This window comes from Aegilops tauschii, chromosome 2 (genome assembly GCF_002575655.3).
Source record: "Aegilops tauschii subsp. strangulata cultivar AL8/78 chromosome 2, Aet v6.0, whole genome shotgun sequence".
NCBI lineage: Eukaryota > Viridiplantae > Streptophyta > Magnoliopsida > Poales > Poaceae > Aegilops > Aegilops tauschii.
Genome location: NC_053036.3, coordinates 542642029 through 542712461, shown reverse-complemented (window position 1 = coordinate 542712461; position 70433 = coordinate 542642029). Strand labels below are relative to the sequence as shown.

General features: G+C 45.5%; 4 protein-coding genes and 1 long non-coding RNA gene across 9 annotated transcripts; all 5 read right to left on the bottom strand.

The window, feature by feature from the left end:
- Window positions 1–31686: 31686 nt before the first annotated feature.
- On the bottom strand, window positions 31687–33920 carry LOC109781353 (putative RNA methyltransferase At5g10620). Of its 2 annotated transcripts, none has more exons than XR_002237264.4 (7): window positions 33703–33920; window positions 33528–33568; window positions 32989–33131; window positions 32649–32715; window positions 32473–32550; window positions 32049–32316; window positions 31687–31950 (listed from the first exon to the last, which is right to left on the bottom strand). XR_002237264.4 is itself a non-coding variant. In XM_020339960.4 (7 exons), exons 1-7 carry the CDS (start codon window positions 33794–33796, stop codon window positions 31911–31913), a joined length of 609 nt encoding a protein of 202 aa, XP_020195549.1. In that variant the 5' UTR covers window positions 33797–33920; the 3' UTR covers window positions 31687–31910. The 2 variants fall into 2 exon arrangements, 1 of the variants encoding a protein (XP_020195549.1); XM_020339960.4 differs by having other exon boundaries at window positions 32171–32316.
- A 730-nt stretch (window positions 33921–34650) lies between these two features.
- Window positions 34651–40297, bottom strand: LOC109781356 (leucine-rich repeat receptor protein kinase HPCA1). Its single transcript, XM_020339962.4, has 19 exons — window positions 39966–40297; window positions 39456–39588; window positions 39292–39363; window positions 38951–39025; window positions 38764–38835; window positions 38495–38656; window positions 38324–38398; window positions 38178–38249; window positions 38019–38087; window positions 37846–37914; window positions 37685–37759; window positions 37529–37600; window positions 37311–37448; window positions 36791–37209; window positions 36568–36699; window positions 36340–36479; window positions 36033–36252; window positions 35614–35849; window positions 34651–35527 (listed from the first exon to the last, which is right to left on the bottom strand). The coding sequence occupies exons 1-19, from the start codon at window positions 40072–40074 to the stop codon at window positions 34961–34963; spliced, it is 2907 nt and encodes a 968-aa protein (XP_020195551.3). The 5' UTR covers window positions 40075–40297; the 3' UTR covers window positions 34651–34960.
- A 3764-nt stretch (window positions 40298–44061) lies between these two features.
- LOC109781357 (probable plastid-lipid-associated protein 8, chloroplastic) lies at window positions 44062–45652 on the bottom strand. Its single transcript, XM_020339963.4, has 4 exons — window positions 45412–45652; window positions 45093–45216; window positions 44677–44853; window positions 44062–44513 (listed from the first exon to the last, which is right to left on the bottom strand). The coding sequence occupies exons 1-4, from the start codon at window positions 45577–45579 to the stop codon at window positions 44323–44325; spliced, it is 660 nt and encodes a 219-aa protein (XP_020195552.1). The 5' UTR covers window positions 45580–45652; the 3' UTR covers window positions 44062–44322.
- A 2479-nt stretch (window positions 45653–48131) lies between these two features.
- On the bottom strand, window positions 48132–50755 carry LOC141041765 (uncharacterized). 2 transcript variants are annotated; one of them, XR_012203275.1, is made up of 3 exons: window positions 50478–50743; window positions 50275–50351; window positions 48132–48293 (listed from the first exon to the last, which is right to left on the bottom strand). It is a non-coding gene; the product is annotated as an uncharacterized lncRNA (long non-coding RNA). The 2 variants fall into 2 exon arrangements; XR_012203276.1 differs by lacking the exon at window positions 48132–48293 and adding an exon at window positions 49445–49555 and having other exon boundaries at window positions 50487–50755.
- Window positions 50756–51042: 287 nt separating this feature from the next.
- LOC109781358 (glycosyltransferase BC10) lies at window positions 51043–55214 on the bottom strand. 3 transcript variants are annotated; one of them, XM_020339965.4, is made up of 12 exons: window positions 54762–55042; window positions 54219–54666; window positions 53652–53750; window positions 53312–53412; window positions 53160–53231; window positions 52971–53061; window positions 52650–52730; window positions 52084–52146; window positions 51862–51984; window positions 51709–51747; window positions 51457–51554; window positions 51043–51368 (listed from the first exon to the last, which is right to left on the bottom strand). In XM_020339965.4, the coding sequence occupies exons 2-12, from the start codon at window positions 54537–54539 to the stop codon at window positions 51314–51316; spliced, it is 1143 nt and encodes a 380-aa protein (XP_020195554.1). In that variant the 5' UTR covers window positions 54540–54666; window positions 54762–55042; the 3' UTR covers window positions 51043–51313. The 3 variants fall into 3 exon arrangements, with proteins under 3 accessions (XP_020195554.1, XP_020195553.1, XP_045089189.1); XM_020339964.4 differs by having other exon boundaries at window positions 54219–55214; XM_045233254.2 differs by having other exon boundaries at window positions 51043–51554; window positions 54219–55214.
- Between the last annotated feature and the right edge of the window lie 15219 nt (window positions 55215–70433).

The following is a 70433-nucleotide window of genomic DNA, read 5'->3' as shown; positions in this document are numbered from 1 at the left end:
CGCTGAGCATGGTGTTTCCACTAGGACGTGGGCGGGAGCCCCCGAGGCCCGAGGGCAGCTCTCCGGAGACTCCGGGGCGTGTACAGCCCCACTCATTATTACGTGAGAGTGTCACGGGCGGAGACCTTCACAGGCGTGAGCCTTGCTTCATATCGCCAGATCAGGACCCCGCCTTGCGCCGCCCTCGACCACCGTTGGGGCGTCCGAAAACCAGGACGATGCCAAGGGGCAAAGGGGACGCTAGCGGCGCCCTCGGCGACCACGGGCCCTCTGCCAAGGGGAAGGCTCGCCGGTGCCTCCCCGACAAAGGACCTACCTCCGGGCGATGGCTTGCTCCGTGCGACGCGGAGAGGGGCCTTGCTCAAGGCCCCTCCCGCGCAGCCCCCAGTGTGCTTCCCCTGGTTGAAGTGAGGTTGCCGCGCTGGGGTCGCTGATGTCTACTACACAACCTTCTTCTTGTATACATTGTTGGGCCTCCAAGTGCAGAGGTTTGTAGGACAGTAGCAAATTTCCCTCAAGTGGATGACCTAAGGTTTATCAATCCGTGGGAGGCGTAGGATGAAGATGGTCTCTCTCAAACAACCCTGCAACCAAATAGCAAAGAGTCTCTTGTGTCCCCAACACACCCAATACAATGGTAAATTGAATAGGTGCACTAGTTCGGCGAAGAGATGGTGATACAAGTGCAATATGGACGGTAGATATAGGTTTTTGTAATCTGTAAATATAAAAACAGCAAGGTAACTAATGATAAAAGTGAGCACAAACGGTATTACAATGCTTCGAAACAAGGCCTAGGGTTCATACTTTCACTAGTGCAAGTTCTCTCAACAATAATAACATAATTGGATCATATAACTATCCCTCAACATGCAACAAAGAGTCGCTCCAAAGTCACTAATGGCGGAGAACAAACGAAGAGATTATTGTAGGGTACGAAACCACCTCAAAGTTATCCTTTCTGATCAATCTATTCAAGAGTCCGTAGTAAAATAACACGAAGCTATTCTTTCCGTTCGATCTATCCTAGAGTTCGTACTAGAATAACACCTTAAGACACAAATCAACCAAAACCCTAATGTCACCTAGATACTCCAATGTCACCTCAAGTATCCATGGGTATGATTTTACGATATGCATCACACAGTCTCAGATTCATCTATTCAACCAACACAAAGAACTTCAAAGAGTGCCCCAAAGTTTCTACCGGAGAGTCAAGATGAAAACGTGTGCCAACCCGTATGCATAAGTTCACAAGGTCACTGAACCCGCAAGTTGATCACCAAAACATACATCAAGTAGATCACGTGAATATCCCATTGTCACCACAGATAAGCACATGCAAGACATACATCAAGTGTTCTCGAATCCTTAAAGACTCAATCCGGTAAGATAACTTCAAAGGGAAAACTCCATCCATTACAAGAGAGTAGAGGGGGAGAAACATCATAAGATCCAACTATAATGCAAAGCTCGCGATACATCAAGATCGTGCCACATCAAGAACACGAGAGAGAGAGAGAGAGAGAGAGAGAGAGAGAGAGAGAGAGAGAGATCAAACACATAGCTACTGGTACATACCCTCAGCCCCGAGGGTGAACTACTCCCTCCTCGTCATGGAGAGTGCCGGGATGATGAAGATGGCCATCGGTGATGGATCCCCCCTCCGGCAGGGTGCCGGAACAGGGTCCCGATTGGTTTTTGGTGGCTATAGAGGCTTGCAGCGGCAGAAGTCCCGATCTAGGTTATGTTCTGGAAGTTTGGGGATATATAAGAGGTATTGGCGTCGGGAACAAGTCAGGGGGTCCACGAGGCGGCCACGAGGTAGGGGGCGCGCCCTCCACCCTCGTGGTGGCCTCGGGACTCTTCTGGTCCATCTCCGGTACTCCGCGGGCTTCTTCTGGTCCAAAAACAATCTCTGTGAATTTTCAGGTCAATTGGACTCCGTTTGGTATTCCTTTTCTGCGATACTCAAAAACAAGGAAAAAACATAAACTAGCACTGGGCTCTAGGTTAATAGGTTAGTCCCAAAAATCATATTAAATAGCATATAAAACATCCTAGATGGATAATATAATAGCATGGAACAATGAAAAATTATAGATACGTTGGAGACATATCAGCATCCCCAAGCTTAATTCCTGCTCGTCCTCGAGTAGGTGAATGATAAAAACTAAAGTTTTGATGTGGAATGCTACCTAGCACATTTATCAATGCAATTTTCTTTATTGTGGCATGAATGTTCAGATCCAAAAGATTCAAGACAAAAGTTTAATATTGACATAAAAATAATAATACTTCAAGCATACTAACCAAGCAATTATGTCTTCTCAAAATAACATAGCCAAAGAAAGCTCATCCCTACAAAATCATATAGTTTGGCCATGCTTCATTTTCGTCACACAAAATGCTCCCATCATGCACAACCCCGATGACAAGCCAAGAAATTGTTTCATACTTTAGTATTTTCAAACTTTTTCAGCTTTCACGCGATATATGAGCGCGAGCCATGGACATAGCACTATAGGTGGAACAGAATATGATGATGGAGGTTGTGTGGAGAAGACAAAAAGGGAGAAAGTCTCACATCAACGCGGCTAATCAACGGGCTATGGAGATGCCCATCAATTGATGTTAATGCGAGGAGTAGGGATTTCCATGCAATGGATGCACTAGAGCTATAAATGTATGAAAGCTCAACAAAAGAAACTAAGTGGGTGTGCATCCAACTTATTTGCTCATGAAGACCTAGGGCATTTTGAGGAAGCCCATCGTTGGAATATACAAGCCAAGTTCTATAATGGAAAATTCCCACTAGTATATGAAAGTGACAAAATAAGAGACTCTCTATCATGAAGATCATGGTGCTACTTTGAAGCACAAGTGTGGAAAAAGGATAGTAACATTGCCCCTTCTCTCTTTTTCTCTCATTTTTTTTGTTTGGGCCTTCTCTTTTTTTATGGCCTCTTTTTTTTCGTACGGAGTCTCATCCTGACTTGTGGGGGAATCATAGTCTCCATCATCCTTTCCTCACATGGGACAATGCTCTAATAATGAAGATCATCACACTTTTATTTACTTACAACTCAGGAATTACAACTCGATACTTAGAACAAAATATGACTCTATGTAGATGCCTCCGGCAGTGTACCGGGATGTGCAATGAATAAAGAGTGACATGTATGAAAAATTATGAATGGTGGCCTTGCCACAAATACGATGTCAACTACATGATCATGCAAGGCAATATGACAATGATGAAGCGTGTCATAATAAACGGAACGGTAGAAAGTTGCATGGCAATATATCTCAGAATGGCTATGGAAATGCCATAATGAGTAGGTATGGTGGCTGTTTTGAGGAAGATATAAGGAGGCTTATGTGTGATAGAGTGTATCATATCACGGGGTTTGGATGCACCAGCGAAGTTTGCACCAACTCTCGAGGTGAGAAAGGGCAATGCACGGTACCGAAGAGGCTAGCAATGATGGAAGGGTGAGAGTGCGTATAATCCATGGACTCAACATTAGTCATAAAGAACTCACATACTTATTGCAAAAATCTACAAGTCATCAAAACCAAGCACTATGCGCTTGCTCCTAGGGGGATAGATTGGTAGGAAAAGACCATCGCTCGTCCCCGACCGCCACTCATAAGGAAAGCAATCAAAGAACACCTCATGCTTCAAATTTGTCACACAACGGTTACCATACGTGCATGCTACGGGACTTGCAAACCTCAACACAAGTATTTCTCAATTTCACAATTACTCAACTAGCACGACTCTAATATCACCATCTTTATATCTCAAAACAATTATCAAGTATCAAACTTCTCATAGTTTTTAATGCACTCTATATGGAAGTTTTTATTATACCCATCTTGAATTCCCATCATATTAGTGTTGGGGAACGTAGTAATTTCAAAAAAAATTCCTACGCACACGCAAGATCATGGTGATGCATAGCAATGAGAGGGGAGAGTGTTGTCCACGTACCCTCGTAGACCGACAGCGGAAGCGTTATCACAACGCGGTTGATGTAGTCGTACGTCTTCACGATCCGACCGATCAAGTACCGAACGTACGGCACCTCCAAAGTTCTACACACGTTCAGCTCGATGACGTCCCTCGAACTCCGATCCAGCCGAGTGTTGAGGGAGAGTTTCGTCAGCACGACGGCGTGGTGACGATGATGATGTTCCACCGACGCAGGGCTTCGCCTAAGCTCCGCGACGGTATTATCGAGGTGTAATCTGGTGGAGGGGGGCACCGCACACGGCTAAAATATCGTATATCAAGTGTGTTCTTAGGTGCCCCCCTGCCCCCGTATATAAAGGAGCAAGGGGGAGGCCGGCTGCCCTAGGCGCGGCAAGGAGAGAGGGGGAGTCCTCCTCCTAGTAGGAGTAGGACTCCCCTTTCCTAGTCCTACTAGGAAAGAAGGGGGGAAGGAAAGAGAGGGAGAGGGAGAGGGAAAGGGGGCTGCGCCCCCCTCTCCTAGTCCAACTAGGATTCCCCTTGGGAGGGGGCGCGCCACCTCATGGCTGCTGCCCTCTCTCTCCCCTCAAGGCCCACCAAGGCCCAATACTTCCCCGGGGGGTTCCGGTAACCCTCCGGCACTCCGGTTTAATCCGAAACTTCTCCGGAACACTTCCGGTGTCCGAATATAGTCGTCCAATATATCAATCTTTACGTCTCGACCATTTCGAGACTCCTCGTCATGTCCGTGATCACATCCGGGACTCCGAACAACCTTCGGTACATCAAATCACATAAACTCATAATATAACTGTCATCGTAACTTTAAGCGTGCGGACCCTTTGGGTTCGAGAACTATGTAGACATGACCGAGACACCTCTCCGGTCAATAACCAATAGCGGGACCTGGATGCCCATATTGGCTCCCACATATTCTACGAAGATCTTTATCGGTCAGACCGCATAACAACATACGTTGTTCCCTTTGTCATCGGTATGTTACTTGACCGAGATTCGATCGTCGGTATCTCGATACCTAGTTCAATCTCGTTACCGGAAAGTCTCTTTACTCGTTCCGTAATACATCATCCCGCAACTAACTCATTAGTCACAATGCTTGCAAGGCTTATAGTGATGTGCATTACCGAGTGGGCCCAGAGATACCTCTCCGACAATCGGAGTGAAAAATCCTAATCTCGAAATACGCCAACCCAACAAGTACCTTTGGAGACACATGTAGAGCACCTTTATAATCACCCAGTTACGTTGTGACATTTGGTAGCACACAATGTGTTCCTCCGGTAAACGGGAGTTGCATAATCTCATAGTCATAGGAACATGTATAAGTCATGAAGAAAGCAATAGCAACATACTAAACGATCGGGTGCTAAGCTAACGTAATGGGTCATGTCAATCACGTAATTCTCCTAATGAGGTGATCCCGTTAATCAAATGACAACTCATGTCAATGGCTAGGAAACATAACCATCTTTGATTAACAAGCTAGTCATGTAGAGGCATACTAGTGACACTCTGTTTGTCTATGTATTCACACATGTATTATGTTTCCGGTTAATCAATTCTAGCATGAATAATAAACATTTATCATGATATAAGGAAATATATAATACTTTATTATTGCCTCTAGGGCATATTTCCTTCAGTCTCCCACTTGCACTAGAGTCAATAATCTAGATTACATAGTAATGATTCTTACACCCATGGAGTCTTGGTGCTGATCATGTTTTGCTTGTGGAAGAGGCTTAGTCAACGGGTCTGCTACATTCAGATCCGTATGTATCTTGCAAATTTCTATGTCTCCCACCTGGACTAAATCCCGGATGGAATTGAAGCGTCTTCTGATGTACTTGGTTCTCTTGTGAAATCTAGATTCCTTTGCTAAGGCAATTACACCAGTATTATCACAAAAGATTTTCATTGGTCCCGATGTACTAGGTATGACACCTAGATCGGATATGAACTCCTTCATCCAGACTCCTTCATTCGCTGCTTCCGAAGCAGCTATGTATTCCGCTTCACACGTAGATCCCGCCACGACACTTTGCTTGGAATTGCACCAACTGACAGCTCCACCGTTCATTGTAAATACGTATCCGGTTTGCGATTTCGAATCGTCCGGATCAGTGTCAAAGCTTGCACCAACGTAACCCCTTACAATGAGCTCTTTGTCACCTCCATAAACGAGAAACATATCCTTAGTCCTTTTCAGGTATTTCAGGATGTTCTTGACCGCTATCCAGTGATCCACTCCTGGATTACTTTGGTACCTCCCTGCTAAACTTATAGCAAGGGACACATCAGGTCTGGTACACAGCATTGCATACATGATAGAGCCTATGGCTGAAGCATAGGGAACATCTTTCATTTTCTCTCTATCTTCTGCAGTGGTCGGGCATTGAGTCTTACTCAATCTCACACCTTGTAGTACAGGCAAGAACCCTTTCTTTGCTTGATCCATTTTGAACTTCTTCAAAACTTTGTCAAGGTATGTGCTTTGTGAAAGTCCAATTAAGCGTCTTGATCTATCTCTATAGATCTTAATGCCTAATATATATGCAGCTTCACCGAGGTCTTTCATTGAAAAACTCTTATTCAAGTATCCCTTTATGCTATCCAGAAATTCTATATCATTTCCGATCAGTAATATGTCATCCACATATAATATCAAAAATGCTATCGAGCTCCCACTCAATTTCTTGTAAATACAGGCTTCTCCAAAAGTCTGTATAAAACCAAATGCTTTGATCACACTATCAAAGCGTTTATTCCAACTCCGAGAGGCTTGCACCAGTCCATAAATGGATCGCTGGAGCTTGCACACTTTGTTAGCTCCCTTTGGATCGACAAAACCTTCCGGTTGCATCATATACAACTCTTCTTCCAGAAATCCATTCAGGAATGCAGTTTTGACATCCATTTGCCAAATTTCATAATCATAAAATGCGGCAACTGCTAACATAATTCGGACAGACTTAAGCATCGCTACGGGTGAGAAGGTCTCATCGTAGTCAATCCCTTGAACTTGTCGAAAACCTTTCGCAACAAGTCGAGCTTTATAGACAGTAATATTACCATCAGCGTCAGTCTTCTTCTTGAAGATCCATTTGTTTTCAATGGCTTGCCGACCATCGGGCAAGTCAACCAAAGTCCATACTTTGTTTTCATACATGGATCCCATCTCGGATTTCATGGCTTCAAGCCATTTTGCGGAATCTGGGCTCACCATCGCTTCTTCATAGTTCGTAGGTTCGCCATGGTCTAGTAACATCACCTCCAGAACAGGATTACCGTACCACTCTGGTGCGGATCTTGATCTAGTTGACCTACGAAGTTCAGTAATAACTTGATCTGAAGTTTCATGATCATTATCATTAACTTCCTCACTATTTGGTGTAGGTGTCGCAGAAACTGATTTCTGTGATGATCTACTTTCCAATAAGGGAGCAGGTACAGTTACCTCATCAAGTTCTACTTTCCTCCCACTCACATCTTTCGAGAGAAACTCCTTCTCTAGAAAGGATCCATTCTTAGCAACGAATATCTTGCCTTCGGATCTGTGATACAAGGTGTACCCAACAGTCTCCTTTGGGTATCCTATGAAGACACATTTCTCCGATTTAGGTTCGAGCTTATCAGGTTGAAGTTTCTTCACATAAGCATCGCAACCCCAAACTTTAAGATACGACAACTTTGGTTTCTTGCCAAACCATAGTTCAAAAGGCGTCGTCTCAATGGATTTCGATGGTGTCCTATTTAGAGTGAATGCGGCCGTCTCTAAAGCATAACCCCAAAACGATAGCGGTAAATCAGTAAGAGACATCATAGATCGCACCATATCTAATAAAGTACGATTACGGCGTTCGGACACACCATTACGCTGTGGTGTTCCGGGTGGCGTGAGTTGCGAAACTATTCCGCATTGTTTCAAATGTAGACCAAACTCGTAACTCAAATATTCTCCTCCACGATCAGATCGTAGGAATTTAATTTTCTTGTTACGATGATTTTCAACTTCACTCTGAAATTCTTTGAACTTTTCAAATGTTTCAGACTTATGTTTCATTAAGTAGATATACCCATATCTGCTCAAATCATCTGTGAAGGTGAGAAAATAACGATATCCGCCACGAGCCTCAATATTCATCGGACCACATACATCTGTATGTATGATTTCCAACAAATCTGTTGCTCTCTCCATAGTACCGGAGAACGGTGTTTTGGTCATCTTGCCCATAAGGCACGGTTCGCAAGTACCAAGTGATTCAAAATCAAGTGATTCCAAAATTCCATCAGTATGGAGTTTCTTCATGCGCTTTACACCGATATGACCCAAACGGCAGTGCCACAAGTAAGTTGCACTGTCATTATTAACTCTGCATCTTTTGGCTTCAACATTATGAATATGTGTATCACTACTATCGAGATTCATTAAAAATAGACCACTCTTCAAGGGTGCATGACCATAAAAGATATTATTCATATAAATAGAACAACCATTATTCTCTGATTTAAATGAATAACCGTCTCGCATTAAACAAGATCCAGATATAATGTTCATGCTCAACGCTGTCACCAAATAACAATTATTTAGGTCTAATATTAATCCCGAAGGTAGATGTAGAGGTAGCGTGCCGACGGCGATCACATCGACTTTGGAACCATTTCCCACGCGCATCGTCACCTCGTCCTTAACCAATCTTCGCTCAATCCGTAGCCCCTGTTTCGAGTTGCAAATATTAGCAACAGAACCAGTATCAAATACCCAGGTGCTACTACGAGCATTGGTAAGGTACACATCAATAACATGTATATCACATATACCTTTGTTAACCTTGCCATCCTTCTTTTCCGCCAAATACTTGGGGCAGTTCCGCTTCCAGTGACCAGTTTGCTTGCAGTAGAAGCACTCAGTTTCAGGCTTAGGTCCAGACTTGGGTTTCTTCTCCTGAACAACAACTTGCTTGCTATTCTTCTTGAAGTTCCCTTTCTTCTTCCCTTTGCCCTTTTTCTTGAAACTAGTGGTTTTACTGACCATCAACACTTGATGCTCCTTTTTGATTTCTACCTCCGCTGCCTTTAGCATTGCGAAGAGCTCGGGAATAGTCTTATTCATCCCTTGCATGTTATAGTTCATCACGAAGCTCTTGTAGCTTGGTGGCAGTGATTGAAGAATTCTGTCAATGACGCAATCATCCGGAAGCTGAACTCCCAGTTGAATCAAGTGATTATTATACCCAGACATTCTGAGTATATGCTCACTGACAGAACTATTCTCTTCCATCTTGCAGCTATAGAACTTATTGGAGACTTCATATCTCTCAATCCGGGCATTTGCTTGAAATATTAACTTCAACTCCTGGAACATCTCATATGCTCCATGACGTTCAAAACATCGTTGAAGTCCCGGTTCTAAGCCGTAAAGCATGGCACACTGAACTATTGAGTAGTCATCAGCTTTGCTTTGCCAGACGTTCATAACTTCTGGCGTAGCTCTTGTAGGAGGCCTGGCACCTAGCGGTGCTTCCAGGACGTAATTCTTCTGTGCAGCAATGAGGATCATCCTCAAGTTACGGACCCAGTCCGTGTAATTGCTACCATCATCTTTCAACTTAGCTTTCTCAAGGAACGCATTAAAATTCAACGGAACAACAGCATGGGCCATTTATCTACAATTAACATAGACAAGCAAGATACTATCAGGTACTAAGTTCATGATAAATTTAATTTCAATTAACCATATTACTTAAGAACTCCCACTTAGATAGACATCTCTCTAATCATCTAAGTGATTACGTGATCCAAAGCAACTAAACCATGTCCGATCATCACGTGAGATGGAGTAGTTTCAATGGTGAACATCACTATGTTGATCATATCTACTATATGATTCACGCTCGACCTTTCGGTCTCTGTGTTCCGAGGCCATATCTGTACATATGCTAGGCTCGTCAAGTTTAACCTGAGTATTCCGCGTGTGCAACTGTTTTGCACCCGTTGTATTTGAACGTAGAGCTTATCACACCCGATCATCACGTGGTGTCTCAGCATGAAGAACTTTTGCAACGGTGCATACTCAGGGAGAACACTTTTATCTTGAAATTTTAGTGAGAGATCATCTTATAATGCTACCGTCAATCAAAGCAAGATAAGATGCATAAAGGATTACCATCACATGCAATCAATATAAGTGATATGATATGGCCATCATCATCTTGTGCTTGTGATCTCCATCTCAGAAGCACCGTGCTCGTGATCTCCATCTCCGAAGCACCGTCATGATCACCATCGTCACCGGCTCGACACCTTGATCTCCATCGTAGTATCGTTGTCGTCTCGCCAACTTATTGCTTTTACGACTATCGCTACCGCTTAGTGATAAAGTAAAACTATTACATGGCGATTGCATCTCATACAATAAAGCGACAACCATATGGCTCCTGCCAGTTGCCGATAACTCGGTTACAAAACATGATCATCTCATACAACACATTATATCACATCATGTCTTGACCATATCACATCACAACATGCCCTACAAAAACAAGTTAGACGTCCTCTACTTTGTTGTTGCATGTTTTACGTGGCTGCTACGGGCTTAGCAAGAACCGTTCTTACCTACGCATCAAAACCACAACGATAGTTTGTCAAGTTGGTGTTGTTTTAACCTTCGCAAGGACCGGGCGTAGACACACTCGGTTCAACTAAAGTGAGAGAGACAGACACCCGCCAGTCACCTTTAAGCAACGAGTGCTCCGAACGGTGAAACCAGTCTCGCGTAAGCGTACGCGTAATGTCGGTCCGGGCCGCTTCATCTCACAATACCACTGAACCAAAGTATGACATGCTGGTAAGCAGTATGACTTATATCGCCCAAAACTCACTTGTGTTCTACTCGTGCATAGCATCAACGCATAAAACCAGGCTCGGATGCCACTGTTGGGGAACGTAGTAATTTCAAAAAAAATTCCTACGCACACGCAAGATCATGGTGATGCATAGCAACGAGAGGGGAGAGTGTTGTCCACATACCCTCATAGACCGACAGCGGAAGCGTTATCATAACGCGGTTGATGTAGTCGTACATCTTCACGATCCGACCGATCAAGTACCGAGCGTACGGCACCTCCGAAGTTCTACACACGTTCAGCTCGATGACGTCCCTCGAACTCCGATCCAGCCGAGTGTTGAGGGAGAGTTTCGTCAGCACGACGGCGTGGTGACGATGATGATGTTCCACCGACGCAGGGCTTCGCCTAAGCTCCGCGACGGTATTATCAAGGTGTAATCTGGTGGAGGGGGGCACCGCACACGGCTAAAATATCGTATATCAAGTGTGTTCTTAGGTGCCCCCCTGCCCCCGTATATAAAGGAGCAAGGGGGAGGCCGGCTGCCCTAGGCGCGGCAAGGAGAGAGGGGGAGTCCTCCTCCTAGTAGGAGTAGGACTCCCCTTTCCTAGTCCTACTAGGAAAGAAGGGGGGAAGGAAAGAGAGGGAGAGGGAGAGGGAAAGGGGGCTGCGCCCCCCTCTCCTAGTCCAACTAGGATTCCCCTTGGGAGGGGGCGCGCCACCTCATGGCTGCTGCCCTCTCTCTCCCCTCAAGGCCCACCAAGGCCCAATACTTCCCCGGGGGGTTCCGGTAACCCTCCGGCACTCCGGTTTAATCCGAAACTTCTCCGGAACACTTCCGGTGTCCGAATATAGTCGTCCAATATATCAATCTTTACGTCTCGACCATTTCGAGACTCCTCGTCATGTCCGTGATCACATCCGGGACTCCGAACAACCTTCGGTACATCAAATCACATAAACTCATAATATAACTGTCATCGTAACTTTAAGCGTGCGGACCCTTTGGGTTCGAGAACTATGTAGACATGACCGAGACACCTCTCCGGTCAATAACCAATAGCGGGACCTGGATGCCCATATTGGCTCCCACATATTCTACGAAGATCTTTATCGGTCAGACCGCATAACAACATACGTTGTTCCCTTTGTCATCGGTATGTTACTTGCCCGAGATTCGATCGTCGGTATCTTGATACCTAGTTCAATCTCGTTACCGGAAAGTCTCTTTACTCGTTCCGTAATACATCATCCCGCAACTAACTCATTAGTCACAATGCTTGCAAGGCTTATAGTGATGTGCATTACCGAGTGGGCCCAGAGATACCTCTCCGACAATCGGAGTGACAAATCCTAATCTCGAAATACGCCAACCCAACAAGTACCTTTGGAGACACCTGTAGAGCACCTTTATAATCACCCAGTTATGTTGTGACGTTTGGTAGCACACAAAGTGTTCCTCCGGTAAACGGGAGTTGCATAATCTCATAGTCATAGGAACATGTATAAGTCATGAAGAAAGCAATAGCAACATACTAAACGATCGGGTGCTAAGCTAACGTAATGGGTCATGTCAATCACGTAATTCTCCTAATGAGGTGATCCCGTTAATCAAATGACAACTCATGTCAATGGCTAGGAAACATAACCATCTTTGATTAACGAGCTAGTCAAGTAGAGGCATACTAGTGACACTCTGTTTGTCTATGTATTCACACATGTATTATGTTTCCGGTTAATACAATTCTAGCATGAATAATAAACATTTATCATGATATAAGGAAATATATAATACTTTATTATTGCCTCTAGGGCATATTTCCTTCAATTAGGACTAATTTTATAACCAAAGCAAATTACCATGCTGTTCTAAAAGACTCTAATATAAGTGAAGCATGAGAGATCAATAATTTCTATAAAATAAAACCACCACCGTGCTCTAAAAAGATATAAATGAAGCACTAGAGCAAACGACAAACTACTCCGAAAGATATAAGTGAAGATCAATGAGTAGTTGAATAATTATGTAACTATGTGAAGACTCTCTAACATTTAAGAATTTCAGATCTTGGTATTTTATTCAAACAGCAAGCAAAACAAAATAAAATAAAATGACGCTCCAAGCAAAACACATATCATGTGATGAATAAAAATATAGCTCCGATTAAAGTTACCGATGAACGAAGACGAAAGAGGGGATGCCATCCGGGGCATCCCCAAGCTTAGGCTCTTGGTTGTCCTTGAATATTACCTTGGGGTGCCTTGGGAATCCCCAAGCTTAGGCTCTTGCCACTCCTTATTCCATAGTCCATCGAATCTTTACCCAAAACTTGAAAACTTCACAACACAAAACTCAACAGAAAACTCGTAAGCTCCGTTAGTATAAGAAAATAAATCACCACTTAGGTACTGTTGTGAACTCATTCCAAATTCATATTGGTGTAATATCTATTTTATTCCAACTTCTCTATGGTTCATACCCTCCGATACTACTCATAGATTCATCAAAATAAGCAAACAACACATAGAAAAAAGAATCTGTCAAAAACAGAACAGTCTGTAGTAATCTGTTTTGTTCGAATACTTCTGGAACTCCAAAAATTCTGAAATAAATTGTTGGACGTGAGGAATTTGTCTATTAATAATATTCAAAAAGAATCAACCTAAAAGCACTCTCCAGCAAAAAATTCAGCTAATCTCGTGAGCACAAAAGTTTCTGTTTTTTACAGCAAAATCGCAAAGACTTCACCCAAGTCTTTCCAAAGGTTCTACTTGGCACAAACACTAATTAAAACATAAAACCACATCTAAACAGAGGCTAGATGAATTATTTATTATTAAACAGGAGCAAAAGGCAAAGAACAAAAATAAAATTGGGTTGCCTCCCAACAAGCGCTAACGTTTAACGCCCCTAGCTAGGCATGATGATTTCAATGATGCTCACATAAAAGATAAGAATTGAAACATAAAGAGAGCATCATGAAGAATATGACTAGCACATTTAAGTCTAACCCACTTCCTATGCATAGGGATTTTGTGATCAAACAACTTATGGGAACAATAATCAACTAGCATAGGAAGGCAAAACAAGCATAACTTCAAGATTTTCAACACATAGAGAGGAAACTTGATATTATTGCAATTCCTACAAGCATATATCCCTCCCTCATAATAATTTTCAGTAGAATCATGAATGAATTCAACAATATAACCATCATGTGAGGCATAATCCAATTGAAAATTAAAATCAAGATGTCAAGTTTCATGGTTACCATTATTCTTAATAGCATAGAGGTAATCACAATAATCACCATAGATAGCAACTTTGTTCTCATAATCAATTGGAACCTCTTCCGAAATAGTGGATTCATCACTAAATAAAGTCATGACCTCTCCAAATCCACTTTCATAATTATCACAATAATATTCAACATCCTCCAAAATAGTGGGATCATTCCTTCCTAAAGTTGACACTCTTCCAAACCCACTTTCATCAATATAATCATCATAAATAGGAGACATGCTATCATCATAATAAATTTGCTCATCAAAACTTGGGGGACAAAAAATATCATCTTCATAAAACATAGCATCCCCAAGCTTGTGGCTTTGCATATCATTAGCATCATGGTTATTCAAAGAATTCATACTAACAACATTGCAATCATGCTCGTCATTCAAAGATTTAGTGCCAAACATTTTAATGCATTCTTCTTCTAACACTTTGGCACAATTATCAGAATCCTTATTTTCACGAAAGACATTAAAAAGATGAAGCATATGAGGCAACCTTAATTCCATTTTTTTGTAGTTTTCTTTTATTGACTAAACTAGTGATAAAACAAGAAACTAAAAGATTCAATTGCAAGATCTAAAGATATACCTTCAAGCGCTAACCTCCCTGGCAACGGCGCCAGAAAAGAGCTTAGTTGACGGGGTGTTAGTGCCGCTTACCTAGCCTCCCTGGCAACGGCGCCGGAAATTAGCTTGATGTCTACTACACAACCTTCTTCTTGTAGATGTTGTTGGGCCTCCAAGTGCAGAGGTTTGTAGGACAGTAGCAAATTTCCCTCAAGTGGATGACCTAAGGTTTATCAATCCGTGGGAGGCGTAGGATGAAGATGGTCTCTCTCAAACAACCCTGCAACCAAATAGCAAAGAGTCTTGTGTCCCCAACACACCCAATACAATGGTAAATTGCATAGGTGCACTAGTTCGGCGAAGAGATAGTGATACAAGTGCAATATGGATGGTAGATATAGGTTTTTGTAATATGAAAATATAAAAACAGCAAGGTAACTAATGATAAAAGTGAGCACAAACGGTATTGCAATGCTTAGAAACAAGGCCTAGGGTTCATACTTTCACTAGTGCAAGTTCTCTCAACAATAATAACATAATTGGATCATATAACTATCCCTCAACATGCAACAAAGAGTCACTCCAAAGTCACTAATAGCGGAGAACAAACGAAGATATTATTGTAGGGTACGAAACCACCTCAAAGTTATCCTTTCTAATCAATCTATTCAAGAGTCCGTAGTAAAATAACACGAAACTATTCTTTCCGTTCGATCTATCCTAGAGTTCATACTAGAATAACACCTTAAGACACAAATCAACCAAAACCCTAATGTCACCTAGATACTCCAATGTCACCTCAAGTATCCATGGGTATGTTTTACGATATGCATCACACAATCTCAGATTCATCTATTCAACCAACACAAAGAACTTCAAAGAGTGCCCCAAAGTTTCTACCGAAGAGTCAAGACGAAAACGTGTGCCAACCCCTATGCATAAGTTCACAAGGTCACTAAACCCGCAAGTTGATCACCAAAACATACATCAATTAGATCACGTCAATATCCCATTGTCACCGCAGATAAGCACATGCAAGACATACATCAAGTGTTCTCAAATCCGTAAAGACTCAATCCGATAAGATAACTTCAAAGGGAAAACTCAATCCATTACAAGAGAGTAGAGGGGGAGAAACATCATAAGATCCAACTATAATAGCAAAGCTCGCGATACATCAAGATCGTGCCACATCAAGAACACGAGAGAGAGAGAGAGAGATCAAACACATAGCTACTGGTACATACCCTCAGCCCCAAGGGTGAACTACTCCCTCCTCGTCATGGAGAGCGCCGGGATGATGAAGATGGCCACCGGTGATGGATCCCCCCTCCAGCAGGGTGCCGGAACAGGGTCCCGATTGGTTTTTGGTGGCTACAGAGGCTTGCGGCGGCGGAACTCCCAATCTAGGTTATGTTCTGGAAGTTTGGGGATATATAAGAGGTGTTGGCGTCGGGAATAAGTCAGGGGGGTCCACAAGGCGGCCACGAGGTAGGGGGCGCGCCCAGTGGGGTAGGGCGCGCCCTCCACCCTCGTGGTGGCCTTGGGACTCTTCTGGTCCATCTCCGGTACTCCGTGGGCTTCTTCTGGTCCAAAAACAATCTCCGTGAATTTTCAGGTCAATTGGACTCCGTTTGGTATTCCTTTTTTGCGGTACTCAAAAACAAGGAAAAACAGAAACTGGCACTGGGCTCTAGGTTAATAGGTTAGTCCCAAAAATCATATAAAATAGCATATAAAACATCCTAGATGGATAATATAATAGCATGGAACAATCAAAATTTATAGATACGTTGGAGACGTATCAGTCGCCGTCCATCGCTGTGACCTGGTCCACCTGCGACCCATGGTTAGCTTAAGCCTGCTCCTAAGAGAGCGGAGTCGGCGAGGCTCCTGGGTGGTTCCTGGAAGGCCTCAACTTCCAGCATCTCCTCTTCCCAACCCGGCTCGAGGAACGAGTCGGGGTCATCCTCCGGTGTGTACTCTTGATCCACCATGCGGGGCACATAGGCTTCCAGAGCCGCCGCCCCAGAACCCCCACTGAGACGCCCTGTGCTCCACGCCGCCGGGCCCAGCGCGCCGCCCAGGTGGTGGTAGGGTGATATCCCACTGGGGTCGCGGGGGGCAACGTCCGTATATGCGCCCGCGCCGATGCCGATGAACCCTCCTGGTGCGCCTGGGAGCACGCGAGCGCGACGAGGCCCACCGTGCGATCTGTCCACAACTTGAGGCGTAGGTAAGGAGCAGAAAGCCGGCGTACCCCTGGTGGCGGCGTCCAACAGCTCAGCCACGTGCTCCAGCAATGCATCGCGGCCGCTTTCTGCCACCCGGCACCGCAGCAGCTCCCGCGCCACTATGAGTGTGGCTCGCATGTTCGCTTGTTCCCGTCGGGTGTGTGGCGTCGTCGCTGCCGCGTAGCTTGAGGCCCTTGCGGCGGCCCGCGTGCTCCATTGTGTTGTTGGGAATCGTAGCATAATTTTAAAATTTTCCTACGCTCACCAAGATGCATCTATGGAGTGTACTAGCAACGAGGGGAAGGGAGTGCATCTACATACCCTTGTAGATCGCGAGCGGAAGCGTTCCAATGAACGTGGATGACGGAGTCGTACTCGCCGTGATCCAAATCACCGATGATCGAGTGCCGAACGGACGGCACCTCCGCGTTCAACACACGTACGGTGCAGCGACGTCTCCTCCTTCTTGATCCAGCAAGGGGGGAGGAGAGGTTGATGGAGATCCAACAGCACGACGGCGTGGTGGTGGATGTAGCGGGTCTCCGGCAGGGCTTCGCCGAGCTTCTGCGAGAGAGAGAGAGGTGTTGCAGGGGAGGAGGGAGGCGCCCAAGGCTGTTGTGTGCTGCCCTCCCTTCCCCCTCCCTTTATATAGGCCCCCTGGGGGGGCGCCGGCCCCAAGAGATGGGATCTCAAGGGGGGCGGCGGCCACAAGGGGGGGAAGGGGTTGCCTTGCCCCCCAAGGCAAGGGGGAACTCCCCCCCTAGGGTTCCCAACCCTAGGCGCATGGGGGAGGCCCAAGGGGGGCGCCCCAGCCCACTAAGGGCTGGTTCCCTTCCACTTTCAGCCCACGGGGCCCTCCGGGATAGGTGGCCCCACCCGGTGGACCCCCGGGACCCTTCCGGTGGACCCCCGGGACCCTTCCGGTGGTCCCGGTACAATACCGGTAACCCCCGAAACTTTCCCGGTGGCCGAAACTTGACTTCCTATATATAATTCTTCACCTCCGGACCATTCCGGAACCTCTCGTGACGTCCGGGATCTCATCCGGGACTCCGAACAACTTTCGGGTTTCCGCATACATATATCTCTACAACCCTAGCGTCACCGAACCTTAAGTGTGTAGACCCTACGGGTTCGGGAGACATGCAGACATGACCGAGACGCCTCTCCGGTCAATAACCAACAGCGGTATCTGGATACCCATGTTGGCTCCCACATGTTCCACGATGATCTCATCGGATGAACCACGGTGTCGAGGATTCAATCAATCCGTATGCAATTCCCTTTGTCAATCGGTATGTTACTTGCCCGAGATTCGATCGTCGGTATCCCAATACCTTGTTCAATCTCGTTACCGGCAAGTCTCTTTACTCGTACCGCAATGCATGATCCCGTGACTAACGCCTTAGTCACATTGAGCTCATTATGATGATGCATTACCGAGTGGGCCCAGAGATACCTCTCCGTCACACGGAGTGACAAATCCCAGTCTCGATCCGTGCCAACCCAACAGACACTTTCGGAGATACCCGTAATGCACCTTTATAGTCACCCAGTTACGTTGTGACGTTTGGCACACCCAAAGCACTCCTACGGTATCCGGGAGTTGCACGATCTCATGGTCTAAGGAAAAGATACTTGACATTGGAAAAGCTCTAGCAAACGAAACTACACGATCTTGTATGCTATGCTTAGGATTGGGTCTTGTCCATCACATCATTCTCCTAATGATGTGATCCCGTTATCAATGACATCCAATGTCCATAGTCAGGAAACCATGACTATCTGTTGATCAACGAGCTAGTCAACTAGAGGCTTACTAGGGACACGTTGTGGTCTATGTATTCACACATGTATCACGATTTCCGGACAATACAATTATAGCATGAATAATAGACAATTACCATGAACAAAGAAATATAATAATAACCATTTATTATTGCCTCTAGGGCATATTTCCAACAGTCTCCCACTTGCACTAGAGTCAATAATCTAGTTACATTGTGATGAATCGAACACCCATTGCGTCCTGGTGTTGATCATGTTTTGCTCTAGGGAGAGGTTTAGTCAACGGATCTGCTACATTCAGGTCCGTATGTACTTTACAAATATCTATGTCTCCATTTTGAACACTTTCACGAATGGAGTTGAAGCGACGCTTGATATGCCTGGTCTTCCTATGAAACCTGGGCTCCTTCGCAAGGGCAATAGCTCCAGTGTTGTCACAGAAGAGAGTCATCGGGCCCGACGCATTGGGAATCACCCCTAGGTCGGTAATGAACTCCTTCATCCAGACTGCTTCCTGTGCTGCCTCCGAGGCTGCCATGTACTCCGCTTCACATGTAGATCCCGCCACGACGCTTTGCTTGCAACTGCACCAGCTTACTGCTCCTCCATTCAAAATATACACGTATCCGGTCTGTGACTTCGAGTCATCCAGATCTGTGTCGAAGCTAGCGTCGACGTAACCCTTTACGACGAGCTCTTCGTCACCTCCATAAACGAGAAACATATCCTTAGTCCTCTTCAGGTACTTCAGGATATTCTTGACCGTTGTCCAGTGTTCCATGCCGGGATTACTTTGGTACCTTCCTACCAAACTTACGGCAAGGTTTACATCAGGTCTGGGACATAGCATGGCATACATAATAGACCCTATGGCCGAGGCATAGGGGATGACACTCATCTTTTCTATATCTTCTGCCGTGGTCGGGCATTGAGCCGTGCTCAATTGCACACCTTGCAATACAGGCAAGAACCCCTTCTTGGACTGATCCATACTGAACTTCTTCAATATCTTGTCAAGGTATGTACTTTGTGAAAGACCAATGAGGCGTCTTGATCTATCTCTATAGATCTTGATGCCTAATATATAAGCAGCTTCTCCAAGGTCCTTCATTGAAAAACACTTATTCAAATAGGCCTTTATACTTTCCAAGAATTCTATATCATTTCCCATCAATAGTATGTCATCCACATATAATATGAGAAATGCTACAGAGCTCCCACTCACTTTCTTGTAAACACAGGCTTCTCCATAAGTCTGTGTAAACCCAAACGCTTTGATCATCTCATCAAAGCGAATGTTCCAACTCCGAGATGCTTGCACCAGCCCATAGATTGAGCGCTGGAGCTTGCATACTTTGTTAGCATTCTTAGGATCGACAAAACCTTCCGGCTGCATCATATACAACTCTTCCTTAAGGAAGCCGTTAAGGAATGCCGTTTTGACGTCCATCTGCCATATCTCATAATCATAGTATGCGGCAATTGCTAACATTATTCGGACGGACTTCAGCTTCGCTACGGGTGAGATAGTCTCATCGTAGTCAACCCCTTGAACTTGTCGATAACCCTTAGCGACAAGTCAAGCTTTGTAGATGGTCACATTACCATCTGCGTCCGTCTTCTTCTTAAAGATCCATTTGTTTTCTATGGCTCGCCACTCATCGGGCAAGTCAGTCAAAGTCCATACTTTGTTTTCATACATGGATTCTATCTCAGATTTCATGGCTTCTAGCCATTTGTCGGAATCCGGGCCCGCCATCGCTTCTTCATAGTTCGAAGGTTCACCGTTGTCTAACAACATGATTTCCAGGACAGGGTTGCCGTACCACTCTGGTGCGGAACGTGTCCTTGTGGACCTACGAAGTTCAGTAACTTGATCCGAAGCTTCATGATCATCATCATTAACTTCCTCCCCAGTCGGTGTAGGCACCACAGGAACATTTTCCCGCGCTGCGCTACTTTCCGGTTCGGAAGGGGTGACTATCACCTCATCAAGTTCTACTTTCCTCCCACTCAATTCTTTCGAGAGAAACTCCTTCTCCAGAAAGGACCCGTTCTTGGCAACGAAGATCTTGCCTTCGGATCTGAGGTAGAAGGTATACCCCATAGTTTCCTTAGGGTATCCTATGAAGACGCATTTTTCCGATTTGGGTTCGAGCTTTTCAGGTTGAAGTTTCTTGACATAAGCATCGCATCCCCAAAATTTTAGAAACGACAGCTTAGGTTTCTTCCCAAACCATAATTCATACGGTGTCGTCTCAACGGATTTCGACGGAGCCCTATTTAAAGTGAATGCGGCAGTCTCTAAAGCATAACCCCAAAATGAGAGCGGTAAATCGGTAAGAGACATCATAGATCGCACCATATCCAATAGAGTGCGATTACGACGTTCGGACACACCATTTCTCTGAGGTGTTCCAGGCGGCGTGAGTTGTGAAACTATTCCACATTTCCTTAAGTGTGCACCAAACTCGTGACTTAAATATTCTCCACCACGATCTGATCGTAGGAATTTTATTCTCCTGTCACGTTGATTCTCAACTTCACTCTGAAATTCCTTGAACTTTTCAAAGGTTTCAGACTTGTGTTTCATCAGGTAGACATATCCATATCTACTTAAATCATCAGTGAGAGTGAGAACATAACGATATCCTCCGCGAGCCTCAACACTCATTGGACCACACACATCGGTATATATGATTTCCAATAAGTTGGTTGCTCGCTCCATTGTTCCGGAGAACGGAGTCTTGGTCACCTTACCCATGAGGCATGGTCTGCATGTGTCAAATGATTCGTAATCAAGAGACTCCAAAAGTCCATCTGCATGGAGCTTCTTCATGCGCTTGACACCAATGTGACCAAGGCGGCAGTGCCACAAGTATGTGGGACTATCGTTATCAACTTTACATCTTTTGGTATTCACACTATGAACATGTGTAACATCACGTTCGAGATTCATCAAAAATAAACCATTGACCAGCGGGGCATGACCATAAAACATCTCTCTCAAATAAATAGAACAACCATTATTCTCGGATTTAAATGAGTAGCCATCTCGAATTAAATGAGATCCAGACACAATGTTCATGCTCAAAGCTGGCACTAAATAATAATTATTGAGGTTTAAAACTAATCCCGTGGGTAGATGCAGAGGTAGCGTGCCGACGGCGATCACATCGACCTTGGAACCATTCCCGACGCGCATCGTCACCTCGTCCTTTGCCAGTCTTCGTTTATTCCGTAGTTCCTGCTTTGAGTTACAAATATGAGCAACCGCACCGGTATCAAATACCCAGGAGCTACTACGAGTACTGGTAAGGTACACATCAATTACTTGTATATCACATATACCTTGGGTGTTGCCGGCCTTCTTCTTGTCCGCTAAATATTTGGGGCAGTTCCGCTTCCAGTGACCACTTCCCTTGCAATAAAAGCACTCAGTCCCGGGCTTGGGTCCATTCTTTGACTTCTTCCCAGTAACTGGTTTACCGGGCGCGGCAACTCCCTTGCCGTCCTTCTTGAAGTTCTTCTTACCCTTGCCCTTCTTAAACTTGGTGGTTTTATTCACCATCAACACTTGATGTTCTTTTCTGATCTCCCCTTCCGCTGATTTCAGCATTGAATATACCTCGGGAATGGTCTTTTCCATCCCCTGCATATTGTAGTTCATCACAAAGCTCTTGTAGCTTGGTGGAAGCGACTGGAGGATTCTGTCAATGGCCGCGTCATCCGGGAGGTTAACTCCCAGCTGAGACAAGCGGTTATGCAACCCAGACATTCTGAGTATGTGCTCACTAACAGAACTGTTCTCCTCCATTTTACAGCTGAAGAACTTGTCAGAGACATCATATCTCTCGACCCGGGCATGAGCTTGAAAAACCAGTTTCAGCTCCTCGAACATCTCATATGCTCCATGTTTCTCAAAACGCTTTTGGAGACCCGGTTCTAAGCTGTAAAGCATGCCGCACTGAACGAGGGAGTAATCATCAGCACGTGATTGCCAAGCGTTCATAACGTCTTGGTTCTGTGGGATTGGTGCATCACCTAGCGATGCTTCTAAGACATAATCTTTCTTGGCTACTATAAGGATGAGCCTCAGGTTCCGGACCCAGTCCGTATAGTTGCTGCCATCATCTTTCAGCTTGGTTTTCTCTAGGAACGCGTTGAAATTGAGGACAACGTTGGCCATTTGATCTACAATACATAGTGTAAAGATTTTAGACTAAGTTCATGATAATTGAGTTCATCTAATCAAATTATTTAATGAACTCCCACTCAGATAGACATCCCTCTAGTCATCTAAGTGAAACATGATCCGAGTTCAACTAGGTCGTGTCCGATCATCACGTGAGACGGACTAGTCAAGATCGGTGAACATCTCCATGTTGATCGTATCTTCTATACGACTCATGCTCGACCTTTCGGTCCTCCGTGTTCCGAGGCCATGTCTGTACATGCTAGGCTCGTCAAGTCAACCTAAGTGTATTGCGTGTGTTCCGAGGCCATGTCTGTACATGCTAGGCTCGTCAACACCCGTTGTATTCGAACGTAAGAATCTATCACACCCGATCATCACGTGGTGCTTCGAAATGACGAACCTTCGCAACGGTGCACGGTTAGGGTGAACACTTTCTTGAAATTATTATAAGGGATCATCCTACTTGCTACCGTCGTTCTAAGCAAATAAGATGCAAAAACATGATAAACATCACATGCAATCAAATGGTGACATGATATGGCCAATATCATCATGCTCCTTTGATCTCCATCTTCGGGGCACCATGATCATCTTTGTCACCGGCATGACACCATGATCTCCATCATCATGATCTCCATCATTGTGTCTTCATGAAGTCGTCACGCCAACGATTACTTCTACTTCTATGGCTAACGCGTTTAGCAACAAAGTAAAGTAATTTACATGGCGTTATTCAATGACACGCAGGTCATGCAAAATAATAAAGACAACTCCTATGGCTCCTGCCGGTTGTCATACTCATCGACATGCAAGTCGTGATTCCTATTACAAGAATATGATCAATCTCATTCATCACATCTTCTGGCCATATCACATCACATGGCACTTGCTGCAAAAACAAGTTAGACGTCCTCTAATTGTTGTTGCAAGTTTTTACGTGGTTTGTAGGTTTCTAGCAAGAACGTTTCTTACCTACGTATGACCACAACGTGATTTGCCAATCTCTATTTACCCTTCATAAGGACCCTTTTCATCGAATCCGTTCCGACTAAAGTAGGAGAGACAGACACCCGCTAGCCACCTTATGCATCTAGTGCATGTCAGTCGGTGGAACCTGTCTCACGTAAGAGTACGTGTAAGGTCGGTCCGGGCCGCTTCATCCTACAATGCCGCCGAAACAAGAAAAGACTAGTAGCGGCAAGAAGAATTGGCAAACTCAACGCCCACAACTGCTTTGTGTTCTACTCGTGCATAGTAACTACGCATAGGCCTGGCTCATGATGCCACTGTTGGGAATCGTAGCATAATTTTAAAATTTTCCTACGCTCACCAAGATGCATCTATGGAGTGTAATAGCAACGAGGGGAAGGGAGTGCATCTACATACCCTTGTAGATCGCGAGCGGAAGCGTTCCAATGAACGTGGATGACGGAGTCGTACTCGCCGTGATCCAAATCACCGATGATCGAGTGCCGAACGGACGGCACCTCCGCGTTCAACACACGTACGGTGCAGCGACGTCTCCTCCTTCTTGATCCAGCAAGGGGGGAGGAGAGGTTGATGGAGATCCAACAGCACGACGGCGTGGTGGTGGATGTAGCGGGTCTCCGGCAGGGCTTCGCCGAGCTTCTGCGAGAGAGAGAGAGAGAGAGGTGTTGCAGGGGAGGAGGGAGGCGCCCAAGGCTGTTGTGTGCTGCCCTCCCTCCCCCCCCCTTTATATAGGCCCCCTGGGGGGGCGCCGGCCCCAAGAGATGGGATCTCAAGGGGGGGCGGCGGCCACAAGGGGGGGAAGGGGTTGCCTTGCCCCCCAAGGCAAGGGGGAACTCCCCCCCCCCCCTAGGGTTCCCAACCCTAGGCGCATGGGGGAGGCCCAAGGGGGGCGCCCCAGCCCACTAAGGGCTGGTTCCCTTCCACTTTCAGCCCACGGGGCCCTCCGGGATAGGTGGCCCCACCCGGTGGACCCCCGGGACCCTTCCAATGGTCCCGGTACAATACCGGTAACCCCCGAAACTTTCCCGGTGGCCGAAACTTGACTTCCTATATATAATTCTTCACCTCCGGACCATTCCGGAACCTCTCGTGACGTCCGGGATCTCATCCGGGACTCCGAACAACTTTCGGGTTTCCGCATACATATATCTCTACAACCCTAGCGTCACCGAACCTTAAGTGTGTAGACCCTACGGGTTCGGGAGACATGCAGACATGACCGAGACGCCTCTCCGGTCAATAACCAACAGCGGGATCTGGATACCCATGTTGGCTCCCACATGTTCCACGATGATCTCATCGGATGAACCACGGTGTCGAGGATTCAATCAATCTGTATGCAATTCCCTTTGTCAATCGGTATGTTACTTGCCCGAGATTCGATCGTCGGTATCCCAATACCTTGTTCAATCTCGTTACCGGCAAGTCTCTTTACTCGTACCGCAATGCATGATCCCGTGACTAACGCCTTAGTCACATTGAGCTCATTATGATGATGCATTACCGAGTGGGCCCAGAGATACCTCTCCGTCACACGGAGTGACAAATCCCAGTCTCGATCCGTGCCAACCCAACAGACACTTTCGGAGATACACGTAATGCACCTTTATAGTCACCCAGTTACGTTGTGACGTTTGGCACACCCAAAGCACTCCTACGGTATCCAGGAGTTGCACGATCTCATGGTCTAAGGAAAAGATACTTGACATTGGAAAAGCTCTAGCAAACGAAACTACACGATCTTTTATGCTATGCTTAGGATTGGGTCTTGTCCATCACATCATTCTCCTAATGATGTGATCCCGTTATCAATGACATCCAATGTCCATAGTCAGGAAACCATGACTATCTGTTGATCAACGAGCTAGTCAACTAGAGGCTTACTAGGGACACGTTGTGGTCTATGTATTCACACATGTATCACGATTTCCGGACAATACAATTATAGCATGAATAATAGACAATTACCATGAACAAAGAAATATAATAATAACCATTTATTATTGCCTCTAGGGCATATTTCCAACATGTGTGAGGGTGGAAGGCGCCAAACCGCGCCGCCCATGCCCCACGGCGTTCAGCGGTGCACGGGCCGCCTGGAGTGCGGAGTTGAGGTCTTCTTGGGCGGACGGTACCGCCCTAACGGGACAAGCTGCCCAATGGTCGGCGTTGGTCCTTGGGTCACCGGACATCGGCACCTTGGGGTGTCGGCGAATCAGCTGACGAAAGAGAGGCTTCGGCGCACCCCTACCTGGCGCGCCAAATGTCGGATTACGGGTTCCGGCAAAACCCTTGAGGTTCAAACTCTGGGGTGCGCATGAAGATCTCTCTCCCCCTCGCTCACGCTCTCGCCACGATCTCAAAGCCTAGCTCGCCGAACCCGAGGAACAAGGGACACAAGAGTTTATACTGGTTCGGGCCACCGTTGCGGTGTAATACCCTACTCTAGTGTGGTGTGGTGGATTGCCTTGCAGGCTGAGGATGAACAGGTACAAGGGATGAACAGCCTCCTGAGGAGAGGTGTTCTTGAGCTCGGTGAGCTTGTATGGTGGCCTTGGTGGAATGGATCCAGTCCAAGATGAGATGCCTCCCATGATGGTGGCTAGTCCTATATATAGAGGCCCGGGTCCTCTTCCCAAATATTAGGCGGGAAGGGATCCCACAACGGCCAATTTGAAGGGGGGCAACTAGTACAAACTATCCTGACAAAAGATGGTCTTCGCCTGCCAAAGGCTCTGGTGGTGACGCCGTCGTGGGCTCCGCGATGACCTCCATCATGCCGTCCTGCTAGTCTTGGTCTCATTGCACCGATATGGAAACATTTGTCTGATGCCTCGGGACTCCTCGCCTGCACCTGCCTCTTTAGCACCAAAGAGACAACTGGTACTCTGTGCCCGCTGGCGCCCGCCTGGCCTTGGTCGTCATGGCTCACGTCATGTGAACCTCGCGAGGTGCCCCTTGCATAGATCTCTCCGCTCCTCGGGAGCCAGCCTAGGGAGGCCACCCCTGAGGAGGTCTTGTGTCGTCCGCCTCGCGAGGCTTGGCCCCTCGCGAGGGTCTTGAGTGATTGTTGATGAAGATGGGCCTTACCAGGCCGCTAGAGGAGCCACGCCCTGGGCCGCAGGCAGGCAAGTCTGGGTACCCCCGTTCCCAGGACGCCGACAACAACACCAACTGTTAGCCATCTTTTGTTTGCAGATGATAGACTGTTGCTTTTTAAGTCAAGTGTGGAGGGAGCAGAAGTGGTATCAAACCTGTTGGGTACTTACTGTGGAGCCTCGGGCCAGAGAATAAATCATGAAAAGTCATTTGTTTTCTTTAGCAGGGGATGTCCAGATTCTCTCAAGCAAGATGTCATGCAAAGGTTAAACGTTCGCAATGAATCTTTGAGCGACAAATATCTTGGATTACCAACGGATGTTGGTCACTCCAAGAATGGCACATTCAAGTACCTTCGGGTTAGAGTTTTGGAAAAGGTGAGAGGATGGATGCAGAAAATGCTGTCAGTAGGGGGGGAGGAAGTCCTCATCAAATCGGTTGCACAATCGATCCCTGTATTTTCAATGTCTTGCTTCAGGCTTCCTAGAGGAGTTTGTGAGAGCATCACCTCCATCATTCGGCAGTTTTGGTGGGGCAGTAAACAGGGTAAGAGGAAGCCATGTTGGGTCTCCTGGGATGTCATGACGAGGCCAAAGAACCTGGGTGGTCTTGGTTTTCGTGATCTTGAGATTTTCAATGTTGCGCTACTGTCAAGGCAGGCTTGGCGACTATTACAAGAACCGGACTCCCTCAGTGCTCGCATTCTTAAGGTCGTTTACTACCCAATGACGACCATACTGGAAGCGGACCTAGGCCCCCATCCATCGCAAGTCTGCCGCTCGATTCTTGATGGGAGGAATGTGTTGAACCATGGGATCATCAGCGCATTGGAGATGGTGCAACAACTAGTATCTGGCATCTAACTGGATCCCTAGAAGTGGACGAATGAAACCGTTTACACCTCGGGTGGCTGATCCTCTGCAGCTAGTGAGTGCTCTCATCGAACCAACCATGGCATGTTGGAGAGAGGATCTAGTCCGTCAAGTCTTTGTTACAGTTGACGCTGAGGCAATTCTAAAGATTCCCTTGTGCACAAGGCAAGTTGATGATTTCTGGGCATGGTCGGGTGACCCGAAGGGGCGATTCTCAGTTAGCTCAGCCTACAAACTGATACATAGAATGAAGATGGGAAGGGAAGCCTGGCTAGAGGAGGCCGAGGAGATGTCCAGTGGAGAAACCAAGGGATGGTCATCTGTATGGGGTTTGCAACTTCCATTGAAGCTGAAAATATTCACTTGGAGGTTGGCTTGCCATTCACTTCCCACTAGTGATGTACTACACAACCGAAACATGTCGTCCTCCCATGTTTGTGCCTTATGTGGAGCAGAGGACAACTGGCGCCATTCTATGATTGACTGCAACTACGCCAGGTGCGTGTGGGCTCTATCAGATGAAGACATGGTGCAACATATGTGCTTACATAGAGATGAACAAGCGAAGAGTTGGTTGTTTCTGATGAGTGAATTGCTTCCTCGCGAGGAGTTTACTACCATGATTGTTACACTATGGGCTATTTGGGCAGCGAGGAGAAAGATAATCCATGAAGGCATTTACAAAAATCCTTTCTCAACTCAAGGTTTCATCACTAGCTACATCGCAGAGTTGAAGCAAATACGGAAGCCTGTTGAGAGGACGGTGGCTGCACCAACTATTCGCCCAGCCACGTGGCAGCCTCCACCGGAGGATCATGTTAAAATTAACGTTGATGCTGCCGTGTCACGTTCAGGTGGTTTTGGTGCTGTGGGAGCGATTTGCCGCGATGCAACTGGGATATATCAGGGGGCATCGGTAGTCATATTCAGAAACATAGAAGACACGGAGGTTCTGGAAGTACTCGCTAACAGGGAAGCAATGGCGCTTGCGGGGGATCTTTACGAGCATAAAGTTTTCATCGCCTCGGACTGTATGGCAGCGGTGGAGGCAATCAGAGGAGGAACAGCAGCATCTTACGGAGCAGTGGTGCACGAAATAACGGAGAGAGCTAGTTTTTTACTTCTTGCATTTTTAGCCATGAATTTCGGACCTCGAACTTTGAGGCCCACAACCTCGTCTCTCTCCATTCCCCTCTCCCAAATCCAAAGAACTCCATACGAGGACAAGAGTCTCCGAGCTACATGGTTTCTTCGGATGGTATTCTCTCCATTCCCCTCTCTCAAATCCAAAGAACTCCATACGGGGACAAGAGTCTCCGAGCGACATTATTTACTCGCACATTAGCCGGCGAATTAACCACTGGTTGATCCAGAACGATGATGGCTCAATCTGGAATGAAAGCCTCTGAAAAATTGATGGACGAATTTCTGGTGACCAAGGTCCAGGAGGCATCTTCTTCCTGGTAAAAGCAGCATTCCTCCCGCCTCCGCTTTGGACCCCCCCCCCCCCGCCACACCCCATAGATTGAATACCAACTCAAAATCCGATTCTAAAATCCTACCGGCATTGTAGATCTCAAAACCCTCTGATTTGGAAGCCACGGAAAAATTGAAATGACATATCCTTCAAGAACTTGACCTGAAAACCTTGTGGGTACCTCCAAAACAAGAATGTAAAGCAACGCTAACAGTGTGACAATCCAGACGGAAGCTGGCCCTACAGAAAGAAACCACGAGCTTGAAAGCGAAAATCTGGGGAGAAAACCACAGGATGTCCAAACTTTTTCCACATGGCAAGTTGAAACTATTTACCTCTAGCGAAGTTGATGGCTGACCAGCGATCCTTGACTCCAAGAGGGTCACAGCCGGCGAAGAGGGTGGTGGCCGCCGGGGCCAGAGTGGCCACCGGTGCAGAGGAGGATCGCCTAGGGGGGCTCAGACGTCATTTTAGACACGAGTTGGTTTCCGGCCAATCAAAGCCTTGATTGATTGTGCAACTAAGTTTGTTCAACTTGATCTGCTTCTCATCTCACGTTATTGGAAAATCATAATTCCTCTGTATGTTATATTTTGGGTTATTCAGATGTTTCCATAACTTGATGTCCTTGCATTCTCTCTTCTCTCAATGGACTCTAATGTGGAGCCATTTGTTTAATCCTTACATCATCAGTCCTCATGGATCACATGATCCTTTGGTGTATTATTATCCGACGGTATCCTTCATACTCAAAAACCTTGAGTTCTCCCCTGATACAAGATGCCTTTGCAAATTGTATCCTCTGCTTTTGCCGTCTGTACTCTTCTTTCAAGATTGTATCTATTGTTTCTGTTGTTGTGGTATAAGTTCCAAATATTCCTTCGATGGATTGTACATGTGCTTTCTGCAATCAGTGTGAACTCGGAAACTTTTACGTGCCATACTCTTCTGGTGTTTCTCCAGGTAAAACGTTCAACACTAATGCCTTTTCCAAAATGAGAAGTTAATGGAAAGTTGTGCATTGAAGAAGTGGGAGTCGACCTTGAACATTTATGGTCATGCTCATGGACACGATGTGGAGCTTATCATGGGACCTTCTCATAAAAATATTTATTCATTTGCATAATTCTTCCGGTATCCTTAATTTGATCCCATGTAGTTATGGTTTCGACCATCCTGTCATCATTCGATATATCTAAGAGTAATCATTTCCCGTGCCCCATCTATTTTAACGATCCAGTTCACCTTCTATTCTGTTGTACTTTCGAGTATTGCCCTCTGTTATCTCGGGGATATCGTGCCATTGCACTACCTCTTATGGATTCTTGCTGAAGTAATACTTCCCACCGTTTTAGTCATTTCACGGGTTCTGAGTTATTCGTTACTCGAGAACGCCGACGAGTGAATCGAATCCACAATACAATTCAATACCCCTAATAGTTTTAGTTGCTTGGAAATTTAAACTCAATCATGTCATTCCTAGCCTAATCGGCTAAATCATTATCATGATAATTTTAACTGTGCTACCTGGTCCTTCCCGGAGCACAATTTTTGACGATGAGCTAAACTTATGTCGAGCTTCTTCGTCATATCATTTCACCTTGTACACCAAGATTGATTCTGAGTTTGTGTCATATATGTAGTTCCATTGACCTTCTACTTCATCATATCTTTCATTTTGATCATGTCACCTTGCTACTACCTCGTCATAAAGCCCCTCAATAATTTGTGTTGTCATCGACAACATCCTTACCTTCCTTCCAACACAGACTTGGTCATGTATTTGTTATGCCTTAAGTTCCTTGCTATTCTTGAAACTGTTCCTTGTGTATTTCTTGTGATCTTCAGACCTAACCCTTACTTGTGTTAGAATTGTGTCGAATATTATTATACAAGTTAGGTTATAGTTGAACTCTGATTTGTATGATGTGTAAATAGGATATAGAGACGTGTCCTAATTGGACATTTGTATCCTTGGCCTGTTATATAATGAGGGGGTGGACACACGATGTAATCTATGCCAACATAATAGCACATGCACGCGGGGGAGCCGGCGGCGTGTGCCGGCGCCCGGGCAGCCGGTGTGCGGTATTGTAGTGGTGTCATGGGGAGGAGCGCCCGTAGTCAAGCCCCGGGGATGTAGCCATGATGGTGAACCTCGTTAACAAATCTCGGTGTCGTGCTTGTGCGATTGCTTGGAACTTGGTAGATCGACGATGCGCCTCGGATTTATTTTAACAACTTGAAACATCATATTATTGCTACCCCGAAACATGACTGTGGTACTCTGAACATCAGCAAGAACATTGGAAGCGCACTCTATAATTTGACAATAATTTATGTGGTTGAAATGGTGTATAAATTTTATTCTTGCATTATGACACGTTAAATTACAAAATATATATTGGTAAAGACGTGCATTGCACGTACATATTTACTAGTCTAACAAAAAACCGGAGAAGCAAAAAAACTGCCTACAGCGGATCAGGTGGTGGAATTGGGAGGCCGCGCGTGCAAAGAGCACCAGATGATGCCATTGCAACTCAAATCTAGTGATGATACTTTTGTCCTTTGATGATTGTCCACGCCCTGCAAAATTATGACACCGGATGAAAAATTGATAGATATCACAATTAGCAGCAAACATTTGCTGACACTGATAAATATGCGTGCCAACCAATATTTACCTGTGTTACACTGACGATGCATTGATTCTACATGCCATATCACTAGAGTTGACGTGGAAAATTAAGAAAGTATGTTCAAACGCAGGAATGGCATCACTGCGTTGCAGAGGCTCGTTGTTCACCTGTAGAGCTGCTCCATTAGAAGTATTAAAGCGACTTGGTGGTTCAAAACCAGTGAGGATAACCTAATTGTTGCATCCGCCCGCTCTCGTACTTGTATTCCAAGACCATATGGCCCGCCAATACAAAATGTGAGCCTTGACGATCCCTAAAACATTTGGGCAAACGTATTATCAGCGAGTACGTTCTCCCAAGATTTTTTTTGAAACAAAAAATAGTTCTCCCAAGAAATTTCCAGCAGCTTGAACTTTAAAACTAAGTAGTTGGCTACTGAATATCCGATTAACCAAAGTGCAGAGCATACCGTGTTGCCAGCATCCCCAATCAGATCAGCTATCTGCTCAGACATGACATCCTTCCCGTTTTCATCCAACACAACAACCTAATCATGCACACTAACATCAGGACAATTAGACTGCTAGAACCTAATGGATGGGTGAGGTATTTATCAGGTAAATACAAGAAAGCACCGAAACATACAAAATCTTCAGCCTTGAGCTGCTGCATCATAGACGCATCTTCTGCTTCAATTTGCACCTTAACATCGCTGAAAAGTGAAAACAACAGAATATCAGGGGCCAGCATCAACAATCAAATTCATCAGGAACAATCAAACAAACAGCAGAATAAGAAGTTCACAGTTTCCAATGAGGTGTAAATTTGCCAGTTGAAAGCCAGTCCACCAACAGCAGAAAATCTCACGGTACAGTAAAACAATATAGTGACAGGGAGCATGTACTAGGTATCCACAGAACAGTGAGAAATAGCCTCTGGGGATGCATTGACCATAATGTTCATAGCATCATACAACATGTCATACCTTGTGAGTTTTGGGTTGGATTTGATGAGGGTGTCCTCAACATCGCAGTAGTGACCGAGTTTCTCCTTGTACTCTTCAACAAGAAGTTGTGTCCCCTGAGACCTCTTCTTGCCAACTGTCAGCACGCGCATAGGCATTGCTCTCTGCAAACATGGACCAACAGAAACAGAATTTATAAACCCAATTGAACTCACAAATTTGGTCATTATCTCGACTATACGGTATGGCCCTTATATATGGATGAAAGACAATATCTTCAGATGATGTACAACAGAGTACAGATTGCGGGATATATGTGCCTCTGATTCTGAAAGCATTTTCGTTTCTGCTGTCTTGCTCAATTAAATTATACTGTGAACTTTATGAAGGTAAGTAAGTCTAGTACGAACAAACAGAGCTAGATCTTCCTTCAAGTACCACCGGAGAAACAATTGCACAGAGTGGGTGATTTTTCTTGGGGGTAACTGAACCGATAACGACAGCGATGTTGAGGATAACTGAACTGAAAAATTGCAAAAATTCTTCTCTGAGCTTCTTACCACAGATTGTCCCGTGTATTTGGACCTCCTTACTCGGGCAGCTGAAGAACAGGGAGCATCAGACAGTAAAAAACAGCATTGGAGGGGGGAAATCAGGAAATGGTGAGAATATTAGGACAGCTTAGGCTTAGAGGAGCAGCGAACGGAGAAATGGTGAAGGGGGTTGAGGCTGTACCAGGATGAGGGGGAGGAGGACGCGCGGGCGCGCCCCTGTTCTTGCTGGGGGTGGGGTTGAGTCCGCAGCGGCAGCTCCATGGCAAGACTCCCATGGAGGAGATGTAAGGGGTGGCGACTGAGAGAAGCTCGCGTGGTGGGCGGTTGGGGTGGGGTGGGTTTGCTGGGCGCACGCCGCCGTTCGGTTGGGAAGAAGATGAAAACCCCTAGAGACGTGTTTCTCTGTTAAAAACGTATTTTTGTCGGAGGGGCTTTCGCCACGACGATGACATGAAATGGGGGTCGATTTCGCAACACTTTTCTCTTGCAGTGCTTGTCCACATATGATGTCCTGCTAGTAGGACTGATTGAAACACAATTTACTGCACCCGCAAAAAAAGAAGACACAGTGTACTGCAAGTATTATCTTAGTTTGCATTGTCCTGACGAACGAACAGCGAAGGCGAGTGTTATGATGAGTGTTTGGGTCACACTCAAGGTGTCACTAGTCTCGAGTGAATTGACTAGTTTGGTATCTGCAAGACTTGAGATAGTTACGATGAAAATAAACAGTCGCTAAAAAAAGTAAAATAATGGGAGTATAAAACATGACAGGTCAATAACGCAAAGTATGTTGATTATCCTAGTGTATTAATATTATGGCAACGGAGGGAATATGTACCTGCCAAATGCTTGATGGCTATACAATGTTTGTACATGTGAAGCATGTACGCTTGTTCGTGTGTGCAAACAAGGTGTTTGATGAAATGTCAACAAAGAACCGCGGCACCTTCTGAAGACCTGTTGCCACCATTGGCCACGCACGGTAGAGATATCCGGCGGTGGTGAGGGAGATCGGCTGGAGAAGAAATACCCTAGACGAGGAATCAGGCCCCGCCGGTGTTCACCCCATCGTGTGACGCCGGGCAGTAGACCGGGACAGGTGAAGATTTTTCTTGTACAAAACATCTGTCATGTGAATATCTGATAGCCTCAAATGATCCTTCAATTAACAGGATGCATTGTAATAAGTTCAAGAACAGCAAATATAGCCGCGCAAATTCGTTGGCCGCTCCACTATTTTCAATACCAGACTTTGAATTTTACGAACAATGTACAGTGTACTATGGGTGCATTCCTGAATCCTATACATGTCACTATGCCACTCCCCAGTTTCTCTTTGCAGTTCACAATCTGATATATTCTGCTAAAGTCTATAATCCTATCATCCTGTACTAAACACATACAAACGGGGCCCGCCGCACACCCAACAGCCTCGATCAACCAGGAAGCCCCCGTTCCCGGGAGCTTCGAGGTTTAGGGGATGTGTTCCTGTTCTTCAAGCTGCCCTGAGAAGGGAAACCCCCACTGTACTCAAAGGCCCTGCTGTCCATCTCATATGTCGTGGACGGCGTCGATGTGCTGGAGTAGGGATACCTTGGTGCAAACGTCCTTGTTGTCGAGTCCACGCTGAACGAAGAGCTCGCCGACATCGAACCGGGTGTGAGCCCGTTGTCCTGCATTATCATCTCGATCTCCCTCACCACGTTGTTCATCTTCGGGCGGTCAGGTCCCACCTCCTCCACGCATTGCAGTGCCATCCTCACGAACCTTGGGAATCCTAGGAGGCCCCCCATTTTGTAGAGAACCGGGTCCATCACATCCTTCAGCCCACAGTACATGGTGTCTTCCATGTCTAATGCCGTCTTCACCTCGCGGACAATGTACTTCTTCTCATATATAGGTGGCTTGGCTACTATTAGCTCTAGTAGTACCACGCCGAAGCTGTAGACATCGCTCTTCGCTGTAAGTTGTTGCGTCATGTAGTACTCTGGATCTAGGTAACCCTGCATTGACAATATGTGTTTAAAGCTTAGAACTGAAATGGTTGATACCGAGAACCATTTAATTTTATACAGAAGTGCAAGCCTACCAGTGTTCCCTTGACATTTGTGCACAGCTCGCCTTCCTCGCTGTCTGATACCAACAAGGAGAGGCCAAAATCTGCAACCTTTGCGGTCATCTTCGAATCAAGGAGAATGTTGGTGGACTTGATATCTCTATGAATGATTGGAGGATTGGCATGGTCATGGAGGTAAGCTAGCCCTCTAGCTGAATCTAGAGCTATCTTAAGTCTCATACTCCAATCCAATTGTACTCCTTTCATACCTACAGTGAGCCATTGTGATCAGTCCAGCTGATAATCATGAAGGAAAGATAATTCAGGTTTGGAAGAACTGTGCCACAATATATATCTACTGCTTGATTCCGGAAGTTGGCCAAAAAAGGCACACGCCTCGTATAAATCGAAGTTACTTCTGACAATGAGATGGAAGAACATGTTAAACGTACCGTATAGCGCCTCACTTAGAGTTCCATTGGATATGAACTCGTAAACCAGCATCTTTTCGCCCTTCTCGAAGCAGAAACCAACTAGCCCAACCAAGTTGTTGTGATGCACCCTCGAAAGGAGCTCGATTTCTGTCTTGAACTCAAGCCCACCCTGCATGGACCCTTGCTTGGACCTCTTGATGGCTATGAGCTGTCCATCCAGAAGTTTTCCTCGGTACACCTGTTTCCATCGGAAAAGAACATTTATAGACAAGCTTCTAAAGATGATAAGAACTTTAAGTTGTCGAAAAGATGGTTGCTTAATTACCGTTCCATAGCCTCCTTCTCCAATTGCATTGATTTGTTTGAAGTCATTCGTGCTAAGCTTGAGCTCTTCCAGTGTGAAGGCTCTAGCGCTCTTGAGTTTTGGCGCTTCACCAATATCTTCCGGCGTTGATCCCCATGAAGCTGAAAATATGAGTATTTAGAATTTTAGATCAAGGCAGGTAAACCAACATAATACTATGATCTAATCTGTATGAAATGTATGAGGTACCAAAAGGATTATTCTGGGAGACAAGCTTCTTAGCCCGTTTCTTTTGACGCATGGCGTAAACTCCAATCAGCGCGAGCCCGACAACCAAAAGAACAGAGCCAGTCACGACACCAATCAAAATAGCTCGAGAAGCTGCAACACATCAACAGCTAAACATCAGCACAATCAATATGCCAGCCTAACAAACTTCACCACAAGAACCGGATCAGGCTCCATAAATCACCTTTGTCGTGGAACGGATAAGGATGTGATTTCACATAGTAAGGTCCAAAATTCTCCGGTGGCTTGTAAGTCTGAAGTGTCAGATTAAAGCAGTTGAGCACCTGAGAGTAATTGAACCTCTTCTGGTTTACTGGGCACGCCTTGATGTCCACTTTCAGGTACACGTCATCAACGTATGGTACCAAACCTAGCTTGTTCGGGGTACAACTGCTCACTGTTCTCGACAGGTTGTCATGCAGTTCAGGAAGGAATTTTCTGACATCGCCAAAGGAAGGAGATCGGAAGAATATAGTTTCAACAAATGGATGTGGACACTGTACATCAGAGAAGGGTAGCATGGTTGGAAATTCGGTTAGCTGGTCCGTGCAGAGCAGCGTGTTTGACAGAAGAGAGTCGGTGCAGAGTGGGTTTCCTTCAAGCCTGGCAAGAACAGAGCGGCAAGATAATAGAGTAAGAATTTGAAGGAAATGGAACACATTTCTTCGTCAAAAAATAAGTTTCAAATGAGCAACAATACTCACTTGAGAAGCTTGCTGTCAAGGCTGCTGTACACTGTAACTGAGGTAATTTTGTTGTTCCGCAAGTCGACAAGGTCTAGTCCGTCGTTGATGGTATTGCCCATGTCAAGCGTATCATTCAGTTCATTATCATTCAATATTCTGCCATACGATTGACTAGTTAGTGCATTTCGTTAAATAATGTACAAGGTAGAGGTCCTATGGTTGTTGTATTGTCTTACACATGTTGCAAATCACGCAAGCTGAAAAGCTTCTGTGGTAGTTTCCCAGAAATCCCAACCGACTGCATTGTACTGCACGGCAAAACGAAAGAGTCCATCATTTGCTGCTCTTAAACTGCATCTTAACTATTGAATTCAGATAGCACTGTAACTTACAGGGTCATTAATCCGGGCAATTCTGTAAACCAACTTGGAACACCAGAAGGCATGAAGCTGTTATTGCTTAGATCCCTGTGCATATAGCGCCATATCACTTGTCAATGATATTGAGTGAAAGTTTGTAAATAATGCTGATTAAGATCACACTAATTTCTTACACATTTCCAAGACCCTTCATATCAGTCAAATTCGGCATTGGTCCACTTAGCTTGTTATTTGACAGCATTCTGAGATTTCCAACAAAATTACAAGTGATACATTAGTGCTCATCTCATCTAAGTATGCAAGAGTACCATCAAATAAGATGGGAATGGTGGGTACGGCAACTTACAGAACATGGAGCTTAGTCAGGTTATTCATAGCCGGAACTCGGCCTGTGAAGTTATTGTTATTTAGACGACTGTATTCCAAAAGCACATCAAATAATTAGCTTGCCACAAAAACGCCAACTCCCCAAAGTAATTCCGAAGCAAGCTGTGTGAACACTTACAGTACTTCAAGTGTTGGGATTACCCCAATAGATGATGGGATAGTTCCACTAAAATTGTTCCTGTCCAGAAGTCTAGACACGACAAGCCATTGTCAGGCAAATTATGGTCCAAACGATACAGGGTGAAAGGCTATATTTGAACTTACATATGCTTGAGGTGCATGCTGGAGTTGAACATGTATTCTGGGATAGGACCTTCTAGAGAATTCTGGTTAAGATGGCTACAAAAGGCAGAAGCGACCTATGAATGAGTGACAGCCAGACGACACATATGATTAACAAGCGCTGATTAATAACTGATGTTAGATGACACTTACAAGTGCTCGGCATTAAGAAGCTGGTCTAATCCAGCGCCATGGTCCCTTGAGTTTGGGAGAAGTCCGGTTAACTTGTTATCAGCTAGGTCCAGCCATTTAACCTTGGAGAGCTTGCCCAGTGAGGGCGGGATTCTGCCCGTGAATTGGTTTGAGTTCAGACCGCTGTGGAAGGACATCGAGTCACGAAACCACATTAAGATCCAATAGATAGAGAATTCTTGTAAACAAAACTATGATTATTGTTTTCAAAAGAAGAACAAGAATCTTACAAGAATTCGAGTTGTGCCAGGTTGCCTAGTTCACTCGGAACAGTACCGCTGAAACTGCAACCTATTAATGCTCTACAGAATAGTTACATGGAAGATGGTAAGTCAGTAACTAAGCTGGAAACAGAAGATTATACAGTTCATAGGCCTACCGCCTCTTTTTACAGTAATGGAAACTGTTGCAACTTACAAGTTTATAAGCTGAACCAATTTCCCAATGGCAGGTGTAAGTGGACCGCCTAAGTCTTTATTTGAGGATAAATCCCTGCAGTGCATTCATCAGTCACTGATTAAGTGTCGTAATGTTACTTTATTGTGTAAGCATAAGACAGCCAAAAACATAGGGGCGTCGCTAACATGAATCATCTCAGCAGTTTTGAATGCTTAGAACCTCTCAACTACAAAAGCTAGGAATTTTGAAGGAATTTTTTTTTTCCGGAAAGGAGGGTTGACCCCTGGGCTCTGCATCAATTTCTGCATATGGCCATTTTTAATGTGCAAAAGGGAAAACAACATAATGGAAATACTCACAGGACTCTAAGCTCAGTCAGGCTTCCTATATCATCACTGAGAGTGCCTTTCATGTTCATGCCAAACAGATTTCTGTCACATAGAAGAAGAGAGTCAGGGGAAATCAAAACATAAGGATGTTGGACAGCCAGCTCCTAACAAATGCTGGGGCCAATTGTGCTCACAGTGATGTAACCCTTGAGTTGGCACCATTGCATTCGATTCCATCCCATTTGTCGCCGCAAGGATCGTTCGATTTCTTCCTCCAGCTAGCGGGCACATTTGACCATTTCCTCATCAAGGATTTGAGAGCAGCCGCTGCAAAGGGAGGAGAGAGACAGGGACTTGTGAACCAACCATTGGGTACTCTTTTACTAATAAATATAAAGAGATTGGTTAACTGAAATTTGATGTTGGGCAGACTGCTATTAGTAGTAAAATAGATTCTTCCCTAACAAGTTGCAACTGAACAATACTACAATAGTATGTTCGGAAAATGATTCCAGCAGCAAATTTCATAGTATCTGGAATCATGGAACTGGAAGATTTCCAATCCCCAGCTCATCCGAAGACCAAAACTGAACCTCTCCAAACAAACAGCCATATTTTCCGGCGCAGTCTGAATAAACTTCTCCTCCTCCCCGAAGTTCGGGGAAGGGGAAGGGGAAGGAGAAAAGCCTAGCAAACATACATACCATCCTGTGGGTGGGTGGCGGCGGCGGCGATCCTGGACCCGGCCAAGAGGCACAAGACGAGCAGCAGCAGCAAGAGGGGGAGCCGCCCCTCCCTCTCCCCCTTGGCCATCTCCTCCCTCCTCTGCACCCGGCCAAAACGGCGAAAGACCGACCCTTTTTCTGATCCCGGTGGTATGCTTCAGTTCCCTGGGGTTCTCTGCTGCGGTGCTGGCCCCCTGGGAAGACCAGCGGCGCCCGGCGGTGGAGATGAAGGAATGAGGGCAATGAGCAAAGGCAACAAGACGCGGAGCTGGCCAATACTAATCACACTTGGACTTGGTCAAAGCAGCACGCGTGACGAGGAAATAGGCGCGGGTTTGGTGTGGTTTACTCTGTCAAATCCCTGAAATGGTAGTAACGTTTTACTACATCTTCTCGCTGGTGGGGTTGTTTGCCTTGACGCTATCCTCCTTGGGAGTATTAGAATTATTTATTTATTTTTGAGGGATGGGAAGTAGTAGTAGTACTATCTTACTCCATTATGCTTGATCAGTTCAAAAATAATCTTATTATACTTGATTGGCTGGCGGTTACCTACTATCGAGGAGTAATAAAGAATACGGTGTGCCGTCGTTGGATGGTTAGAAAGACAGTGGTATTTTCGGCCCATCTGCATTTAAATCCTAGATTTAACACTTGTGCTCGTATTTTTTTTAATGTATTTCAAGCCTTTCGGCGATGTATGTTCAGCGAAAGAAAAAATTGTTGCCGACTATGAAGACTTCTGTGGCAACTTCATCAATCTTAAGATGATGTGCCGGCTCAGTCTCTGATTATAAAGATTGCATAATGTGTATGCATATATATAAATGTCAGCGTCTGTACGTGCTAAAAAAATGTAACGTGCATCTTTGTTTATGATTGACGAATGGTACGGCTCCAGAACCTGGTCAAGCAAGCACGCTGGCACGACACAACGATGCATGCATCCTCGTGGTCAAATTAGTGATGTCAAACAAGAAGGGTCGCTTGGATAGTCCATTCGTGAACCCCCAAAAAAATCATGTCACAATTTTATACAACTCCTTGGAAATGTCAGTCGTGTATCGATTTTTAGGTCTTCATCAATCAGACAAACATGATATGTTTAGAAATTTTATTTAGCCATGAATGTAGTCAAAAGGAGGCCATTGGATAGTTAGGGAGACAATGATATCCCAGTCCACCAGGGTTTAAGTTTTAGCCTTGACACTGGTGCTCATAATTTCCTAAATTTATTTTAGCCCTTTCGTTGATGTGCTTTGGAAGGAGACGTTCCTATCGACTACGAAGGTGTTTTTAGCGACTTCGTCAATCTCAAATTCTCAATATGATGTGCTGGCTCGGTATCACGGAAATGCTTATAGGAATAGGGTATGCGTGCGTGCGTTCATAGATGTGAGTGTATTTGCATATGTATGAGCGGCTGCGGCTGTACTGTGTTGGAAAAGGCCCTAAAAACTCGTGTCTATTTATAAACCTGGATGGAGGTAGTAGCTAACCTCAAAAGGTCACTTGCCTAATCACATTCATAATTACTTCAATTGGTTAATATGTTGTATGATGCTCTGTATATTGCATCAATTACATGATACAGCATGCATCATTCACTCAAACTTAGAGCATCTCTACCCGTTCGGCCCCCCAAGGCTCTGAAATAGCGCCCAACCGCCGCCCCAAGTTGGCACCCAGACGCCGTTTTTCAAATGCAAACTGGGCTCAAATTCAAAGAAAATGACTTGATTTTGGACGAATTTTAGGCGGTTTCATTCATATTAGTACAAATTTAAAGACATACATAAAAACTTAAAAAAGGACTACGCTGCCGCCGCCGCCCCGAGCCTAGTTCATGCCGAGGAGCTTGTACAAGGCGGTGTAGTCGCCGTCGTCTTGCAGGCCGCCATCCTTGCTGCAGCCCTGCCCCGGATCGCCGCTGCGGACGGGGTTGGTCGGCGCCGGCGCCTCCTCCTCGTCGCTGTCGGGATGATGACGCCACACTCTTCGCGGCCTCGGCGTCGCTCAGCGATCTCCTCCAGAGCGCGGCGCTGGCGCTCCATCTCCTCCGGCACGTAGTCGTCGCGTGCCCATTTCAGGCCGGTTTCAAGGTCGGCGGCCATCTCCACGTGCTCTTGCTTGACGACCACGGGCATCGTCGGCTCCTTCTTCGGCCTAACCAGGCGAAGATGGCTGAGGAGAGGTGAAGGTTGGCGGCGACCCTCGTTTATGACGAGGTTGCCGCTTAAACGAGGGTCGCCGCCACGGATGCACCGGCACTCCGGCGCCTCCTCGGGCTCGGGCTTGACGGGGGCGAGCGGCGTCGTGCCGAAGGACGAGGAGGAGGACCCCACCATGCACCTCGGCAGCCACAAGCTCCCGCTCCGGCGCGAGAACGACGATGCTGGATACTCCAACGGTGGCTCGTTGCCGCCCTCGATGTGCTGGAAGACGGCGCGGAGCGTGCGCCCGGGGACACCCCACCACTGACGGCGGTCGTCGGAGTTGTGGCGCCGGAGCGTCGTTGGTGGAAGCAAGCTGGTCAACGTGGCGGCGCTGGAAATACGCCGTCCACAGAGGTAGGTTGTCGGGGGAATACCTCGATTGTTGTCGCGCTTCCTCCAGCAAGGACTCCCGGCCGCGCGATCTCGCCGCGGCGTTCCGCGTCGAAGGGCGGCGGGGGCACGGGGACGCCTCTGGCGCTGAGCCTCCAAGCGCCCAGCACGCGCATGTCGGGCGGCGCCGGGTAGTTGGCCTCGTGGGGAACACGTGCCTCCCACTCGTGCAGATGGCGGCGGCCGAAGCAGTTGCCCCCCGCTCCGTCGTAGGGGAGCCTCTTCGCCATGGGCTCGGCTTGAAGGTGAAGGAGAGAGGGCGAGAGCAAGGACGGTGAAGGAAAGAAGGTGGTCGGCGGCGAGAGAGAGATGGTCGTGGCGTGGCGAGTGTGCTGCCAGCGGCGACGAAGGCGGCTTTTATAGCGGCGAGGGGGCGGCAGTAGTGCGGACGCGTGGCGAGAAAGGGCGGGATGCGTGGCAGCTCGCTTTCACTGTGCCGCCCGTGATCAATGGAAGGCTGGCCGGCGGCAGTCTTGGCATTGATTCATGCGGGAGCCGAGGCAATGAGACGAGGACGACGATGCCTAGTCGTGACTCGGCGGGCCCACGGGGTGGGAATAGGATGCGGGAAGTTTTGGCGCCATTTTTCTTTCCCCGGCACCCCCGGTCGGCCCTCAGCGCGTTGGGTTCGGCCTGGCTCCGCCGACGCCAATTTCGGTCCTAACCGGCGAAATCTAGGCTCCTGCAGGCGCGACTGGGCCATTTTTCGGAGCCGGCGATAAAAAAGAGGCCTAGAGGGCTTGTTGGGGGGGGGGGGAGTGGAGATGCTCTTAAACATTCTTGCAGCTTCTTGAACAAAAATAATGGTACTCTCTCATCACGAAATACTTGTCGGAGAAATGGATGTATCTTAGACGTATTTTAGTTTTAGATACATTTATTTTTATTCACTTCTAAGACAAGTAATTTAAGACGGAGGGAGTACTACTGAACATAATACTTTTTGCTTGAACACGTCCTCGAAGCAATGCTGAAATGATGGAATCTACAAACAGTCATAACTCTGGGAATATATTATAACTGATCCTTCGGAGTGGCATGTTGATTCATAGTTGGAGATCATGTACACATAAATGGGTCAATTTGGTTGACTACAAAGATAATGGTGCATTATCCAATTTCGGCAAATTTGTCGGGGCTGAATCAAGCTCCTGTGGTCTTTTTAAGCCGGATAAGTGCTTCAGGCCTTAAGGCAAAGAAGACACATCAAAAAATGACTTTGTTAAGAGCTACACCCAACATATCAGTTGGAACTAATGAGAGAAAACACTACGCAAGCAGACTAGATTTGGCAAGCATATCAAATATCTTGGCATCGGAAGCTAAACTTGAGCCAAACTTGCACCTAACAAAACAATGGAGAATGTATGGCTTCATCTATCTGAATCAAAGCATAAACTATCAGTTATACTCCCCTAAGCCGAGTAAGACAAATATTAAGAGAGGCATGTATCAATAACAGTTAGCCAGAATACTCAAATTCTCAAACTAATATCGTCCTGCTCAAACCCCAGTATTATCATAAGTACATCCAGAAACAAGATCAGCATGAGTACCGCAAACATTTTCGCTCACAACAAGGCAATCTGCTTAAGGTAGAAATGAATATCATAAAAAACTACTTTGTGGGCTTTATCTCTGAATTTACATCTGCAAGCAGTTGCGTAGACGCCCATATGGCCGATATCCCTTGTGGCGTCGAGCACATGCAAAATATGCAACCTACCCTTCTAATCTTGTCTCAGGAAGACGAAAAGCGAGCCTCGGGATCCTTTCCCGAGCCTGATCTTCTCATCGACATAGGTGATTTCCAGCTTGACCTCACTCTCGCCACCATATCGGAAACCCAAGGAGCCTACCTTCAGTTCCGGGGGCTCAAATATGACCTGAATCCACTTACTGTCCAATACATTCAGCTTGCCTGCATGACACCACGGAATCAAAAGATCACTGGCACATTACCCGCAATCTTATATATCTGTATTTTGTGGCAACCACACAGTGCTTAAAGCCAGCCTGAACTTCTACTCTGGACAATATGCAGTGTCTAAATCGAATGAGTGAAGAACCAACATGTGGTTTACCTGTCAGAGACACCGCGCCATCGAGGCCAAAGATGGAGAAGGAGACCTTGTTCCTGACGATGTCGGGGGCTTCCACCACCTGAACCATGTCGTCGGTCTTGAACACCAGCCGTCCGAGAGGGGTGCGGTAAATCCCTCCGGGGGATGTCGGCACCGAGCAATACACCACGTCCCAGTCTGGTCAAGTGCACCACAGCACAAGAACTGAATCAAGATGGCATCAAGCATCAATTGAACAAGATTCACCGAACACTGCAGCCCCAAAAATGCGGCGGTACCAATACCAGATGCAGGTCTCACATGTTTGATGGTTGCAAGGTTTGGCATGTCTGTCAGTAAGTGGCACAACCACACCACAATACTGCCGGATAAGATGGAACTACGGTTTGGTTGGGGATAGAGGGGGCAGGACTCACCTCCGAATATAAGCGGGGACTTGACGGGCTCGTCGATGCAGTACTTCCCCAGCTGCTGCGCGACGTCGGCGACCTCCTGGTGGCCTTCCTCCGGCAGCAGCACGCCCCGGTCAGTCCCCTTCACCTGTCGGCAACATGCCTAACTTGCTAAGAAATCACGCCGAAAATCGAAGCAAACTTTAGTTGGGACCAAATTTAGTGCGAAACACTAATGTTTGGTGGTTTCTTGCAAGCTATTCATGCTGAAATTGCTTAACAGGATTGCAAAAGCTAGGTCGAATCTTGGAGTGGGGCAAAGGAGCTTAGATGTGAGCGTCACCTTGGAGAGGATGGAGTCGACGAGCTCCGGCGGCGCCCGGAGACCGGGGGCTGCGGCGAGGGAGCATCGGGCGGAGGCGACGCGCCGGCGGCGTGGCCGGCGGAGAGCGGTCGGTGAAGGTGTGGAGCAGGAGATGCGGACGCAAGGGGGCGCAGCACAAGCCGCCATTTTCTTCTGGAGTTTGTGTGGCGAGGCGATAGCTCAACTGAAGCCCATTTCTACCATTTTGTACTGTATTTCTTTTTCTTTTTAAGAAACAGTTCCACTGGGTGTCCGGTCGCTGTTATCTCTGTCTTTCTGACAAGAAATATAGTCCCTCCGTTCCGAAATAACTGACGTGGTTTTAGTTCAAAGTTATTTCCGTAATATTTATCAAGTCCAAATATTCCTGAGGTGCTAAAGTTTACTTCGTTTTAAAATATATATGGTGCATTAATTTTTTTAAAAAATCAAAATTATATACGTTTAAACAAATTTATAGAAAAGATATAGGAGTATTAGCATCTCAGTAGGGAATAATTAAAGGACGTGGCTAGCCAGCGCTCGGGCGCTCGTTTATGTGATCCAGCACCCTGCCGTATATATATGTAAATACAATAGATTGCTCAAAAAAGGAAGCCTGTCACCACCTTTCCACGTACCCAAGTGATGCTGTTACGTTACCAAAGAAATCAGCCCAGACCTTGTCCCTGCGTGCATTTATTTGGAGTTCAAAAATCTTAAAAGCCATAACTTTTGAATCAAGCGTCAAATATAGTTCTGTTTTCACCATCGGATTTCTGACGACGAGTTCTTCAAAACTAGATCTCTTATGGATAGGTTTCGTCAAACTTTTTTAGGGCAACTTCCGGTGTGATGGAGGCAACTATAATGCTATAGGGAAGCAACTTCATATTTTTAGCCTAGTAGGACTGGCTATTAGGTTGGTTTGCATAAAATAAATAAGAAAATCACATAAAACATAAGCCACGTTTAGTTCTACATACAAAGCAACTTCACCGCACTATGTGTACATGTGAATTTTGTTAACATTATCCCAACTTGCCTATCATGACTGCTCAGTTGCCTATTGTCGATGGCCAGTTGCCTACGGATGATGGTCAGTTGCCTATAAATACTAAATTGCCTAGCATTGATGCCCAGTTGCCTGTTATTGATAATTAGTTGCCTACCATTGCTGCTCAATTGCCTAACTTTATGAACATAGTTGCCTACAATATTGTGAAGTTGTTTATCATTGTTTTTTTAAGTTGCCTACAAACAGTCTAAAGTTGCCTAGATTCACCACCAAGTTGCCTACCATAACTAGCAATAGCAGACACAAGAGCATCAGCTAGACGACTTCACAGTAGTATATGCAATTTAGAAACACGACATATGAGCATGAATAATAGGCAACTTAGAAGTACTAGTGAGGAAGTTAGAAGAATGTTAGATAAAACTAACTAGGACCCAGAATGTAGTGAAGTTGCTTATTTTTAGCACTAAAGTTGCTTCTAATATAAGGAAAGTTGTTTACAAAGATGATGTGATTTTATCTACCTCTTTTTGAAGTTGTTCTCTATTACTAGTTGGTTGCTTATTGTTATTAATTAGTTATTTTTAATGGAGCAAAATTGCTTCAATTTAGAACTAAACTTGTCTCATCTAGCATTAAAGTTGCTTTTAGAAAAAAATCATCGAAACATATTCATGTGGGGTTTAATTATAAAGAGCTCGTCGTGACCTGGCTAGCCAACACTAGCACAATACCTTTGGCGGGCAAACTCCCCCGAAAAAGGAAAGCACATGGTTCTCCTAACATCCATCCAACATAGTTTTAAACTTTGAAATCATGATAGATAACTTAAATCCCACAAAAAAACAACATTGTAGGATCCTTAGGTCCCTTGATGGACAATTTCCATAGTATTGTAGGCAATTGAGGATCACTCGTAGGAAATTTCGTAGCAACGTAGACAACATAGTTTTTAAGGTAGACAACTTAGAAGCAATGTTAGAAATATTTGCCCTCTATGGCAGGCAACTTTTACCGTATTATAGACAACTAAGCTATCTACAACTTAGTTTTCGATGTATGCAACTTAGCCACCATGATAACCACCTATTACACTACTGCACACAGCTAATTGGGAGGCTACTAGGCGAATTCACCTATACACATGATACAATTCATATAGCATCAAAGTTGCTCATGTTTAGCACTAAAGTTGCCTCATCTAGCATCAAAGTTGCTTTTGAAAAAACACATCAAAACATATACATATGAGATCTAGTTTCGATGAGCTCGTCGCGAGGAACCCAACGGTAAAAACGGTTCTTCGTTCTGACACTCAGTTCAAAAGTTGTAGCTTTTTGAAAAAATTGAAACGAAATAAATAGGTGAAGACAGCACATGCATGCACATTAGTGTTGGTTATTTACATGCACGTGGGCGCGGTCTTCACACACTGTCATCGTCCGCTGTCTTAAATAATCACATGCGTCAACACGTGCATGTATCGGACGGCTCTGATCCGTGCGCTCGGGAGCTCCAATTAGTGTAGCTGCGCTAATAAGTATTTAGGATAATTAAAATATAGTTCATGATGGATCTAATTTGGTACCCCCTCCGTCCGCGCCCTGCGACGGTTGCCGCCGATGGCCCGCGGCCAATCTGCGTCGCCCCTGCCCACGTGCGCCGCCCGCACGAAGGCGAGCTCTGCCGCCGATCATCTGTCGTTTCTGCTCCTCCATGGCGACCGCTTCGACGGGCGGCTCCTCCTCGTCGCCTTGATCGTCTCCGCGGCTGCTTCCTGGTGCCCGCCGCGGCCACCCACTCTGGTGCGGGGTTTGGGCAAGTCACTGCTGCTCCTTCCCCGCCCAAGCCCCTGCTGCGACTCCTGGGATGCATGAAGATATTTGGAAACAATCAATCAATTTTTGGAATAAATCAATCAACTTTGGGAAACATCAATCACAATTTTTTAAAACAATCAATCAATTTTTGGAATAAATCAATTAACTTTGGGAAACAATCAATCAATTTTCAGTGCACAATCAATCAGTTTATTTTGGAAACAAGCAGTATGATTCCACTAGATTCCTCAAGACTAAGAGGGTGTTTGTTTCCAGGGACTTATTGGTTTAGGGACTTAAAAAAGTCCCTATAAGTCCCATCTAAACCAAACAGGAGGGACTTATAGGGACTTAAAGTGGGCATTTGGGACTTATGAAATAAGACTCTCAAGGAGAGTCTTATAGGGACTTATAGTTGTAATATGGTCTTATAGGGACTTATAAGTCCCAGAACCAAACAGGTAGGGACTTTTTAGGGACTTGGGACTTATAAGTTGGGACTAAAAAAAGTCTTAGGACTTATGAACCAAACAGGGCCTAACTAGGCTATGTTTTGATTAGTTAAATAAGAAGATCATATTGACCTTTGCACTATCCATTATCTCCATTAGTGATTCTACTGAAAATATCCCATATCACTGTCTTGCAAGGTTATTACAGACAGGGGTGTTTACTCACCATTGATAAGGCAAGGTTACTCCTCTAAATAAATGTTGAATTTGCCCCAAAGAGATGATATGAATAATTTTCAGTACCGATGTGTGCGGAGAACTATATAGAAGGTCTATAGTGCTTACATGAACCAATGCTGCCATTTTCTATATATAGAAGGTCTATATATTCGGATTATATGAACATAAATGTAGCATCCGTTCTTTATCAGATTGGAGAAGAAAATGATTGATAAAGAAATGCTTCTATATATTCAGATTATAATAGAAGGTCTATAGTACTTACATGAACCAATGATTGATAAAGAAAATGCTACCACATGTCCACACAAATTCAGTATCCACGTGTCCACAAATTCAGTGTTAACACAAATTCATTATTCAGTGCTACCACATGTCCACACGACAGCATCAGGATGATTGATAAAGAAATGCATAACACTACATTAACACCACATCCTGCATGTTTCAGTTTTCAGTTTTGACAGTGACAAAATTTACTAAATTTTCCTTAAGCATGTTACTTAAGGAACAGGGGCCCTTCTTTCCACCTTGCTATTGAGCCAACTGTAATTGGGAGGAATCTGAACCTCTCCCCTGTCCTTCTCCTCTCTCTGAACTATCTCTCCAGTTTTCTTTATCAATGATAACACGAAAGTTTTCAGTTTTGACAATGACAAAATCTTGCTCTGAATTTACACTGTTAGTTTGACAAAAATCTAGATTTACACACTGAATTAGCTTGACGACATTCAGTTTATCTTGCTCAAATCTAGTCTAAATTTACAAAACACTACACCATAATTTGCAATTTTCAGTACACCATTGTGAGCAAACATACAAATATACTCCCAAGCTCAAGATAGCTCCCAAGCTCAAGATAGGCTAAATTTGACAGCTACTGTACTCAAAAGAAGCATTTTGGATTATCACAGCAAAAGAAGCATTTTATGCAGTCTGAAGCATTTTTATGCAGTAAAGAAATTGAATCCTTTTCCACTGTAATGTTTGAACTCAGTTTAAATGGAAGAAGAAAATGCAAGTGATAGCTTCAAAATACAGTATCCTCTACGGTTCTTGATTGCTTTTATTCCTTTCTTTTGTTCTGAAATGTCCATCGATGGTGCAGAAATACTGTAATGTTCAGACATAAAGCTCAGGGCTCTGCGGTCTGAAGCATCTTATGCAGGCCGTGGTTACAATTTTATGCATTTTGTTCTGAAGCATTTTATGCAGTCTGAAGCTTAGCTTGTTCTAACTGAATTTAGTCAGAACAAAACTGCTCTGCTCTGACTAGTTCAATAGCCTGAACAATAGCCGTACTAAATCATCAAGGGCGCTGCATATCACGCACCTGAGATCAAGGGCGCTGCAGATCACGTATCAAGGCGCATCAGGTCCGGTCCTTGGCACCAACTCCTCCTCCAATCGCTGCAGAAACCAAGAGTAGAAAATCAGCTCGGCTTCTTCAGCAGAAAGAAGAAACAAACAAGCAAGCAAGAAAATCCATGAAGAAAGAGACCAGCAGCAGACGGCCGCGGCGGCGGAGACAGAGACCTGCGGTACCTTGTCGAGCATGCAGGAGACGGAGACAAGCAGCAGAAGCGGCGGCGGCGGCGACACGAGAAGCCGGTGGAGCGAAGAGGGCGGTTCTCTGCATGTGGCTGGAGCAATTCACGGGGGCATGAGCGCCGCCGCCGGAGCCGGCAAGTCACGGGCTTTGCAGAAAAGGGGATCCCTTCCCGCTTGATCTCCCGGTGCAGACGAAGAGAAGAGGCGAGACGAGGGGGAGAAGGCGGCCGGCGCGTGGCGAGGCGACGGAGCAGGCTTGGTGGGCCGCGTGGTTTGTCGAAGGAAAGGCGAGGTTTTTTTTTGGTAAAATACCGCCAGGGACAAGTTTTCCCAGACAGAAAGAGTATATTATAAAAAAAGATATCAACATCTCAGTACCGAAAAATAATGATAAAAATATATTTCATGAACAAAAATACACAATGAAAAAAAATCTATATAAACCTGGTCAGAAAAAAAGAAAAAAAATTACTTTCCCAAAAAAATACACCTTATATTTCAAAATCAAGCAAGTACTGTGGAAATATGAAATGCAGAACATGACAGCCACTTGAACAAGCGAAATGATACGACGGAGCTTTGAGCAGACTCAGTGGTATTAGTGTAACCAATAATGGGCATCATCTAATGGCTTTTCCGAGTTACAGTAATCTTACTATACATCACAGAATCTGTGACTAAAAATCTGTAAAGAAACTAGTAAAAAGACATGGTCGTCCTAAATATGTGATGTCCTGGAGCGAGTTAAAATGGACTGAGATGGAGATGGGATTGGGAACCACTCAATTACTGCAGCGAATGCCTTCTCCTCCGTATATCTTCTATATCCACCAACTTGTCAAAAGATCTAATGTCCTTCCAAATGTACAGATGTTTCTATAGCAAAAATATCTCCTGTAAATTCCTGTAGTATATGGGATGAGCACAGCACACTCAAAAGAGGGTGTAATTCGAGAATAAGTACATGAGATTGTTCATGGACTCAGGGTAGAACTTCCTGGCGAACAGGTAGCATGGTTTCTTCACTCCATTCCATAAGCAAGGGTTCTGTGTAACCACTTTCTGTAAGAACAAGGAAACAAATCAAGTATTTCTATATTAGTTCCTTTTCTTCATCACTTTGAATTTGTCAGGTAAATGTGAACGCGAAGCATTGAGAGAGAGACACACACACGCACACAAACAAACACACAGAGAGAGAGACAGAGACAGAGACCTTGCTATCGCTTGTAACATGGTGACTCATGTCAATTGACTGCAGCGAGATCAAGAATTGGAATTAGAACCAATTTTGAGATGAACTTAAAGGACCTCTGACAAGTAGACATGACACGAGACAAATCTATAAGTGTATAACACAGAAACATACAGTTATATTCTTCAGGAGCCCATAAGTGACATCTTGCGCCCGATAAGCTTTTGGATGCCACTTTCCTTCCGACCAGTCAACATGAGTTACAGACCAATTCGCTATTCCATTTGGATCCATCATCTGTTTTGTGCAAATACAAGTTCCCATAATCGTAAGTGACACAATGGTTATTACTGATGGAGATAAATGTCAACATATAAAAGGCTGTCGTATACTTACATTGAATAGTGTTGGCATATAATGCTCATCGGCATAGCAATTGCGTCCACCTTCCATTCCTGGCTGCAAACAGAGCAAACACATGTCATACATCTGAGCCCATTATGGTAAACTAAAAGAAAAGATGTGTGCTAAAACCAATGATAATAAATTCGTAATTATAGCTCATTAATACCTAAAATACAATAATACATGCAGATATACAGTGTAAAGCAACTGTAGAACCTATACAAAGATCACGGACATTTTATTTTATTTTTGGGAAGTTTGTCATCTTTCGATGAATGAGACAGAACAGGTTTCCTTTGCTACAAAAGCAAATAGTAAGTACAACCTCATAGATAATAGATAGTTCAATAGTACACTATATCATCCAATGACAAATATCAAACTAGCAAGGGATGTGATATTGTGCCACATAATCCTCAAGTTTAAGAAAAATAAAGTATGAAATGAAGTTTACCATATAGTGCATATACCAAATCTTATATGCTGTGAGACAACTGGGTAGAGATATGTCTGACAACTGTACATGGGAAAGGAAAGAGTAAAAGGGCATGGCATACCTTACAATAAAGCTTGAACTTTGTATAGTAAAGACTGTCCGCGATTGTCATCAATGCATGTTGCCGCTTGACTGAGAACCACTGAAATATTTAGAGACTTTGTTGAGATGCATCTTTCTATATGAAAATACATATCACAAAAATAGAGTAAAATAGGGGACGGGGGGGCACAAACTTATGTGACCGAAGGATTAACTTTAGTAATATTACTGTCTGGAGATTAAAGGCTTAAAATTTAGACAGCAAGTCATGCTGTCTTGAAGAATCTACTGTGCGAAATACTTTTGGCCCATGAACTTAATAGATAGTACAGTAGATTACCTGTGAACCCTTCCTGAAGTCAGACTCTCTAACCTCAGGTAACATATTTTGCGAATATCTAAAATTTCCGTGTGGTCCAGGATCATAGAAGCTGACCAAGGAATAAAATAAAATGGAAGTAAGAAATAGAAGCTCCAATAGTGGTAAGGCTAGTCCTTGAGAAAAAATTTAAGCAGATGTCTGACTTACGAGTCAATAAAACTGAGATTTGTTCCCATCAGGTAGTCATACACATAGTCAAATTTGTGCAAAGGTACGCAGCTGTAACAGCACAAGAGTTGACATCAGATGGATTTTATCATGAAGGAAAATCAGATGTAAGCAAACTATACTCTGTGGACCTGTCAGAAAGCAACACAAAATGCTGGTTGTCAATGTCTTGTAGAGCATTCGCCAACAACCTTCTCTCAGCATCAACCATAGAAATCTGACCCCACTGTACCTGCAATAAATATATATATATCACCCAAGGTAGTCTTTAGCTTCTGAACACTGTTGCGAGACAGATCTATATGGCAAATATCGATACCGATCAAGGAATAACAGTTTCAATTTTTCTAAAGAATAGACATAATGCTGAAATTAATTTGTGTTTTGTATTGCCAGCTGTTAAATTAATATGAACAGTGCATGCCTTGTTATAACAGCGTTCAAACTGTGCATCATTTACAATGTCATTACCTTGTCACTGTGTATATCTCGACCAATAAATAAGCGACTGACATGTTCTGGCTTCTCCCTCGAGGCGTGAACATATATGGTATATCTTCCCTCATGACCCTACAGAGACGGCAGCAGAAGACATGAACAGATAACTCTGAGCAAAATGTGATGACACAAGAATTATGGCATTGCTGAAAAGATCGATACTTCTACATGGAACATAAAATCAATGAAATGGTCGCACAAAGTATCATTCTATCCTATAACAGTAGGTGGCTGTGACAGAAGGTCCAAAATTCCAATGACAATAAAAAAATGTTGACATAGCATGGCAATAGCAATCAGTTCAGGCTATCCTAGGTACGGAGAGGTAAAATGGAACAATGGATGTGCACCAAGACCAAGTAATCCACCTCTAAATCTTGCTTATTTAGCAAGCCACAGATGTCAAACTGTATGTCCTTCATCCTTACTATATGCAGTAATTCACAGCTTTCTAGCATGGGTGTAGTTTAATTAAAAGCTTGCTCTGCACGTGGATGCAAGAACTAGTAATAACAAATAGTATAATTGATTGATGCGCACCTCGAAGAATTTCTCCCATAGTTTTTCAAACGGCAAGTTGCCCGGGGTGAGGAACATGAAGGCGATCTTGGACCCCCTGGACCGAACAGGCGGCGTGGAGAGTATGTGGCCGAAGACAACGCGGGAGGCCCTCTCGTCGTCGGTCAGCTCCCTGTCGGGCTCCACCGGGAGCCAATTGCTGACGGGGGAGGCGTAATGCTGGGGCGGGTAGTGGTAGGCCCAGACCACCACGACGGAGACGAGGGCCGCGACGGCGAGTATCCACGCGCGCCGCCTCGGAGAAGCTGCCGCTCTCGTGCGGGGCAGCGGCGCGGCCTTCATGTCCCCGACGACGCCCGCGGCCGGGCAGCAGCTCGCGAGGGGCTGCCGTCAGAGCCCAGATCGATCTTGATTGGCGGAGAAGGCGGCGCCGCCCGGCCGAACCCGCGCCAGACGAATCGGCCGCCGCCTGCACGGAGAGAGGGGAGGGCTCGGTTCTTGATAGCTCGAACTGCCGGAGGGATAGGGGGAGAGACGATCTGCTGTCAAGCTAGGGTTCCTTACCGGCCCGCGGGCAGCAGAGCAGCAGCCGGCCTGGCTCGCCGCCGCCGCAGCAGCGGATTTCGGTTGGGGGAGGATGACAGCTGAGGGGCGCAAGGAGGGGGCCGAATCCGGCGGGTGGGGAGAAAAGAAATCAGGGGAGGCGGCGCGGGGAGGGGTGGAAGAATCACAGGCTAGTACAGATTGGAAAGAAAAAAAGGCGGAAGTTTGAGAGGATCGGCGTCCGCGTCCGCGTCCGGTCTGTTGGGGGCGTGTCGGGGGGTTTCCGTTTGTTTGTTTGTTCCTGAAACATGGAACATGGGATGGGAGTTATGGAAGCCGATCGAAGGTGGCTGGAACATGCCATTTTCTCATCTCATCTCAAAGACTAGTAAAACTGCGGGGGCGTGCCGGATTTTGTTTGGTAACCGACGCGTCCAGCTCTCGGTCCCCCGGCTTGGCGACTGCCCATTGGACGATGGATGGATGGATGGAGGGTGGCACTTGGCATGGCACGGCGGGGCCGGAGTGACGACGCACGTTTCACGGGAGCCGCCGGATTAGCCTGATCGGACGGTTTCAGATCGTTTGGAAACAAATGCTGCCATGCGTTTCCTTTTTATAACCCGGGGATCCTGGGAATCCAAGTGTATTTATTGTGGAATTGTGCATGTTTCATGTAGCGATTGCAAAAGAATTACTTATATTTATTGTGGAAGACTTCATCGCCACTTATGTATAAATGCAACTATTTCTCCCTCCCAGATTAAATAAGAGCATGGTTAATAATATAGCCATCTGCTGGCTATAAGCCAGTGCCATGTCATTTACAGCCCATCTTATAGCCAACATGTACAATAATAGATCAAAAGAGTGTACTATTTTTTTATTATATGGCCCACCTTTCATTCTCACAAAGTGCCTAGGAGCACGTGCTAGAGTTGGCTCTTCACGAAGAGCCCGCTTACCTTCTCTCTCCTCTTCTCTTTCCTCCAACTAAGTAGAAATATACTAATTTATTCCTTATAGCCCGCTGACTCAGCTCTATTGTACTGCTCTAAGCTGGCGGCTACGGACTTGATTTACTACGGAGGGTTTCAATTTTTATTCGAATTCACTAGACCGCGTGGGCAAAACCTCTCCCGATTGTTGGGCTTTATCTTCCCCGTGGTGGCGATGTACCTTGTCTCCTGCGTGAGTAGCTGTGAGGTTTGTGTGCAAGTCATTGGACAGGATGACGCTCGCTTTTGTGGAGCAAAGGCCTTACTCCATTGCCTTTTATTCCTGATCAACTTGGATGGCGCTAATTGGCTGGTTCCAGCTTCAATTTTTATGCCCATCTTTAGCTTTGATTTTTTTTCTCATGCCTTCTTCGGAATTTACTCTTCAAGCTCACCAAAGAACAATCACCTCACAATGTGCAGCCACTGAGTTTCTCAAGAAGATTGTTGAATACCTTAAGAAGTTGAAGATGCGCCATCAGATCGCCAACAAGCTCTAGTGCACTGAGGCTCATGTATGGTGCATGAGGCATAAACTTGATGAGTACACTCCCTACCTCTAGTATTTTTCTTGTTGGCCCACGAGCACTCGCCATTTACGTGGAGACCGCTAGTCTAGTGGGTAGTGGCGAAGCTTAGTGAGGGCCAACCTAGGTCGCCGCCCCCCAGTGAAAAGATCATATGTGATCATCCCTTAGTAGTTGGCCCATATAAGCAGTGGCCCAAACCATGTTCTACACCCCCCCCCCCGGTCCTATTGCCCCTCCAACATTTTGACCCAAGCTCCACCACTGTTGTGGGAAAACCTTTTATAGTGTGTATATTATCGTATCTATTTTTTATACTCTTGTGACTAAATATTAATAAGCAGTATTGTGGTTTTATTTTCATTGATGTGATATGGGGCACAAGTTAAACGGAGGTCCTTGTCGTTGCTGACGATGAAGGTGATATGTGATTCCTAAGAACTTCACAAGGGGTTCAATAACATTGATGTTCTTCTTGTCAATGTTGTAGGAACGGACGAGGTAGATGACGACTAAGTTATGGAAGGATCAAGTGAGGACGATGCCATGTGACATTGATGTTTCTTCCCCTCTTGACCTCTATAGGTAGTTATCCACCTGACAAGATTTCTTTCTTCAGAGCAACTCTAGCAGTGTGGCCAGATTGTCCCAATCGACACAATAACGGCAATGGCCAGTTTGACCAAAAGGCCATTCTAGTAGAGCCATCATTCGAGGGCCAGATCGTCCCAATCGACACAATAACGGTGATGGCCAGTTTGTCCGAAAAGGCCATTCTAGTAGAGCCATCATCCGAGGCCGAGTCGCCATAATTTATGAAGGGTGCTCCATATACAAACCGTGAGACTCCATATTTGGTGGCTAGGGGGCTGGATATGGAGTGTGTCGTTGACCAACCACCCGCGTGGGAGGGAAATGTCAGCTCCCTCCTTGTCTTCCGCCATGTTTTCCCGCCACTCGCCCTATTTTCCCGTTGTTTGCCGCCCGCAACTATAAAAAATCTCTCTTCCCTTCTAGCTGCCCACGACTTCCACTATCACTATCGGCGGACTCAGTGTTGTTCACGAAGGTGGAGAAGTGTTGGTAAAATTTATATCAGCCATTTGGGGAGACGCTTAATGATCTCCGCAGAGAATATTGTATGTGTCCCCCTAAATCCCTAGCATATTTTTTATCATTAGGGAGAGTGAAATCAATGCCAATTTTTTGAAACATCAGAAGCCACCAAAATTGAGTAGCTCGCGCCGCCAAAAATGACATTATTGTTCAAATTTTTTATAAGCATTATGTGGCACATTCGCGTGGATGTCTGCCTCAATGCTCATCATAATCTTGAACATCACCGTCAAAACATAGACGCAATCAGAATCGATACCCCAAAGTCGCCGCTGGAATCGTCCTCGCCATGTTGCTCGTGGTCGTACAAGCCCTCACCCTCATGCTTGGGTTTAACTGATTAAGGCGTGGTTGACTTTGGCGGTCATTGATGCACGACTTTGACCATTAATATATATCAAAGCACATGGATTGAACATGTATAAATGATACTCCCTCCTTTTTGGTTTATTAGGCTCATCTCATTTCTTCGGTTTTTCCATATTACAAGGCTTATTTCATTTCTTTTCACCACATGTTCATATTCCAAGGTGCATTAAATTGGTACATGCAATGATTAAAAGAAACCAACCAATACATGTAACAGTTGCTAGTACTCATTTAGTGGTCATGCATGCATACACTGTAATTAATGCATATTAAAGTATGTGTAGTTTTGTACTTTTCGTATTTTGTGTTAAATTTTGACCATAGATTTAACTTACCAAATATTAATGCATGTAGCCAAAAATTATATCGTTGGATTCGTATTTGAACATAGTTTCTCATGGTATAATTTTTTATGACATGCATTGACATTTTGTTAGTAAAATATATGGTCAAAATTTGACACTAAATACGAAATGGCCCAATAAACCAGGACGAAGGTAGTAAACTACTCCCTCCGTCCCATAATGTAAGACATTTTTTCACACTACACTAGTGGCGGAAAACGTCTTACATTATGAGACAGAGGGAGTACAAGATACATTCCCCCACTCACCATCTACCTTGTTTGATGAGATTTCAGTTTTAAACCCTATAACCCGGAAAGGAGGGAGTAGTATCATACAATAGTGCTATATACTCCCTCCGTCCACGAATAAATGTACATCTACATTTTGTCCCAAGGTAAAGTTTTAAAATTTTGACCAATTATATAGAAAAGAGTAGTAACATATGTGACATCAAATTTGTATATTATTAAAGTACATTTCAAATCGGACCTACTTACTAATTTAGTTTAGTGTCATAAATGTTGCTACTTTTTCTTAAAAAACTTGGTCAAAGTTTTAAATTTTTGACTTAAGACGGCCGAGAGTATACTTTAGCAGTGCCACATGATCGCTTTTCGTCCAACCCTCGGTGGCGCATCACAGGGAATGTGGCGAATATACTACTCATACTGCATTAGACTAGCGGTCAAACATGGACGTGATGTTGTGGCGTCGTGCACCCGAATCGGCGCTTCTTTCTTCCTTTTGATCACCTCGGGGATCTGACCGGCACAAAGCTCCCCGAGAAGCCGCGGTCATGCGACGACCAGCCTCCAGATTAATGGGCTTCACATGATAATATAAAATAAAAATAAAATAGGACCGTGGAAAGGACTGACCCGGCCGGTAGTCCATGTATCGGCCGGGGTTGGGCACCCGTCGCCGTCGATCGGCTCGATGCTTCCGGGCCACTCCGAGCCCGATAGCTTTCGTCCACCGCACGACAGCCGCCATCGTGCAACGAAGGACTCGCCACGCGCGTGCCGAACAAATCCAGGCGTAGGAGCAAGCGACGTGAGTGGGCGCACCCATCGCCGTCGATCGCCTGTGCGTGGGCTTAAGGTTACAAGGTGCGACTCCACCTCTGTCGTGTCTCCCGCTGAATTTTCTTGCTGCAGACATGTACGTACTCCACAGGAACAGACAGGTGCGGTGCGACTAGTCAGTCAGTCAGGGGAGAGCCGCGAGCCGTTTACAGGGCGGGCCTCGTGCAAGGTTCAAGAACCGCACGTGCTCTACAGCAATCCGACGACCGATGTGTGGCTCGAAGCCGCTCGTATTCAGAATGCAAATTCAGTGCATTCGTATGGAATAGCACTGTTCTTCAGGGAGTTTTTCTTTACTTTTTGCGGCTGTTCTTCAGGGAGTTGAAATGACCTTTGGCAACATGCACCAGAGAAGTGTGGCTCCACTAGTCTTTGTGGTGGCCCTTAATTTGTGCCTGCAAGTATGGTTCTACTAGTCTCTGTGCATGTGCCAACGTCTCAGCGGCCTGTTCGTTTCATATTATTATTATAAGCCAGCAGGAGCAGCACTAACACTCTGGGGAGATACTTAATTAAAAAAAAGTTGTGTGCATCACAATGATGAAGGTCAGGGGTTTAACCTCCTTTTTTTAAAAAAAATTTATCAGACTCGTTCGTGGGGACAATCGCTCGCTAATTATGAATCTCGGCTAAGAGGACAAGTAGTTTAGAAACAATTATCCTCTTGAGTCTTATAAGGGCGAGCAGCTAAAAATGCAGTTAAACCGGTGAGCAGCTAAGGAATGTCGATTTCATCACGTTTTATGAGGAATATCTATTGTCTTCTGAGTGTATGCTTTATGAGCATCCCTAAGCCTTCCCTAGTGCCCCTTTTTTTCTTGTTCGAGGGATTAACATCCACCTAGCTCTTCCCCCAAAAGTTTTAGTGTCCTAGACGATAGCTTTCCTCCTCAAAGTTTCCTCCACTATGCCAAACTTGTTCCGGAAAGACACTGCTCATAAAAAAATAGAGGAATCTGCTCGACCCCTCCCATTTCCCGTTCAGCTCCCATCCGACCCCGCCGCCACCGACGCCCTTAGATGTCGTGGGAATAGGTCCTCATGGTTCACCCCCACCCCTACCACCCACCTTGGGCTCTCACGTCACTGGCTCGCTGCTGACGTTGCCGTTCGCCATGGTCAATGCAGGGCCACATCGAGAGTCACGACCATCGCACGCTGCCTCACGCCGTCGCCACCACTGTGTATCTATTTTTTTTATGTTTAGTGATTGTCACATCCCTAGTTCTCGTAATTCTTAGTGCTAGCATCTTGTGTTGCATCATGTTTAAGTTTCAATTAAAGTTGAAATGGGGATAGCAAAAATCCCCAACACCACTTAATCCAACTAGGGTTACTAAAATACTTTTTCAAAGAACCTGAAATGCCCTTCAAAAATGTTCATCATCTTCGCCTTGGTCTAGAACCTCTGACAAAAATGGTTTACATTTTTCTAGGACAGAACTAGGTCACTGAATTAAATCATATGCTATTTGCATTTGGGCATTTAAATGCTATATAATATTTTAAATGTCCAAATATTCATGAACTAAAATGTTTACTGTTGGAAATATTCCAAACAGCAGCCTTGAGCAGTTTCATGAATTTTGAGATTGTATTGGTATTTTTAATAAAGCCCTAAAGTTACAGAATAAATAGAAAACAGAAACAGAATCAGAAAAGAGAGAGAAAGGACTCACCTGGGACACTTACCTGGCCTGGTACTGTGCCGGCCCAGCCCACTGGCGCCTGCTAGTCACCACTAACCTCGCGCCAGAAGGACGCAGCGCGCGTGGCCGCCGCTCGCGAGCACGCGCCTCGCCAGCTCCTGCTTGCCGCCGAGGGTCTGGACGCCTCCCTGAGTGCCACGCACTGCCCCTCGACCCCTGCACCTCTCCCCTCTCTCCCGGGACCCCCTGCCCCTCCTCCGCTCTCTTCCCACAACGCCACCGTCGACGCCGCTCGCCACCACCACGGCCACCGGCCTTCACACGTCCCTCCGACGCACCAAGAAGCTCAGAAGTCGACCTCTACGCCGTCTCCGCCAAGCCACGCGAGCGGACGTGCCCTGCAGCGGCTCCCCCGACCTCTTCTTCAACGTCGGCCGCCACGGATCTCCACTGTCGACTTGCCGCCGTCCGAGCTTCCCCGAGCACGCTGGCCATCCCTGCGGCACCGCTGTGAGCCCTCGAGCGTTTTTCCCCTCTCCCCGCGGTCCATCCCCTCCTCTAGCCCGCCTAGCCACCGGAGCCGAGAGCTCCATGGCGCCGGCCATGGCCAGAGCCCGAACCAGCCGCTCCTGCACGCGTCATCATTCTCCTCGCCTCTCCAGGAGCCCGTAGCCACCACCAGATCCTCCCCACGTGCCCTACAGCCATCGCCCGAGCTCACCCGAGCTCCGGCCGCCGCCGCGAGCTTCGTTCCGGCGAGCTCCGGCGCCCCCGCGGCCACCCACCTGCTCCTCTGGATGCGGGAGAGCACGGGCTACGCCCTAGTGGTCTCCGCGCGTCCAGCCGCCGCCTGTAGCTCAAGTCCGGCGAGCCTCCGCCGTTGTTTTGGTCGCCGCCGGTCGAACCCCGGCGATAGCCGACGTGGAGCGTCATTAGGACTAACCCCCCCTAATTAGCCACCTCACTGCCACTGACAGCAGGCCCCACCGCCGGTCAAACCCAGTCAGTGCTAGATTTGACCGGGTTTGCCTAATGAGTCACTGACCAGTGGACCCCACACGTCAGGTTTGGCCTGGGTCAACCCAGTTGACCTGCTGATGCAATGATGTTGTCATGCTGATGCAGTAATGGTTTTCTGGATTTAAAATAATTCAGAAAATTCCAGAAATTGCTATAAACTTAGAAAAATCATAGAAATTAATCTATAACTCCAAATGAAATAAGTTATATATGAAAAATTATCAGAAAAATCCAATCTATCAATCTGTACCATTTTCATGCATGTTAGAACAACTTATGGCTGCTTTTTAGGACAAATCGTATAAAGGGCATTTAAACCTTCACATATGGAGTTTGAATTTAAATCTTGTGTTCAAACCAACTCCATTTAAATCGTTGCTAGATGCATTAGCTCAAATCACAGCATATTGCCATGTCACATTCATGCATCATATTGTTGCATTGTATTGATTGTGTTCCTTCTCTGTTGCCGGTATTTGTCCCCTCTTAGTAGACGTGGCTCCGACGATGAGATCGATGACACCGATGAAGAACTATACTATCTTCAGAAGTGCCGGGCAAGCAAAACCCCCTTGTTCATTCTGATACAATCCCACTCTCTCGCTACTGCTCTCTTTTACTGCATTAGGACAACAACAATTCAACGGTGACATGCTGCGGTAGTTGAACCCCTTTCCTCTGCATGACCTGTCATTGCCACAGTAAATAGATGAAACCCACTAGCATGGGTAGGAGTTGTTTGAGCCCTGATGTGCCTACTCATTCATGCTTGTTTGTCATGCCTGCTACTGCTTAGAGTTGAGTCGGGTCCAATTCATCGGGGATGAATTGGAATGTGGTGAACATGTCCTACTGTTGAGAGCTAAGTGTGTGAACACGATTTGGTAAAGGTAGCGGTGAGAGGCCATGTAGGAGTACATGGTGGGTTGTCTCATTGAAGCCGTCCTTAGGAACTGAGTTCTGTGTTTGTGATCCATGAATAGCTACTACCACACGTTGGGCCCTGAAATATGACCCCGCTCGACTTATTAACCGCCCCTATCCTCTGTCCAGGAGTTGCAAGTAGTTTCTGGTGTTTGTAGTATGCTGGAGGCCGTGCGCAGCGCTGACCCGAGGGGTGGGCTGTGATGCGGTAGGCACGTGCCAGGTGTACTGGGACGCCCGTTTGGTGCCTCGGGAACCCTGCACACATCGTTCGGGGCCGTAAGTGGAAACCTCGGCCGGACTCCCTTCTGATGGAACCTGAATAGGCGATAAACATGGACTAGGGACTTGTGTGGTTAGTCAGGTCGTGGTCTACACCCACGTCGACTTTCGCTTGAAGTCTGCCGAGCACATGTCGTGTGCAGACACTAAGTGGTGGAAACATGTGTGAAGAAGTACACCCCTGCAGGTTTATAACTGATCTATTCGAATAGCCGCGTCCGCGGTAAAGGACCTCTGGGTTGCCTATACAATTCATAGACAAGTGAAAGTGGATACTCTAAAATGCGCAAGATAAGCGTGAGTGCTATGGATGGCGTTCTCGTAGGGAGACGGGAGCGGATCCATGGTGGTGTATTGATTGGTGAATATGTGGACTCGTGTGCGCCACCTCAAAGAGTTACTCGCAGTCGTAGTTTAGGATAGCCATTGAGTCAAAGCTGGATTGCTGCAGTTAAACTTCACCACCCCCCCTTTGTTGATATTGATGCACATGTAGCTAGTTCTGATGTAAGTCTTCCTGGGTACATTTGTACTCACGTTTGCTTAATTTATGTTTTTGCAGAGAGACTTCAGTCTCACTAGTAGTTCCGCGTGGGATTCGACGTTTAGCTTGTTACCTCAGCTACGATCTTGTGCCCTCGGCAGGGTCTTGTAGATAGTCAGGCTTCTCACCCTTTTTCATTTGTAGTTGTCTGTACTCAGACATGTTTATGCTTCCTCTTGTTGCTTGTATGCTCTGTATGTTGTGTCATGAGACCCATGTTTGTAATACTTGGCTCCTCGGAGCCTAATGAATAAATACTTTGAGTTGTAGAGTTTTGTTGTGATGCCGTGTTATATTTGCACATATCGAGCATATTGTGTGTTTGTTTGAAACGCTTGGTATGTGTGGGATCCGACAACCTAGTTGTTTATCCTTGGTAGCCTCTCTTACCGGGAAATGTCTCCTAGTGCTTCCACTGAGCCATGGTAGCTTGCTACTGCTCCGGAACACTTCGGCTGGCCGGCATGTGTCCTTCTTCGTTCCTGTGTCTGTCCCTTCGGGGAAATGTCACGCGGTGTCTACCGGAGTCCTGTTAGCCTGCTACAGCCTGGATTCTCCGGAGTCCTGTTAGCCCAGCTGCTACAACCCGGATTCACTCGCTGATGACCGACACGTTCGTTGCTGGGTCACGTATGCCTGTCCTTTTAAATTAGTGCCACTTTGGGTTTACGACTAGTCATGTCGGCCCGGGTTCTATGTCATATGAATGCTAGCGACACTATCATATACGTGAGCCAAAAGGCGCAAACGGTCCCGGGCCAGGTAAGGTGGCACCCGTGGGAATACCGTGCGTGAGGCCGCAAAGTGATATGATGTGTTACATGCTAGATCGGTGTGACTTAGGATCGGGGTCCTGACAGCTTTGGTATTAGAGCCTGACTGCCTGTAGGATTACCAAGCCAAACTGGTCGAAGTCGAGTCTAGAAATGCTTTAGTTATATATAGGGGAATTGATTGTGGGAAGGAACGTAAGGCTCTTTTTACTTCTTTACCTTATGGTCTTCTGATCCTAGTCATCCTATCTTTTCTACGGGGTTAAGTGATAACCCACAAGTATAGGGGATCGCAACAGTTTTCGAGGGTAGAGTATTCAACCCAAATTTATTGATTCGACACAAGGGGAGCCAAAGAATATTCTCAAGTATTAGCAGTTGAGTTGTCAATTCAACCACACCTGGGTAACTTAGTATCTGCAACAAAGTATTTAGTAGCAAAGTAATATGGAAGTAACGGTAACGGTAGCAAAAGTAATATTTTTGGGTTTTGTAGTAATTGTAACAGTAGCAACGGAAAAGTAAATAAGCGGAGAACAATATGTGAAAAGCTCATAGGCATTGGATCGGTGATGGAGAATTACGCCGGATGCGGTTCATCATGTAACAGTCATAACATAGGGTGACACAGAACTAGCTCCAATTCATCAATGTAATGTAGGCATGTATTCCGAATATAGTCATACGTGCTTATGGAAAAGAACTTGCATGACATCTTTTGTCCTACCCTCCCGTGGCAGCGGGGTCGTAATGGAAACTAAGGGATATTAAGGCCTCCTTTTAATAGAGTACCGGAACAAAGCATTAACACATAGTGAATACATGAACTCCTCAAACTATGGTCATCACCGGGAGTGGTCCCGATTATTGTCACTCCGGGGTTGCCGGATCATAACACATAGTAGGTGACTATAGACTTGCAAGATAGGATCAAGAACTCACATATATTCATGAAAACATAATAGGTTCACATCTGAAATCATGGCACTCGGGCCCTAGTGACAAGCATTAAGCATAGCAAAGTCATAGCAACATCAATCTCAGAACATAGTGGATACTAGGGATCAAACCCTAACAAAACTAACTCGATTACATGATAGATCTCACCAACCCATCACCGTCTAGCAAGCCTACGATGGAATTACTCACGCACGGCGGTGAGCATCATGAAATTGGTGATGGAGGATGGTTGATGATGACGACGGCGACGAATCCCCCTCTTCGGAGCCCCGAACGGACTCCAGATCAGCCCTCCCGAGAGGTTTTAGGGCTTGGCGGCGGCTCCGTATCGTAAAACGCGATGAATCCTTCTCTTTGTTTTTCTCTCCCTGAAAGTGAATATGGAGTTGGAGTTGAGGTCGGTGGAGCGTCAGGGGGCCCACGAGGTAGGGGGGCGCTCCCAGGGGGGCAGGCGCGCCCCCCACCCTCGTGGACAGGGTGTGGGCCCCCTGACGTGGATTTTTCTTCCAGTATTTTTAATATTTTCCAAAAAGACGTTCTGTGGTGTTTCAGGTCATTCCGAGAACTTTTGTTTCTGCACATAAATAACACCATGGAAAGTCTGCTGAAAACAGCGTTAGTCCGGGTTAGTTCCATTCAAATCATGCAAGTTAGAGTCCAAAACAAGGGCAAAAGTGTTTGGAAAAGCAGATACGACGGAGACATATCAACTCCCCCAAGCTTAAACCTTTGCTTGTCCTCAAGCAATTCAGTTGATAAACTGAAAGTGACAAAGAAAAACTTTTACAAACTCTGTTTGCTCTTGTTGTTGTAAATATGTAAAGCCAGCATTCAAGTTTTCAGCAAAGATTATGACTAACCACATTCACAATAACTCTTAGGTCTCATGTTTACTCATATCAATGGCATAATCAACTAGCGAGCGATAATAATAATCCTTGGATGACAACACTTTCTCAAAACAATCATGATATGATATAACAGGATGGTATCTCGCTAGCCCTTTCTGAGACCGAAAAACATAAATGCAGAGCACCTTTAAAGATCAAGGACTGACTAGACATTGTAATTCATGGTAAAAGAGATCTAGTCATAGTCATACCCAATATAAATTAATAATGATGGATGCAAATGACAGCAGTGCTCTCCAGCTGGTGCCTTTTAATAAGAGGGTGATGACTCAACATAAAAGTAAATAGATAGGCCCTTCTCAGAGGGAAGCAGGGATTTGTAGAGGTGCCAGAGCTCGATTTTAAAGCAGAGATAAATAATATTTTGAGCGGCATACTTTCATTGTCAACATAACAACCAAGAGATGGCGATATCTTCCATGATACACACATTATAGGCGGTTCCCAAATAGAATGGTAAAGTTTATACTCCCCCTCCACCAACAAGCATCAATCCATGGCTTGCTCGAAACAACGAGTGCCTCCAACTAGCAACAACCCCGGGGGAGTTTTGTTTGCAATTATTTTGATTTAGTTTGCATAAAGCATGGGACTGGGCATCCCGGTGACCAGCCATTTTCTCGTGAGTGAGGAGCGGAGTCCACTCCTCTTGAGAATAACCCGCCTAGCATGGAAGATACAGACAACCCTAGTTGATACATGAGCTATTCGAGCATACAAAACAGAATGTTTATTTGAAGGTTTAGAGTTTGGCACATACAAATTTACTTGGAACGGTAGGTAGATACCGCATATAGGAAGGTATGGTGGACTCATATGGAATAACATTGGGGTTTAAGGGATTGGATGCGCAAGCAGTATTCCCGCTTAGTACAAGTGAAGGCTAGCAAAAGACTGGGAAGCGACCAACTAGAGAGCGACAACAGTCATGAACATGCATTAAAATTAATAAACATTGAGTACAAGCATGAGTAGGATATAATCCACCATGAACGTAAATATCGTGAAGGCTATGTTGATTTGTTTCAACTACATGTGTGAACATGTGCCACGTCGAGTCACTTAAATCATTCAAAGGAGGATACCACCCCACTATACTGTTGGGGAACGTAGTAATTTCAAAAAATTTCCTACGCACACGCAAGATCATGGTGATGCATAGCAACGAGAGGGGAGAGTGTTGTCCACGTACCCTCGTAGACCGAAAGCGGAAGCATTAGCACAACACGGTTGATGTAGTCGTACGTCTTCACGATCCGACCGATCAAGTACCGAACGCACGGCACCTCCGAGTTCAGCACACGTTCAGCCCGATGACGTCCCTCGAACTCCGATCCAGCCGAGTGTTGAGGGAGAGTTTCGTCAGCATGACGGCGTGGTGACGATGATGATGTTCTACCGACGCAGGGCTTCGCCTAAGCACCGCTACAGTATTATCGAGGTGGACTATGGTGGAGGGGGGCACCGCACACGGCTAAAAGATCAAACGATCAATTGTTGTGTCTCTAGGGTGCCCCCTGCCCCCGTATATAAAGGAGCAAGCGGGAGAGTGCGGCCGGCCAGGAGGGGCGCGCCAGGAGGAGTCCTACTCCCACCGGGAGTAGACTCCCTCCCTTTTCCTTGTTGGACTAAGAGTGGAGGGGGAAAGAGGAGGGAGAGAGGAAGGAAAGGGGGGGCACCGCCCCCCTCTCCTTGTCCTAGGGGGGAGGGGTGCGTGGCCCTGCCCTGGCCGCCTCTCCTCTCTTCCACTAAGGCCCACTATGGCCCATTAAGCCCCCGGGGGGTTCCGGCAACCTCCCGGTACTCCAGTAAAATTCTGATTTCACCGGAACACTTCCGATATCCAAACATAGGCTTCCAATATATCAATCTTCATGTCTCGACCATTTCGAGACTCCTCGTCATGTTCGTGATCACATCCGGGACTCCGAACAACCTTCGGTACATCAAAACATATAAACTCATAATATAACTGTCATCGAAACTTTAAGCGTGCGGACCCTACGGGTTCGAGAACTATGTAGACATGACCGAGACACGTCTCCGGTCAATAACCAATAGCGGAACCTGGATGCTCATATTGGCTCCCACATATTCTACGAAGATCTTTATCGGTCAAACCTCATAACAACATACGTTGTTCCCTTTGTCATCGGTATGTTACTTCCCCGAGATTCGATCGTCGGTATCTCAATACCTAGTTCAATCTCGTTACCGGCAAGTCTCTCTACTCGTTCTGTAATACATCATCCGCAACTAACTCATTAGTTGCAATGCTTGCAAGGCTTAAGTGATGTGCATTACCGAGTGGGCCCAGAGATACCTCTCCGACAATCGGAGTGACAAATCCTAATCTCGAAATACGCCAACCCAACAAGTACCTTCGGAGACACCTGTAGAGCACCTTTATAATCACCCAGTTACGTTGTGACGTTTGGTAGCACACAAAGTGTTCCTCCGGTAAATGGGAGTTGCATAATCTCATAGTCATAGGAACATGTATAAGTCATGAAGAAAGCAATAACAACATACTAAACAATCGAGTGCTAAGCTAACGGAATGGGTCAAGTCAATCACATCATTCTCCTAATGGTGTGATCCCGTTAATCAAATGACAACTCATGTCTATGGCTAGGAAACATAACCATCTTTGATCAACGAGCTAGTCAAGTAGAGGCATACTAGTGACACTATGTTTGTCTATGTATTCACACATGTATTACGTTTCCGGCTAATACAATTCTAGCATGAATAATAAATATTTATCATGAGAATAAGGAAATAAATAATAACTTTATTATTGCCTCTAGGGCATATTTCCTTCAGTCTCCACATCACAACCATTTTAATAGCATGTTGGCACGCAAGGTAAACCATTATAACTCATAGCTAATCAAGCATGGCACGAGCAACTATGATCTCTAATTGTCATTGCAAACATGTTTATTCATAATAGGCTGAATCAGGAACAATGACCTAGTCATATTTACAAAAACAAGAGAGGTCGAGTTCGTACCAGCTTTTCTCAACTCAGTCGGTCCATCATATATCGTCATAATTGCCTTTCACTTGCATGACCGAACGAAGTGAATAATAATAAGAGTGCACGTGCATTGGACTAAGCTGGAATCTGCGAGCATTCAATAAACAGGAGATTACAAGGCAATATGGGCTCTTGGTTAAATCAACAATAATGCATATATGAGCCAATTCAACAATTTAATTATGGTCTTCTCCTATCGACCCCCAAAGAAAAGAAAAGAAATAAAACTATTTACACGGGAAAGCTCCCAACAAGCAAAAGAAGAACGGGAAATCTTTTTGGGTTTTCTTTTTAATTATTACTACTACAGCAAGAAAAGTAAACTAACTAAAAGCTACTACAATTTTTTTTGGTTTTTCTTAAGGTTTATTAAACACACAAGAAGAAAGCAAGAAAAAGAAAATAAACTAGTATGGATATTACAGTGAAAAAGTATGAGCACCGACATCTAGCAATGAGTGTGTAAACATAAATGTAATGTCGGTGGGAAATACGTACTCGCCCAAGCTTAGGCTTTTGGCCTAAGTTGGTTTATTGCCACGGATGGCCTGGCGGATATCCATAGTTGTAGCCGGGGTCGTACTGAGATGCAGCGTGGCGGCTAGCGGCTTCCGCCCTCCTCTCGTACTCATCTGCCTCCTCTCTGGTAATAACATATCTTCCTTTTGCCTGATAATCAAAGAAGGCAGGAGCAGGGAGAGTAATACGGACAGCACGACGTCTGTCAAAGATTAAGCGATACTGGAGAGGTGATTCATTCCTCTCAACAAACTGGTGGTGAACCATAGCATTAAAGTCTAAGTAAGCAGGAGGCAATTCAATATCATCATTACGTATGGTTACACCAAGAAAATCAGCTAAGCGGGTTGCATAAATTCCACCAAAGAAATCTCCATTAAATCTATTATTATGCAACCTACGTGCAACAATGGCTCCCAAATTATAAGATTTGTCTCCTAACACAGCACTCCCAAGAATACTGAGGTCAGGAACACACATATGACATGCTTCATCTTTACCATTTATGCACCTACCTATGAAGAGAGCAAAATAATGTATAGCAGGAAAATGAATGCTCCCTATGGTAGCTTGTGCTATATCTCTAGATTCCCCCACAGTTATACTAGCAAGAAAATTTCTAAATT

What these genes read in the sequence shown, in the direction of transcription:
- LOC109781353 (XM_020339960.4), bottom strand. Translation starts at nt 33,796, where the DNA reads ATGGGAGTCTTGCCATGGAGCTGCCGCTGCGGACTCAACCCCACCCCC. An exon ending in TCCTCCTCCCCCTCATCCTG is followed by an intron (nt 33,569 to 33,702) that starts GTACAGCCTCAA and finishes CCTGTTCTTCAG; the next exon opens with CTGCCCGAGTAAGGAGGTCC. An exon ending in CTAATGGAGCAGCTCTACAG is followed by an intron (nt 31,951 to 32,170) that starts GTGAACAACGAG and finishes ATAATTTTGCAG; the next exon opens with GGCGTGGACAATCATCAAAG.
- LOC109781356 (XM_020339962.4), bottom strand. Translation starts at nt 40,074, where the DNA reads ATGGCCAAGGGGGAGAGGGAGGGGCGGCTCCCCCTCTTGCTGCTGCTG. An exon ending in TTGCGTGATTTGCAACATGT is followed by an intron (nt 37,449 to 37,528) that starts GTAAGACAATAC and finishes ATCGTATGGCAG; the next exon opens with AATATTGAATGATAATGAAC. An exon ending in CAAATGTCAAGGGAACACTG is followed by an intron (nt 35,528 to 35,613) that starts GTAGGCTTGCAC and finishes TTGTCAATGCAG; the next exon opens with GGTTACCTAGATCCAGAGTA.
- LOC109781357 (XM_020339963.4), bottom strand. Translation starts at nt 45,579, where the DNA reads ATGGCGGCTTGTGCTGCGCCCCCTTGCGTCCGCATCTCCTGCTCCACA. An exon ending in TCGACTCCATCCTCTCCAAG is followed by an intron (nt 45,217 to 45,411) that starts GTGACGCTCACA and finishes TGTTGCCGACAG; the next exon opens with GTGAAGGGGACTGACCGGGG. An exon ending in GTCCCCGCTTATATTCGGAG is followed by an intron (nt 44,854 to 45,092) that starts GTGAGTCCTGCC and finishes GCACTTGACCAG; the next exon opens with ACTGGGACGTGGTGTATTGC.
- LOC109781358 (XM_020339964.4), bottom strand. Translation starts at nt 54,539, where the DNA reads ATGAAGGCCGCGCCGCTGCCCCGCACGAGAGCGGCAGCTTCTCCGAGG. An exon ending in GAGATATACACAGTGACAAG is followed by an intron (nt 53,413 to 53,651) that starts GTAATGACATTG and finishes TATTTATTGCAG; the next exon opens with GTACAGTGGGGTCAGATTTC. An exon ending in TTTGTGTTGCTTTCTGACAG is followed by an intron (nt 53,232 to 53,311) that starts GTCCACAGAGTA and finishes GTGCTGTTACAG; the next exon opens with CTGCGTACCTTTGCACAAAT.